General features: G+C 45.2%; 1 protein-coding gene across 1 annotated transcript; it reads left to right on the top strand.

Moving 5' to 3' along the window:
* The first annotated feature begins 30,708 nt into the window (after nucleotides 1-30,708).
* Nucleotides 30,709-66,932, top strand: LOC134738762 (zinc finger protein 28 homolog). The gene is made up of 5 exons (XM_063657038.1): nucleotides 30,709-30,828; nucleotides 30,901-31,116; nucleotides 64,265-64,391; nucleotides 65,008-65,103; nucleotides 66,087-66,932. Exons 1-5 carry the CDS (start codon nucleotides 30,709-30,711, stop codon nucleotides 66,200-66,202), a joined length of 675 nt encoding a protein of 224 aa, XP_063513108.1. The 3' UTR covers nucleotides 66,203-66,932.
* Nucleotides 66,933-72,089: the final 5,157 nt, after the last annotated feature.

Genomic DNA, 72,089 nt, shown 5'->3' with positions numbered 1-72,089 from the left:
CCAGGTCCCAGCATCTTCTGAGAAGACATCATCCCAGTACCAGGGTGCCTGTTGGATAGTGCCTCTGCCCATCTTTCCTGTGTCTCCCAGCAGGTTCATGGTTGCAGTGGCCTGTGCGGGAGGGGTGCAGGTGATGGGGCCAGGGACTTTCGCAGGAAGGAACTAGGACATTGGCCAAAGAGGCTGCTCCCTAACCCCAATTGTGTCCCTAATTTACTGTGTGACCTCCACAAGTCATTCAGCATCTCTGGTCCTGTTTCCCCCACCCCCACCCCCACTATGTGATGGGTACAATAATACCACAGTCCCTGTGACTGTGTTTTATTCAGGAGTCAGCTGTGGGCCTCCCTGACACTCCATCCCCAACAAAGTCCAGCGTCGGGAGTTAGTTGGACCTCCACCCCTGATCTTATATTTTCCAGCAGCATTTTGGGAAGGAATATCCTGAAAGGTGAGCCTGCCTGTTATCTCCTCAGAGGATTCAGGAAAAGCCGGCCCTCTCTATCCCCTTTCCCCACCATGATCCTCCAGGTCCGTTCACCTAATCATTAGGCATGAACTAATTGAACACCTGCCAAGACCTAGGTGCGCTTTTACATCTAGAGAGAACTAAGACACAGCCATGGTCCTGGGGGTCTCACCCTCTTAGATGGGAGGCCAGCAGGAGAGGACATGTTCAAGAGTGGAGTAGGCAGTTGCAAGTGGCTAGTGCCCACCTGGGCATGGTCTCATGGGCCCTTGCCAGGAATGTGCGTGCCATCCTGTGGCCATTGTAAGGCTTTTAGCAGAGAAGGGAGTGGGATTGAGAAAAAAAAATCCCCATGGCCAGGGCTGCAAGAATGGCTAAAGTCCTTGGTGGTACCATGGGCACATGGCAATGACTGGAGGTTTTGAGAAGTAGAGTAGGCAGGGTCTGGTGGTCAAGGGGCATCTAAGGGAAATCAGACCAAGTTCTAGCTTCCCAGTTTGCACTCATGGGCAGACAGTGGTGCTATTTACTGAGGGGAGATGACTTGAGGAAGAGTAGGATGGAGGAAACACCGGGCCTGCCTGAAGGTAGATGCCAGACAAAGGGAGGAAAAGAGAAGCCTGAGAGGAAGCAGCAGGCACAGATCAAGGAGGAGAAGCACAAGAGTGCTGGCCCAAAGGTCAAGAAGTGTCCAGAAGAAGGGGGCTACAGAAAGGTCAAGTTAGATTAAGGCCATAGTACACCTATCCAATGTGGCCACCAGAAGGCCAGCTGGTCAAGGGTGTTGCTGAAGGCAGAGGACAGTGGGTCAGGAGTGAAGGTGAGGATGCGGATCGAGAGTGTAGACAACAGGCAGAAGGGAGAGAGATGGTGTGGATAGACGGGATGTAGGGTCATAGATGGAAATATCCCCAAGTTTAGGTGGATGGGCAGGAGATCATTGCTGAGAAGGGATCTCATAAGAAAGGAGAGGTGGAGCAGAACAGAGGGGGCAACGATGTGAGGGTGGCAGTGACACAGGGTCATTGGGGAGTGTGTGGGGACACCTGTCTGTTGGGCATTGGCTCATGGCTTAGGGCAGGCTACTGGGCAAGCCCATAGACCCCTAGAAGAGAGGAGCTCCTGCCATGTATGGCGCAGTCTTGTCATTCACCATGCACTCTAATTTCACATATTGAGTACTTGGTATGTACCGGTCACTGTGTTGGACACAGGGGACATAAAATATGATAAGACACAGTCCCAAAGGAGCCAAGAGTACTGTGGCCTCTTACTGAAAGGCTTGAACCCAGGGTTAAGCTTCTAACAAGTTGGAAGGCAGACACAGGCACCTCCATTTGCCTTGAGTACAAACAGATGTTTAGAGAGGTTTAGTGACTGGCCGAAGGTCACGCTGCCAGGAAATGGCTGTGTCCAGGACAGTTCCAGGTCTCCTGCCCAAAAAACCCACCCAGGCCACCAGGTTCAGTTTCAGCCAGGTGGCCTTCAGGGTTGACCACGCTGTTCGACTCGGCAAGAAGAATGCAAGCCAAAGGCAAGCACGTGCTCATTCTTCTGAGCATCCTCTGTGTGCCCAGCCCTGTTGTGGGCATGGGAAGCAGGGCAGGAGACAGGAATTCCAAATCGTGACCTTGCCATCTGCAGCTGAGGGTGTAGTTGGAGAATTTGATGTCCCAGGAGAGGGATGTCTCCTGTTCCCTGGCTGCCTAGGAGAGGGCAGAAAGCAAGCCCTCTTGAAGGACAGAGAGGGTGGCAAGGGGAAGTTAAGCAGGGACAACTCTTCCCCTCCCTCAAAGGAGGCCACTCAGGAATCCCAGGGAAGCCAGGCAAAAGCCTGTGGAATAAAGGGGCCTCTGAGCCTCCTCCCCACTGCTGTGGTCCTGACTCGGGGATTTCAGGGTGCAGTCATCATTCCCACCTCAAAAGGAGAAAGCCCATGCCGGTGGAGCCTGGCTGCTGCAACTTCTTGTACAAGCAGCTCCGGAGGCCCCACATCTGAGCTGGCAGCCCGGACTGGAAGGAGCTGGGAGCCCTTGTTCCTCCTCCTCTTGTGGGAACTGTGAGTGAGCCCTCACCCATGAAGGACCAGGAGAGGGCCGCAGCAGTTTCCTCACTCTCTCCCCTCCCTCCTGAACTTCCACCTGGACCTCCCCTTCCCCCATCCTATAACCCATCCGGTGACCCCTCCTCTCTGGATCCAGGCCCTGCACCCACTTCCTAGGTCAAACTCCAAGGGCAGCCCAAAGTCGCTGTGATTGAGAGAAAGAAACTGGCTTCAGGACAGACCCATCTGTTCTACTCCAGGGCCAGCTGGGGGCCTTTGGAAAGGGAAGCTGGTATCAGCAGGAAGCTGAAGCCAAGTTGAGGGGACTCCAGCGAGTCCCCTTGCCTGTACTTCCTCCTACAGCAACTCCCCCACCCCCAAGCTGGAGAAGCCACCCTGGGGTTGTTCAGCTGGATTACGCCTGGCCCAACCTTTCCCTCCCCAGACTCACCTGCTGACCCAGAAGCCCCGCTGCCTGTCTAGTGTCTGATCTCTGAGAGAGCAGGTTCTTGGGTCTCCCTCCATCTTCACTTCACATTCCTGTCCACCAAGAGCTCTCCCCATCCACCCCTCCCTTCCCTTCAGGTCCCATGGTCCTCTGGGGACCTCCCTGAAGGCTACACCTGTTACTCACCTCTTAGTCCCTGGCTCCCTGCAGCCTGCAGGGGCCTGAGATGGACCAGGACAAGCTCATCTGCCCTGTCGCATCTTTCCCCAGCCACAGCAGTTGCCGTCATTCTAGATGGATTTTCTCTCCCCTTCCTAGAGCTGACTGTGTCCAGTAGAGGGAGGGTGGGCATTAGTATGGAATGCCAGCCTAGATGGATGGTCAGTGCCAGGCTCTGGGACATAGGAAAGTCCTTGGTCATGACCAGGAGTAGCTGATCATCAGGAATGCAGTTGGGGCTCCATGCCCGAATGCTAGGGAGACTCATAGCTGGATCTGGGCCACGGAGTGAGGGGACAGTGGCTGTTGGTTTATATTGAGGGGAAGATGGGGCTGACAGGACTAAGGCCCTGGGGCTGAAGGGCATAGGAGCTCTTGCTAAAATTTAGGAGGCTCTGTTTGAAGGAATCTAGTGTTGATAGAATTTCCAGAGCTGCTGCCTGGGCCAGGTAAGACCCACGGGACCCTTCTCTCCAGCTTAGGCTCCCAATGGGTGCCCAACCTGTTTCCTCACCTTCTCCTAGCTAGAGGTCCCCTATGAGGCATGAAGGTGGTGGGGCAGAGGCCCCTGTCAAGGCCTTCATGTCTGCCTGGGGGCTGGACCACCTGGCTGGAGAAAGGAAGCCGAGGTAGCAGAAGGGCCTGCCTGAAGATCCTCTGAGCCTTCCTCCTCCTTTTCTACTCCTTGGCCCAGGTGGTTGTATAAATTACTATTCACCCCTATAAAAATTGTTTAACTCCATCACAAATATTTGGATAATGGGGGAAATCTCAATCTAATTACTGTTAGCATTTTGGTTTCTTTTCATTTATTCTCCTTCCTATGTGTGTGTCTTGGGGAGTTCCCACAGGGGCGTTACAGAGTACTGATGATTGTGCATTCTGCTTTTTCACTTACCGTATTCACCTAGTCAGCCAGTGTCAGCTGCTGTACCAGGCACTAGGAACCAATAAAAAAGTGTGATTCCTACACTCAAGTAGCTTATTGTCCAGGACAGAATGGCCATCAAATCCAGTTAGGATGTGGTATGCAGATATGATATCATATGATTATGATATGATATGGTACATCTTCAAGGAGCTGTGTCAGGGACATGATGGAGAAGCCACTCTCCCAGGATCTTGTCAGCAAGAGGGAAATCCAGGAGTGCTTCCCAGAGGAGGAAGATGTTGACAGGTGAATTCTAAAGGTTTCTACGGTTCCTTCTCATGAAACCCTCTGGACCTGGTGCTTTTTTCAGTGGCAGGTTTTTTTCTCATCAGTGGTAATTAAGTTTCTACTCATTGTCTAGTTCATTAGGGGCACTTTATATTTTACTAGGAAAGCATTCATTTTCTCCAAATGTGTAAAGTCTCCACTTTTAAAATTTATTATGAATTTCTTTATGGCCAAACAAATGATTTTTCTCAGATTTTCATAGATATAGAAAAAATGTATATTTTCTATTTAAGGGATATAAGGTCCCATATATACCAAATCAAGTTTTTGGTTATTCAAACTTTCACTTCTTTTGTATCCTTTGAGGGAGGAGGCTTTTACTCTAGTTCTAACAGAGATTTAGCCTTCCACTCAAATTTTCTCTATAAATCTCTTCTTTTACTAGCTTTTGCTTTTTATATTTACTATGATGCTGTGGGGAGCATGCAGATTTTGAGTGTTCTCTGTAATTTTCTCTATAAATCTCATCTTTTACTAGATTTTGCTTTTTGTATTTACCGTGATGCTGTTGGGAGCATGCAGATTTCGAGTGTTCTCTCATTACAAATTGTGCCTATCATTACACGGTGTCCCTCTTTATCCCATTTCAGTGCTTAACCTTAAATTCCACCCCTCTATTATTATTATGGCCACTCTTTATTTTACTTTAGCTTTTGCGCTTTCCTGGTATCTCTTGGCATTCTTTTATTTTCCACCATTATCATTGTTTAAGTGTTTTTCTTGTATATATACATCACTGGGTTTTTTTGTTGGTGATGGTGTTGATTGAGACAATGTCTTGTTCTGTTGCCCTGGCTGGAGTGCAGTGGCACCATCACAGCTTACTTCAGCATTGGCCTTCTAGTTTGAGGTGATCCCCCCACCTCAGCCTCTACAGTAGCTGGGACTACAGGCATGCACCGTTACACCCAGCTAATTTTTTGTATTTTTTTTTTCTTTTGGAGAGATGGGGATCTCACCATATCGCCCAGTTATCACTGTATTTTTAAACCCAAGCTGACCTTTGTCTTTCAATGGGAATTCATCTGTTCACATTTCATTAAACAATTGATCTACTGTAGTTGATTTTATTTCTTTTGGCTTATTTTACATTTATTGGTTTACCTTGTGGGTTTTTTCCTCTGGTTATTGATCACTCTAGTTATTAATTTCCTTTTTCTTCCCTTGTTACTCTTTCCATTTCATTATTGGCATCTACCCCTTCTCTGGAGTTCCTAATCAAACACATATTCTTTAGCATGTGATTCCATGGGGATTTTTTTTTCTCAGCACTGTCATCTGGAGCTCCAACCTGTTGGTCTATAGACTCAGGTCTTTCTTTCTGCTTCAGTAAATCTATGTGTTGTTTGATTTGATTGTCATTTTTGTTGTTGTTATTGTTGTTTATTTTCTCTTTTCCCCTTTCTCCTTTCTTCTCTCTCCCTTTTTCCTTTTTCTTTCCCTTCTCTTCTCTCTCTTCTCCTCGTTCTCTTCCCTTCTTCTCTCTTCTCTCCCTCCCCTCTCCTCCCCTTTTCTCCCTTCTCTCATCTTCTTTTCTTTTCTTTCACAGGATCTCAGTCTGTCACCCACGCTGGAGTGCAGTAGTGCAATCATAGCTCATTGCAGCCTCAACCTCCCAGACTCAAGCATTTCTCCCAACTCAGCCTCCTCAGTAGCTGGGACTACAGGTGCATGCAAGAACACTTGGCTAATTTTTGTATTTTTTGTAGAGACAGGGTCTCACTATGTTACTCAGGTTGGTCTCAAACTCCTGGGGTCAAGCGATCCACCCATCTCAGCCTCCCAAAATGCTGGGATTACAGGCATGGGTTACCATGCCCAGCTCATTTAATCTTAGTTTTTGTGTTAATCATTTAACCTTCATCATTCCTCAAATCTCTCTTTAAAAATACCTTATAAAGATGTAAATCACTATAACTCTTATGTCTCTTCAACTTTTTTATATAAAGTGACAACTCCAAATACATTTTTCCATTTAATGTTATTTAATAAAAACCATTCTATTTTTTATGCTAGTATCTCCATTTGGCCATAAAACAATATATCTAGAAACAAAGTGTGAGCTTCAAAGAAACAATGATCTACTGTTTCTATCAACTTTTTACTATCCATAATGCCTTTGCTTCCTATCTACCTCAAACAAATTGAAGTTAATTATCAACTTGAAATTTCTAGAGCTTATGCAACTTCAATTCATTTGTCTTTCCCTTGATACATTCAACTCTACTGCCAAAATTACAACCTTCATTAAATGCAACTGTCTGTGTGTCTAATCCTTGCCAGCACCCATGCAGCTGAACATGCCCAAAAGAAAAATATAGCAATGATTTTCAACATTTTATATCCAGGCTAGAACTCTCCTCTGAGTTTCAGATTTATATATTTAAATGCTTACTTAACATCTCCAATTAACTACTTAATGGAAATCCCAAAATTAATATATCCATAACTGTCAAATTCTTCACCTACATCATCTCTCATTTTACAAAAATTCCATTTTTTCCTAATGAATATTTACCGTATTCATCATTTTGCTCAAATGTTTCCTCAAAGTGGTGCCTACCTTAATCGTATTACTAAAAGTTTTTCTAAGCACTTCATTTTTCTGCCCTGCTTTGTTTTCCTCCTTAGAACCATCTGATGCACTGTATGTTTTACTAATACACAGTTTGTTTCTCTTACATGCTAGAATATAAATTATATAAAACCAACAATTTTTTCCATCATGTTTACTTTCCAACGCCGTACCAAGATCAGTACCTGACACTGAAACAAAGGTAGATTATTCAATTTTTTTAAATGTGTTCTGTGGATTACTAGAACTGCAAAACTCACTTCAATAAGTCTATGACAGTTAAAAAATACATTCATGACACCTTATCTTCTTGGGGAATTACAGTGATTACTAGTCTTTAAAAGTAAGAAGACATAAACTTCAGTTTGAAACCAGGACTCATCATCCCACAGTTAGAGTTGGACGACTTTGTGTGTTCAGGGACTACAGAGAGGTCAGGGGTGTTGGCCACAGCCTCTTGGACAAGGGAAGCGGGCACCTTATGAGCTCAGGACCCCTGTCCCTAGCCTGGATGATGGCAGAGTCTGGCTCAGCCAGGTCCCTGGCCTGCACAAAGCCAGTGGCACCAGGTGAACATGCCCAGCTCAGTGATTGCCTGGAGCAGGTGTGGGGCAGCCAGACCCAGTGGGTGTGGTTTTGGGAGCCTAGCCACAGAGGATGAGCAGGACGGGCACAGTCAGACAGCCCTTAGAAGGCCTCCACCCCTGAGCTGCAGGAAGAGATCCCCTCATCCAGCTCCTCCCCAGGGGCCCACTCTGGATCAACAGGAAAATGTAGCCCCTGATGTGGTTGTGCATAACTGGACAGATGGGAGACACACAGCTGAAGGCCATGTTGATAACCGCCTGCTGGTATCCCAGTTTGACATCCCAGTACCACATATCGCTGAAATGCCAGGTCACCACATCACCAACGGTCAAGTCGATATGAACTGTTGATTGTTGATGAGTCCCAGGATCTTTTCTGCTCTTGAGCCTGACCATGAGGTAGTAGATGCCAAAGTCAGGCAAGGATTGCCAGGCCTGATGGAGGCACAACTGGGCCTGGTCGGCAAGAGCCAGGCCACATTCTGGGGGCTTCCAGGATCCATGGGATGAGCTGCTTGGCCTTGAACTTTTGTGGAAGTGCAGGGTTGGGGTGTGGAGGGAGTACCAAGACCACAGAGGCTGAGGCCCCTGACAACTGCGCGACTGCCCTGGGAGTGGTTGCCGAACCCGGTGCCTGTCTGCTGGAAGGCCTGCATCTCGCTGGCGGCTGTTCTCTGCAAGGTGCAGCCCCTCCTGGGAAGCCAGTGGCAGCCGCTGCAGCATGCACCCGGCTGCTCCTGCCCCGCAGGTGGGGGTCGCTTGCCTAGGGTGAGTTGGATGCAGAACTTGCAGCCAGAGATGCTAACACCAGAAATGCCCTCACAGCCCTTGAGGTTGGGCTGCCGAGGGTGTGGGGTGGGTGTCCACTGGGGCGTGGCCTGGCTCTCATGGCAGGATTGCATGTCTTGCTTGAACAGCTCCCAGTGCTGGCCTCAGCCCTTCAGGGTCAGCTTCTGGGGCTGGGAGATTTGGGGACACTCCTTGACTTCTGTGACAGTGGCCAGGCTTCCAGCCCGTCTGTGGGTACCTAGCCCTCCAGCTTCTCCTCCAGGCTGCTGAGGGCTGCGTCCAGGCCATCCAGCCGGGTATCCACAGCTGGCTTGCCCATCTCCCCTCTCTGAGACAGCCTGTTTCCATAGGACTGCAGGGATGAGACACCATCAACCCCTCCTAGATGCAGCCCACCCCTCCAGCAGCAGATCTCACTGAGCAGCTCGCACAGCGGGATCCAAGCCGCAGAAATCTTGGGGCTGAAAGCACAGCCAGAGGCGCCTGGCCCTGGCGTCCCGTTAAATGAGGCACGGCAGGTACCAGAGCCCGCTGTGCAGCAGGGATTCGTCCAACGGGTGTTGGGCCCTGGAGGGCGAGGGAGGGTCGGGCGGCGTCGGTCACTGGCTCGGCAGGTGGTCGCAGGCCTTGGTTGGCCACTGTCCCAGAAGTGAGCCAGTCTCCCCGGAAGAGCGCTGGAGCGAAGCTCCCCGCTGTTACCACCTTGGTCAGGTTGCACACCAAATCGTCCGGTTCCTTCTAGTCTCAGGAGCTGGAGTGGGGCTGGAGGCAAGTGAGCCCCACCTGCGGGGCAGGAGCAGCTGAGTGCATGCTGCAGGGGCTGCCACTGGCTTCCCAGGAGGGGCTGAACAGTGCAGGGAACAGCCATCAGCGAGGTGCAGGCCACCCTTGGCCTTTCAGGAGACAGGCGCGGGACTCGGGCAACCACCCCCAGGGCCTTGGCGCCTCCGTCAGGGGCCTCAGCTTCTGTGGCCTTGGTGCTCAGGAACTGGAGTGGGGCCAGCTCAGGGACGCCTGGCACTGTGGAGGCTGTAGGTGGCGGCTGCGGCCCAGAAGCACTGACGAAAGCGCCTTGACAGATCAAGTCAAAATGTTACTGAGGGCCGGGCGCGGTGGCTCATGCCTGTAATCCCAGCACTTTGGGAGGCCGAGGCGGGCGGATCACGAGGTCAGGAGATCGAGACCATCCTGGCTAACACGGTGAAACCCAGTCTTCACTAAAAATACCAAAAAAATTAGCTGGGCGCCATGGCGGGCGCCTGTAGTCCCAGCTACTCGGGAGGCTGAGGCAGGAGGATGGCGTGAACCCGGGAGGCAGAGCTTGCAGTGAGCCGAGATTATGCCACTGAAGTCCGGCCTGGGCGAAAGAGCAAGACTCCGTCTCAAAAAAATAAAAAGGTGTTATTGAGAAGGCCAGTTCATTCTCTAGGATGCCAGTGGCAAACAAACATCAGGACGACCAGGGAGACGAGGATTTTGAGTGCTTACTTTATAAAGTGTCTATAATATCTGCAGCAGAAGAACTTAATGGCAAGTTGGTCAGAAGATAAGCCTGGAAATCTTAAATGTCCTATACTCATTTTTAATTATATTGTATGTTACATACTCTTTGGGGCAAGAATGATGGAGATTATGTGAAGTGGAATAAGGGCTTTCCCTCTCTGTTTGCTTCTGACCACTTCTTTGTTACCATTATCACAATTGTTACAGTTAGCTGGGTGTTGTGCTAAACACATTAAAGACATGTTATTGAATACCCATTTTAACCATATGGGATAGATTTTATTAACAGGGTGTGAATACGGTTCAAACAATTTACCCAGAGTATGTAATGGATTAGCCAATACTAGTCTGTTTTCCTCCCAAGCCCTCTTGACTATTATTATATATTCTTCTCATGAGAGACCAGAAGATGCCTAAAGAAAGGAATCGAGGGAGCAGAAGACGTTTTGTGAGGAGGAGATATTTGAATGGTACTTGAGTATAAGTTGCTACACGGTTGTGTGCTATGACATCTATCCACAAATAACCCAGTTTACCCCATAAAACCTTCAACCAACTTTCATATCTCAATTTTCCTTTGAAGTATTCCTCTGAGTGTTAAAGAGAAGTACGAAAATTTGCTCCACAGTAAACTGCAGAGATAAACAGAGATGGCTATGAAAATACTACAACTATTATTAAGGAAGATGGCTATTTGCCTTTTAGTATAAATTGAGTCAATGAGATGCATAAATATTATTTCCAATATCAGTGAATATTTGCCTAAGACATAATTTATTATTATTTTCATTTTTAATTTGTAGATACCATTGTACATATCGTGTACAATATATTTTAAAGTATATATATTGTGGAATGATTAAATCTAGCTAATGAACATATGCATTGCCTTACATACCATTTTTGTGGTGAGAATACAACAATTTTAAATATTTGTCCAATTCACATTTGGAAAATACAGTTAAAATAAGTTTAAAATGCCTATAATTCACAGTGCAGTCATAAAAATTAAACCGATGAAACACACTAAAGTCATTTAAATGTATCCTTACTTATTGTTCTTGATCATATAGTAAAACATCATCAAAATATAGTCTCTATTGTTTTAGAATTTGATTTTTTAGATCTGGTCATAATTATGCTGTATAGATAAAACTGTGCGGTCTAAACGGATTTGAAGTCAGAAACTTGCACTGCCAAAACAACACTGTGTGTTATCAGCTCTGCCTCAATTTGCAAATCACATAAGCTTTCTGAACTCCATTTTATTCATTTGGGAAATGAGATCAATACACTAAATATTTCAGTTAATGCAAAGTAGAATACAAAAAGAACCACACTCTAGTTCCATTCCACGTGAGCACTTCATCTATTTCCCTCCAGAAATCACCTGTACACCATAGGAAAGTAAATTCATACCCATCTAGTTAACAGTGTGAGAATGTAAGTTTAAAGCATGTTTGACTAAGGAAACTTAATCATAATAAAATGGTTTAATTTCCCTGAGCATGAAATATTCTCCACAAGAAATGGCATGCTATGTTTAATTGGTTCTGGGAATGATTATCCGATATTAGTCACTTTCATATTGGTGTCCCCTAGAGTGGAAAATAAATAAGTCAGTGATTGCACTTCTGCATGTCCATCTTCTGCCAAGACATTTTGCTGATGTGCAGTGTCTGCAACTTCCCATTTCTTGGCTAAGTTCAAGCTTTGTTAGTTTAGTGCTTAGGAAAGCCTCATGTTCTTACAGAAATTCTTTTGCTCTCATTACTTTTTGTGATATTATGGACAATAATTTGCCTTTGGAGCATGACAATTGATTCCAACAGTTGCCAATGTGGGGGAGGGGAGTGTCAAAATGTGGGCTTTTTCAATGTCAATTTTAACCCAGCAGCAATTTCTGCAGTTGCAAATAATTCTATTTTCTTTCTGGTCACTTAAGTTCTGTCAAATTAAATTGGTGTTCAAAACTCATAGCACAGTTTTGCTTTTTTATTACTACATCTGCAATTTGATTAGTGTGATATATTTTCATATATGAGTGAATATCAATTAAAGGCGATGAACATTTATAGGTAACTTTTTCAGCCATAGAGGTTAGTAATTTTAACGTGTAAACCATCTGAATTCATACTGCAACCATATTTTTGTAACATAAGAAAATGTAGATTAAATAAGTTTTATTAGTGTTTTAAATGTAATAAAATTATTTTCGGCTGGCTGCAGTGGCTCACGCCTGTAATCCCAACACTTTGAGATGCCAAGGTGGGTGGATCACCTGAGGTCACTAATTCAAAACCAGCCTGGCCAACATGGCAAAATGCCGTCTCTACTAAAAATACAAAATTAGCCATGCATGGTGGCGCATGCCTGTAATCCCAGCTACCCGGGAGGCTGAGGCAGGAGAATAGCTTGAACCCAGGAGGCAGAGATTGCAGTGAGCTGAGATCATGCCATTGCACTCCAGCCTCTTCAACAAGAATGAAACTCCTTTATGAAAGTATTTTCTTAAAATATTAAAATATAATTTAATGTATCATTAACACCATATGCCCATTAAAATGTTGTGTTAAATAACTATAATATTACTGAGAATAATTTATGTTTCAGACATTTCACTTACATCATTTAAATCAGACTTCCTAATAACCCACGTATAAACCTTGGTATGAAGTAACTGATCCTGAGAGATGTAAATTATCTTCCCAAATTCATGCATTTATTAAGTTTATCATCTGAGTTTTCTGACACTATACGTAACATTTTTTTCTCCATACCACGTTGGTTCCTTGCATTCCAAAGCTCTTGAAGAACACTGAAAGAAGTCAATGGCCTTCATCTGCATTTCAACCAACAATGCTACAATCACCCTTGTTCACAGTCCTGTCTTCATACAAAAAGAAATGTTTCCATTAGTTTCCAGCATCATCTCACATAGTTATCATTTTGGTTTAGAACACTAATCCACTCTCAGAATTTCTCAAAAATACATTAAGTTGCTAACAATAGTCAGCACATTGCACAATAGATCTCTTGAATTTTACTCCTTCTCTCTGACTATAGTTGTGTATCCTTTGACCAACATCTACAAAACTCCATTCCCAACCACGTTAGCTGCTGGCAAAAAAACATTTTGCTCTCTACTTCTTAACTTTTTTAGATTCCGCATACGAATTAGATTATGTGATAATTGTCTTTCTGGCCTAGCTCATAATATTCTGCAGGTTCATCCACGTTTTCACAAATGACAGAATTTCCTTCTTTTCTGTGGCTGAATGTATTTCATTGTATGTATATGCCGCATTTTCTCTATCCATTCCCCCATCGATGGACACAAGTTGATTCCATATCATGACTGCTGTGAATAATACTGCAATAAACATGGGAGTGCAGATATCTGTTCCATATACTGATTTTATATCCTTTGGATAGGTAGATACCCAGCAGTGGGATCACTGGATCATATAGTAGTTCAATTTTTAAATTTCTGGAGAACCATAATACTTAGCGGCCTAAAACTTAATATTTAATACATAGCGGCTGTACTAATTTATTAGGTTAGTGCAAAAGTAATTGAAGTTTTTGCCATTGAATGTAATGGCAAAACTGCAATTACTTTTACACGAAGTGAATATATTCCCACCAATAGTGTACAAGGGTTCCCTGGTCTCCACACCGTGATCAACACGTTTAATTCTTGTATTTTTGATAATAACCATTATAATAGGTGTGAGATGACAGCAGAGTGGAGCTGTAGTTTGCATTTCCATAATAATTGTGATGTTGAACATTTTTTGCATATGCCTACTTGGCCATTTGTATGTCTTCTTTTGAGAAATGTCTGCTCAGATCTTTTGCTTATATTTTAATCAGTTCATTTGCCTTCTTGCTATTGAGTTGTTTGAATTTCTTATATATTTTGGATGTTAATTACCACAAAATTCATAACAATATAAGGTAATACATATGCTAATTAGCTAGATTTAGTCACCTCACAACGTAAATATACCTCAAAATATCATGTTGTACAAAATAAATACATAAAATTTTATCCTTCAATTAAGAAATTAAAATAAAATGAAATTTTCAGCATGATAAACATTCAAATATATGAATCATGTCACCCCAACCTCTCTTTATCATTTTCAGTAGTTACGGGTGAAATCTGAGTCAGGGCTGATGTTCCTAGTTCCCTACTATTATATTCTTAATACACTGCAGTTTCTCAATCACCCTTATTAAAGCAGTTACCAAAATTTAAAAATTAATTTTGAATGTACTATGATCATCTCTGAAAATTATAATTTGAAGAAGTGCTTCTATGAATGGGATAAAATACTTCATTATTTTTTTCAGCATTCCACATTTTTGACTCATTGACTCAGCTAAACCACATAAATCTTCACTTTTTTCTATTTTATATATCATAATGCCTATCTTTCAGCTGTGAAAAATTATCAACTATGTTTGTTTATTAACTTTGGGAATATGAAATTTAGACTGTGATCTTCTAGAAATAAAATTTAGAAGCTTTTTTTCTAACCAAAGCATTCAGACTTGAGCAAATGACAAATGCAGAATATTTTATGTGTTGACAAATATATACATATAATATCAATGTTTTTGTGTTTCAAGTTTTTAAGCAATATTTGCTAGCTGATAAACTTATTTTTTATTTACTAAAAAGGAATAATTTGGAGTGCAGAAATCAAGATACTGTCCTTGCATGACATTAAGATTAATAGATAAATGTTATCACACATACAGGGACATACAACACCACCAGAACTTTACCTAAATGATTGTTTTCCAACTTATGCAATTGTGGCTATTCATAAACATCTTGTTTATTATTGATCTTGTCTATAAACTATCTTTACTAATTAGGAAACATTTTTTTCTCTTTTCTTTTTTTTTTTTTTTTCAGAGAAAAGGTCTGGCTCTGCCACCCAAGCTGGAGGACAGTGGCACCAGCTCCACTCACTGTAACCTTTGCCTTCCAAGTTCAAGTGATTCTTGTCCCTCAGCCTCCCAAGTAGCTGGGACTACAGGCGTGCACCAGCACACGTGTCTAATTTTTGTATTTTTAGTAGAGATAGGGTTTTGTTATATTACCCAGGCTGGTCTTGAACTCCTGGGCTCAAGTGATCAACTATTCCTGGTCTCCCAAAGTGCTGGAATTACAGGCATGAGCCACTGTGCCTGGCCTCTGTTTTCTTTATTGCTTTATTTATCTGGTTTTGAGTTGGGAGATGATATTAAACAAGAGTTATAATTTTCCAAAAATTGAAATAAAAATAATTTTAGGCTAGAGGAAAATGCAAACAATGGCAACATTAGGATCTATTAGCTTATTTGAATTTTGTAATAAATAAAGATTTGATATAATGGGAAATTTCGTATGCTCAATATGTAAGTACATTCTCAATTCTTGAAGGAAATAATAAAACAGTATCAACTTAGAAAGATATTAAAAAAATGCTAAGTTGTCACACAAAAAAAAGAAATTCAGAAAAAAGGAAATTCCAAAGCAGAAGTCCTGGTAGGTTACTATTCCAGACAAATCTCATATGAGAAAGCACTCAAGATAATTGAAACGTTAATTTAATAATTAATTAATAAAAATAATACAGTCCTGGATGTCTTTCCTTTTTTGTGCTTTCTTTAATTTCTTTCCAGCTATATATAAATGTGTCTTGGTAGAAATTTAAGTGCCTGGGAATGAATAGTACTGTCCCCCAGGATAATAAGTTATTAGCAAATTAATACCTTGCTTCTGTTAGTTGTCAACATGTTGCAAGTAAACATTGTTGATAGGCACTGTGGATCTACAAAGGGTAAGATATCATCCTTTCATAAAAGGATAGCTATTAAACCTGACTGTAGGTAAAGTTAAATTGCAACTAAACATATGTAGACATATACCAAGATTTTTAAAATTACACAATATTTCTGACCAAGAAAATATAAACTAGAGTCTAAACTGTTTGGCTGAGAATTTCATTGCTAGAGTACACTTACAAGTACTAAATGAATTTCCAAAAATCTAACATTTTGTTCTCAATAAAATAAAATGTGTTTAATAAATATGAAGCAAAAAATGAAATCCTAAACAAAAGCAAACACTGTTGATCAGTCAATTTAACATGGACTATTATTGCTATTATTTTTATTGACCAATAATTTATTTCCTGACTTTTCTTCCCAGATATGGACACTATTGATGGGAGCGGCTGGCCATCTGGAGTGGCAGTTGCCATCATGTCAGTAGCACTTGGGCCGCACGGGCAGTGTTGTCAGGAGCAGCAGCAGGAGCAGCAGCAGGAGCAGCAGTGGCGGTGGTAGGTCCCCATTCCCTGTGTCCCAAGGCATCTGACTGAGCCGCCCCCTAATGGCTGGGCAGGACCCACTCCCAGGTGCAGACCCTCCATGGTGGCCTCAACTTCGCTTCCCACCACATCTGGGAACCCATCAGCGCTGGCAGCCGGGTCTTGCAGGATTGGCCCCAGGAGCATCAGGTTCATTTGTGCGGCATTAGCCAGGGCCCCCATGCCACCTGCACCTCGCCCGTGCACTACTGCAGGGAAAACGCAGAGAGGAGTCACGGCCAGGGCTGCACACTCTATGGAGCCAGTGGGAGCTGGGGACAAGTGGGAGCCCAGCCCCTTCCAAATTGCCAGGGCAGTAACTCCCCAGGCGCAACTGCAGCTGCCCAAGGAGGGTCTGCGACCCAGGCAGTCCTGTGCTCTTGGGAGCCAGGAGAAGGCAGGAGCCCCACCCTCCCAGGTACAGCTGGAGCCTTTCAAGCCATGGCTGCAGACCCAGGCACTCTGCACTCTTGGTGCCTGGGAGGGCCCCCGTGACCCCACAGGCTCAGAAGTGCCTGCGCCCACTGTCTGGGTTCTCCTCGCTGTCAGCACCTGCTCCAATCTTTGAGCAAATTTGAGGTCGAGCACACTATATTGTGCCCAATATAAAATAGATATAAAAATACCTCTTACACTTAAATCCAGGCATTGTCATTTGAATGACTTAAGAATATGCAGCTAAGGTGCTTTTGAAAATACAAGCTAGTGATTATACTGAATTTGTAAATCACGTAGGATAGTGAGTCATTTTAGAATATTAATTATTTCAGTCCGTAAACCTGGATGTCTTTCCTTTTCTGTGTTTTCTTTAATTTCTTTCATTGATGTTTGTAATTTTTGTTGTAGAAATCTTTTACTTCCTCGGTTAAGTTTATTTCTACAATAGCTACATTTTTGTAGCTATTGTAAAAGAAATAGCTTCCTGAATTTTTTTTCAGCTAGTTTACTAGCAACATATAGAAATGCTACTGTTTTTTGTATGTTGATTTTATATCCTTCAACTTTATTAAATTTATTAAATTCATTTATCACTGTAAGAAGTTTTTGGTAGAGTCTTTAGTTTTTTCTGTGTATGAAATCACATTGTCTGCAAACAGGGACAATTTGACTGTCTCCTTTCCAATTCAGACACCCTTTATTTCTTTCTCTAACTGAATTGCCCTGGCTAAGACTTTCAGTATGTGAAATATGAGTGGTGAAAGTGGGCCTCCTTTTCTTGCTCCAGTTTTCATTTTTCACCTTTTCCATATTCAGTATGATCTTAGCTGTGGGTTTGTCTTTATGCCCTTTTGTGTTGAAGCATATGTTTTCTATACTAAATTGTTGAGAGGCTTTTGTCATGTAAGAATGTTTAATTTTGCCAAATGCTTTCATTGTGTTTATTGATTTAATCGTATGGTTTTCAATATATATCCAAAGGAAAGAAAATCAATATATCAAAGGGTTACCTGCACCCCCATGTTTATTACAGCACTATTCACAATAGCCAAGATATAGAATCAACATAAGTGTCCATCAACAGATGAATGAATAAAGAAAATGTAACATACCTATATAATGGAATACTATTGAGTTATAATAAAGAACAAAATCCTGTCATTTGTGGCAACATGAATGCAACTGGAGGGCATTAGCTTAGGTGAAATAAGCCTGGCATAGAAAAATAAACACCACAGGCCAGGAGCAGGGACTCATGCCTGTAAACCCAGCACTTTGGGAGGCCAAGACAGGCGGATCACGAGGTCAGGAGATCGAGACCATCCTGGCTAACACAGTGAAACCCCGTCTCTACAACAAATACAAAAAAAAATTAGCCGGGCGAGGTGGCAGGCACCTGTAGTCCCAGCTACTCGGGAGGCTCAGGCAGGAGAATGGCTTGAACCCGGGAGGTGGAGCTTGCAGTGAGCCAAGATAGCACCACTGCAGTCTGGCCTGGGAGAAAGAGCAAGACTCCGTCTCAAAAAAAAAAAAAAAAAAAAAAAGAGAGAAATAAACAGCACATAACTACATGTTCTCACGTATGGAAGCTTAGATAGTAGAGTATTGGTTACCATATACAGGAAAGAGAAAGGGGAGTATAAGAAAAATTTGGTTAACACATACAAAATTACAGCTGGAGAGAAGGAACAAGTTATAGTTCTCTACCGCACTGCAGGGTGACTGTAGTTAAAGGGAATTTATTGTGTGTTTTCAAATAACCAGAAGAAAAGATTTTTAATATTCTCCTGCAAAGAAATAATAAATGATTTAGGTAATGGATATTCTAATGACTCTGACTTGATCATTACACATTGCATAAATATATCAAAATATCACTCTGTAACCCATAAACCTGTACAATTATTACATGCCAATTAAAAATAATTTTAAAAGAGAAAAAATGAAATAAAATTAAAAGTACAGAATTTAACTACTTTTTCTTCTATGAAACCCAAGTGTCAGTACCAAGAAGAGTGAATTTATTAGTTTTCTAAAATAAAAAAATCAAAATGACCAAAAAAGAGCAATATCCAAGAAAAACAACTGTTAGTAAGAATACTTAGAAAACTTGGGCACTGTATCACCCTGTTCCTAGATACCAATTTATAGATGACCACTTAAATAGAAGTTTATTCCAGTTAATTCATTTATAATCCCAGAGTTCAAAATTACATTTTGCCTACAATAAATGAGATAACACATTTAAATTGTATGGTACTCTGCCTAACACACGTTAATAACTCAACACATGTTAGCAATAAGCTTTTAGTATAGTAGTCATAGTACTAATTTCTCACATTGCAATTTCCTTCATTCAGAGACATGAATACAACTTTCCTCATGACTCCTTTTTCGTCAGGATAGCTCTTCAAATTATTCTATTTCTTTCATTCAGTATATTAGCTGTGTATACCGATACTACATTCTTTTTTTTTTTCTGAGATGGAATCTCATTCTGTCACCCAGGCTGGAGTGCAGTGGCATGATCTTGGTTCACTGCAACCTCCAACTCCCAGGTTCAAGCAATTCTCCTGCCTCAGCTCCCCAGGCAGCTAGGACTACAGGTGCACACCACCACGCCTCACTAATTTTTGTATTTTTAGTAGGGTCGGGGTTTCACCATGTTGTCCAGGCTGGTCTCAAACTCCTGATCTCAGGTGATCGACCCACCTTGGCCTCCCAAAGTACTGGGATTACAGGCATAAGCCACTGCGCCCAGCCTGATATTGCATTCTTGGATTTTGAACACTGAATATCTTTTTGAAAGATTACACCTCTTTACCAATTTGTGCTTTGGAAATTATTTTCCCTCAAGTGTTCTAAGAGTGTAATGAAGAATGAGGATCACGTTTTATCACTTTTTTCCTTAAAGATTTCAGACATGCTGAGGCCGAGCTTGGTGACTCACGCCTGTAATTCCAGCACTTTGGGAGGCCGAGGTGGGTAGATCACGAGATCAGGGGATCGAGACCATCCTAGCTAACACGGTGAAACCCCATCTCTACCAAAAACACAAAAAAAGTAGCCAGGTGTGGTGGCGGGCACCTGTAATCCAGCTATGTGGGAGGCTGAGGCAGGAGAATGTCTGAACCCAGGAGGCAGAACTTGCAGTGAGCTGAGATCACGCCACTGCACTCCAGCCTGGGTGACAGAGCATGACTCCGTCTCAAAAAAAAAAAAAAAAAAAAAAAGATTTCAGACATGCTGAAACTGAATGAAGTATTATTTGCTACCAGATAGATTAGTTCTTTCTAGTTGTAGGAGTGAATACATCTTTAATGGTATATTTTGGGTTATTGCCTTATTTTTGATGCAGTATTCTGTAAATAATTTTTTAAACCTGGCAAAATTCAGTGAGCATAGATTCATCAACTTTGGTGTTATATTGTGTTTGCTTTTAAAAACTGCTTTTGAGGCCTGGCATGGTGGCTCTTGCCTGTAATCCCAGCACTTTGGGAGGCCAAGGTGGGTGGATTACCTGAGGTCAGGAGTTCGAGACTAGCCTGGCCAACATGGCAAAACCCCATTTCTACTAAAAACAAAATTAGCCAGGCATGTTGGTGCATGCTTGTAGTCCTAGCTACTCAGGAGGCTGAGGCAAGAGAATCGCCTGAATCAGGGAGGCAAAGGTTGCTGTGAGCCAAGATCACACCATTGCACTCCATCCTAGGTGATAAGAGCGAAACTCTGTCTCAAAAAAAAAAAACCAAAAAAAAAAACTGCTTTTGAATAGAGTTGTAAATACATTTTTTTAAGAAAAAAGAAATTATCAAGTGCATAAGTTTATAACACAAAATCAAATAAAATTCAAGGCACAAGTTAGTACTAAAAAAATTATGTTGAATATTCCCTAATACAACATGCTTTTTCCCTTCATGAACAGTTTGTGTTTTACTGAGAAGACACCTTATTTATGGCAGAAGTTAGACTACAGATGAATATGTACTTTAAACACTCTCAGTAGCTTTCTTAATTTTACATATGCTGCTTTATGCTTCTGTTTACTTTCATTTTTCCAGTGTCCATATTCTAGTAAATTTGAATATTTTAATTCAAGTTCATTGAATTTAATATTTAATATTGCTTGTATAATTTAGTGTTTGTAAGACTCAAAAAGGTTTATGAAAAAAGAAAAAGATCAACATGTTGCTAATCATTTAAAGATTATTTTAAAATCTTTGACCTTTATGTGTTAATGAATAAAATGTTAGTAGTTATTAGTATAAAATAATTTATGTCTTTTGGACTTAGCATCCAGCATTTCTTTTTAAATAAATAAATAATTATTCTCCTGCAATATATTATGTTTATCTGGGTTTTGAAAAATGATGTTTCCTAATATGAGAAAGCCATTTACATATTTAAATCTACAAAGGCAAATGAAATGGTACTAAATTATTTACATAATAACATTTAGATGGTGGCCCTTATAACATTCTTTGTATACTTCATACAGAGTTGGGGATATGCAATCCTAGAATATTTCTGAGAGCAAACCCTTCAGCTTGATGAACAAAACAAGACTTTTAAATCAAATTAAACTTTTAAATTACCCAGGTTATGGGGCCTTTTAATTCAATGTAGATGGAGCATAATGAATTATTCCCTTTTCATTGGGTAATAAGATCTCATTCTTAACTTTTAATACTCAAAATATCCTTTAATTTTTAATTTGTGATTAACCATATCATTATCCCTAGATATTTTAGCTTCTATCTTGAAGTCTATAATAATTTTGAAACAGGAGAAAGTATTTTTTATTACCATATGTGTTAAACATCATGGTTTTCAAATTTAACTGCAAATGTATCTTTTTCATTGCTTCCTGATGATGCCCTTTACCCTATCCATATTGTCACTACCAAGTGGTAATTACTTTTCAGGTTCGCATATTTGTTTTTTTGGAAAATCTTCTCTGTGCCTTATAAAGAATATGATTGTAGGCATTCAAATACCAGTGAAATACACATAATTAGCCTGTGGCCTAACTCATTTCTTTAAGAAACTACACCAATTTTACCCACATACTGATATTTTTATTGCCGCATTATTTCTGGAGAAAATAAATACTGCTAACATCATGTTGGTAAGAGAGTAAAAAAGTCTTTTCTCGAAAAGTGCTCATTGCAGTATTAACATATAGTGTCAATTTTTTTTATAAATTCCTCATACACATTTTATTCTTAGAGAAATAAAAATGCTAAAAGTGAAATGACTTTGTTTACTCTCCATATTATAAGCCACCCATCTTGGTAATTTAGGGTCTTTATAGTTAGGGTAAGTTGTGTCATACCGAGGTAACAAAACAAAAAGTATTTTGTCTCTTTTGGGCCTTTTCTTATTCAGTTATACTGTCAGTTTGGCTTTTTTTGTAGATCAACTTATTGATCTCAGTATTCTGAAATAACATGTTTACTATCTTTTGATCAGCATTTAAAATATTAGATTTATTGTTACTCTTCTGCCTTTATTGGGCTGGAAGAATAATTGTTTCTCTCACTCCACAAAAGCCAAGTTGCAGAGAAAAACACATAGACATTCAATTGCAAAGCAAAGAAACTTGACTATTTTCTGCAATTTTAAAGTGTACATTGAATGAATTAAACCATCTTTTTATTTTCTTTTTTGCTCACTTGCAAATATTAACATCAAGCGTATTATTGTAATGTTATCTAGGTAAAAATCTCAACAAGTTTTCATAATTACCATTTTTAAATATATAAATAGAAGACCTAACTTTAATTTTTAATGTTCGAGGCCATGTCTGTTATTTCACTCTTTAAACACAGTTCGTAATGCAGACACTTAGTAAATACTCAAAAATTATGTGCTGAATAAAAAAGGTTAAATATGTAATATGTACAAAATCTACTGGAAAAAATGCACCAACAATTTTATTTGGTATAACAGTTTATTGTAGAATCTTTATTGCCTTTAAATAGTAATATACTTTTCCAGTGTCTACAATGACTTGTAATATTTGTACACATATAAAATAATATTTCCAAAAATGTAATCCAGCAAGGAAATATACTTTCTAAATTCTAGATTTATAATTTAGGGGTTAAATTATAAAATCATTAAATAAAATACAAATGACATATAGTCAAAGATCCCCTTGGAAAAAAATTAAGGGTCCTCTAAAGTGATGTATTCATATATATAATTTTACAATCACCCTCGGTTTGCTGTTCCTCTGGCATTAGAACAGATTGTTGTTGTTCATTTGCTTTAACATCAAAGGTAAATGTTTTTGTTCCTTTAAGGACATATGTAAAAATAAATGCATATGGTTTACAATAGAATCATATTTAGTGATAAGCACATAGGACATGAGACCATCCGAAATAAACGCAGAACCAAATCTCTCATGCATATGCACTCAACCACATATGTTTATTGATAAAATGCTAAGTGGAAAAACCTGAATTATGTAAATTTATCTCTCTCCTTTTCCTTTTTAAATATACACACAATCAATCAAACTCTTTGTGATTTAGTAATGAATAAGTAATACTCCATTGCATATGTAATGAAATGTGTGGCATAAAATCAATATTAGGTATAAAAAATCTATGGCAATAAGGTTAGAAGGAATGTGCCATAGCACCGATTATCTCATAGCCAAAAATATAGGTATTTTTAGTCTCTGATTTTTTTCATTGTCTACATTTTCTATGAATAACACAGATAACTTTTGTAACATTTTATTCTAAATCTTTTAACATGAAAGATACATTTAAAAATACTCATTCCATATACACGCTGATTTATAAAATATTTATTATGATTTCTCATGGAGTTTAGGAATATTCAAAATCTACTAAAAGTTATCATGTTTTATGATAGCTCTCACTTGCTTTAAAAAAAAAAACAGTCTTGACAATTTACAAGTATGCAGTGGGCATCCACCTGGGGCCTAGATATCCTCTTGGGGACTGATGTCAACCTGGAGCCTGATGTCCACCTGGGACTGGCTATCCACCTGCGGCCAGATATCCACCTATGGCTGAATTTCCATTTGGGACCTGAAGTCTACCTCTGGCCAGGGTGTCCATCTGGGGCGTGATGTCCACCGGACACCTAGGTATCAACTTGGGGCTTGATGTCTACCTGTCCTCAGACTGTGGCCCCTGGGGATAGGGACCACGTGGACATTTTCAGTACCGTATGCTGGGCCCACCAGGGCACCTGGCACACAGGACTAATGCTAAGGGCAGAGTTGCTGTGTGAATAAATGGGAGGATGTCAAATGCCTCTTCCTGTTTCTGGCCACCTCATAATGTGGAGATCATTCATAAGAACAGGAACTGCGTGACCTCAGCATGACTCTCCCCTGGCTCCAGATGCATGAGAACAGCTCAGTGGGCACCAGGAACACAGAACACTGTCCTCCCACCCACCCCGTAGCGAGCGTCAGCACTGCAGCCTCAGGCAGGAGCATCACAGAACAAAACAGGGACCTGCATTTAGGATTCCTCAAGTCAGTGGCTCTCTAGGGTCCCAGGAGGCAAAGGAGCAGGATCTGCAGGCTCCAATGGCAGTAAGAAGGACCTCAGCAGTCTCTTTTGTCCCTTCTTTGCCTCCAGTTCCTGGGATGTGCAGTTCACTCTCGAGGCGTCCTCACCACAGCCAGGGCAGCAATTTCCCCCAACTTCCAAATGAGGTTTGATCGTGTTCCGGGACTTTTGACACAGGGTCCAGTGCCTGGGCACATTCTGTCCTATCCCAAATCCTCATCCACCCGAACCACCAAGCCTCTCTCTGCTCTGAAGGACCCCCAGAGTGAATAGCTTTTTTCAAGTGTCTCAGCAAACACGGGGTCATTTGTAAAAAAGCCAAGGTCAACAAGCACTATCAGAGCATGTGGAGCCCTATGGTTTCATGCTCTAAGCACCTCACATTATATACAGGAGAAAACGGAGGCTTCATCTCCTGCAGCCCCTGTCTACACTAGGGCAGGTGGGATGGTCGTAATTCCAGGTGCCCACAGAGGTGGACTGCAGGACCCCAGTTCTGTCCTTTCAGGCTGTGCTGGGCAAGGCCCTGGCCCAGGCAGAACCCTGGGAAGCTTGCGGATTCTCCTGCCCATGCTCTAGGCCCTTGTCTGAGCCTTTCTCTAAACTCAGCACATTGAATAGGGCTTGCTGGCTTCTCCTGCCCATGCTCTAGGCCCTTGTCTGAGCCTTTCTCTAAACTCAGCACATTGAATAGGGCTTGCTGGCTTCTCCTGCCCATGCTCTAGGCCCTTGTCTGAGCCTTTCTCTAAACTCAGCACATTGAATAGGGCTTGCTGGCTACACGTAGGTCAAGAGTGTAACCCCCATATCTCTAATTCCTCACAGAGTTCTCGCTATATTCTCCCACCCACCCTGTTCTCAGACCTCCAGACTCAGAGAATAGATAGGCTACTGCCTGGTAACTCTATCTGGATGTCTAAGAGCAAACCCTACATAGCAAATTGTGCCAACACTATATATCCACCACCCACAAACCCATGCCGATCATAATGCCCATATGGAAACTAAATACTTGGACTGGTCCCATATGCAGAAAAAGGCAAATTATAAACAAAAGATTGTTATTAGGTTGGCGTGAAAATTATTGCTGTTTTTGACATTACTTTTAATGGCAAAAACTGCAATAACTTTTACACCAACCTAATAGGAGTGTGTGAAATGAACAGGTCTAGTTTGTCGTGCTTTTCTGTTTTCCATTTGTTCATATTTGTTGCTTTCTGTGTATCTTTGAGAGTTTGGAGGAATTTGTGAAAGGAACCAGGATAAACATTTTTTCTTGCTATTTGAAGGCCACATTTTTTATGTATGTTACATCTCTAGTAATAGCTTTTTCAAAATTCTGTTTCATCTGCATACCTTATGTTCTTAATTAGTATTGCTACTAATATCAAAAGTTATTTTCTTATTTTAATATTTTGTCTTCTGTTATTTCTTAGTTTATGTTACTTAAATTTGTTATGATTTTTGTTTACTTGTATGCTTTTTCTAGGTTTTCAGATGGATGATTTAGTTGTTTTATTAGATTTTCAGTTTTTTCTAAAAAATGTACTTAAAGTTAGAAATATACCTCCAATTTCTGTTTTAAATGCATTCTCAAAAACTTACATATCTAAAGGTATTTATCATTATACTACATTGTTTTCATAATTCACCTATTGTTTTCTCTCTAACTTCAAGATTGCTTAATAATGGTCTTAGTGATTTCCAAATATCTGAAAATTTTAATTATTGCTGGCTTTGAGGAATACAATATGATATTGATGATTTAGAATACATTGATTACTCATTTGTTGTCTAATTCATGACCTACATTTGAAAACATGATGAAATACAAATGTACATTTGTATACTTTTAAATAAAGTTATTGACCATGTTATTTACATCCTTTTCAGCTTTTTTACTTTTGATTTTCAATATTATTGTGCTGGCTTACCAAAGAACTAGTTAAAATTAATTTTCTACCTATTTCCCTATCCCACTTGTTTAAATTAAAATTTCAAAATTATACTTTTAATTATACTTACGTTACAGATTTTCATATTTTTTAATCAATGTTTCTTTACCACTGTTCCTTATAAAGTCGTTTTTGGTGCCCTTTAAGTGGTGATGAATAGAAATAATAAAGCAACTGAAGCAAGGTGATAAGAAAAAATGAGAAGACAGAAACAAATCAATGTGTCCATTTATGTAAATTTAACTGTGTAAGAGCAATAACAAAAAAAAACCCAGAAAGTTATTTTTCAAAACTATTCATAGAAAGTGAGATTACACACACAGAGAGAGAGACAGGCCCGAGGTGAAGACCAGGCTCCTCATAGAACTGTGGCCCCAGGTGGACACTGAACTGCAGGTGTACATTAGGCCCCCAGTTGATGCTCAGGCCCCAGGAAGGTAACCAGGCTTATGATGGATATATGGCTCCAGGTGGATACCCAGGATCCAGGTAGAAATCAGGGACAAGTGGGCACCAGGCCTCAGAGGGATACCTACGACCTTAGTGACCTCAGGCCCCAGTTGGACAGTAGGGCACAGGTGAACTCCAGTCTTCAGGTGGACATCAGGTTCCAGGGGAAATACAGGTCTTAGGTCTACTCCTAAGACACAGGTGGACACAGGTCTTAGGTTTACCCCTAGGACCCAGGTGGACAACAGGCCCTGGGTGGCCACGGGCCCCAAGTATCCAGTTTCCTAAGAGCTAGGGTGGGCAGCCCCACTGGGCACTGTGGCCAGGCCTGCCATGTCTTCTTGTTCAGCTGCCACATTCTGGTGGGGTGGGCGGGAGGTGTCAAGAGACCACAATCTAAGTTCTTATTACCTGATTTTATTTCACCTCCACTGAGTGCTCACTCTCCTCTCACCTAACAGATTTACTCTCATCTGCAGGTGGTTTAAACGCAAAGGTTTACTGAAGATTTAAAGAGTGTTATCACAGTTGGGATGATTTAAACTAACAGTACACGTTGCATTTTAAGAAAATAATTAATCCCCAGAGGAGGTGTGGGTTATGGAGCCACGACAAATTTTCAACATTGCTTCCCTTACTTGTTGTTTCCAAATAAAAGATTTTTGATTCCCCACTGATGTTGGATGAGAATGCTGAGTGTGCAAGCAAAATATCATATTTTAACTAAGGGCCCAATAGTGTCTTAAATATGCAGAGCTGAGTCTGCAGGTGGAGAGTGACAGGTTTGTTCAAAACGTGGTATAGAGCGGCCTTGGGTCTCACCTGCCGGCCCTTCCATCGTGTGCCCTCCCAGCGAGGCGCCCAAGCCCCGCCTTAGGGCACACCCCTTCACAGGGCCACATAGGCCCCAGTCCTCACCTATGCGGTCATCTCCAAATGGCACAGCAAGACCTTCTGTCCAGGCCCAGGCCAGGGTCCCAGTATCTCCAGGGGGGCCTGGCATCCAGGCATCTGTTGAGAACTGGCCCAATGTTGGGGTCTGAGCTAGCCTGTGGGACCTGGACATGTGGGGCAGCTGCACGAGGACTCATGCCTGGCTTTATGTGTAGCACCAGGAAAGGCACTTTAATCGTATTCATTTGTTGCTCACAAAACCTCTGAGGTGGGTGCCTTCCCCATGTCACAGATGGGAATGACAAGAAATAATAAGGTTAAAGAGCATGCTGATGGTTGAAACCTGGTCAGGAACTGAGAACTGGAGTCTGTAGACCCCTACCTGTGACCTCTGTGGCCGGAGGACCCTCTCTCACCGGGTTTGTGTTTGCAGCATGTCCTGTCCTTCCCTAAGGGCCTCAGGTTCTGAGGCATGGTGAGGGCTGCTGGAGCCCATCACTGAGCTGTAGAAGGAAATACTAACGCTGGCCATGCCACCTTCCAGGCAGACACAGCTAGGGTTGAAAATTGAGATGGGGCAGGGCTGCCAGGAACAGAGGGAGGCAGGTGGAGAATAACTCACCAGTGAGGGGTTTCACTGCTACAGCTTTCCAGGGCCATTTCCACTTTCTGGGTGGCATTTTGGGGCAGCTCACACAGCACACCCACATAGCCAGTCCCCAGGGTCACAGTCCCCAGATGTTGGTCATCTTGGTGACAGGCCCTGTGCTTCTCCAGGAGCCTTTGTGTATTGGCCCTTCCCAGGTAAACGTGATATGTCCTGGTTGTCCTCAGTCCAGGGCACTGCCAGCATTTTCCTTTCTTGTCAGGGTCAAAGCTTTGTTGATCATCTCCAGGATACGATGGCCAGCTGGCCCTTGGAGAGCCAGTCACTCCAGGTGACACGGTTTGGTACTGGACGTCCGCCGTCCCCTCTCCCACGCCACCCCATACTGGTCCCCGTATCCAGCCGCCACCGCTGCTACAGAAAGAACAGCCCCACTGCCTCCGCGCAGCTGCCATTGTTTAAAGGGACCTCAGCCTGACTTCCAGGAGCTACGCAAGACTCGGCCCAGTAAATGCGCATGCGCGAGGAGCGAGCTGCTGCTCCCCATCACAGCGATTCCCAGGGTTGTGGTAGAAACCACTCCCTGAGGCTTGGCAAAGCAGGAGCCCTCCGTGGCAGGGCTTCGGTGTCGGGGCTCCGAGGCTCCGGCCTGACTTCTCCACGGGGTCCACAGGAACGTCTCCGGATGCCAGGACTTGAAATGGGCCAACCAGGATGGCGAAACCACAGGCAGAGTCCGGGGAAACAGAGCGGCATCCCATCCTCAGGCCTGCCCGGACGGTGTTCGGGTGAGTCTCCCCAAAAGTCGTGCCCCCGTAATCTGGATGACAGGTCTGCCTGTGTGTCCGTGGGCTGCTCTCTCACCCGAGGGTCGTTCGCGTGGAGAGCAGAACCCCGCAGCCTCAGGGGTTGCCTGAGGGCTGAGGTAGGGGTGTTTCCGTGACACCGCTGTATGACTGTGCGCGCGTGTGTGCGTGTGTGTGTGTGTCCCATTCTCTCCTCTCTCTCTGTCACTATTTCTTTCCGTGTCTCTGTCAGTTTGTGTGTGTGTGTGTGTGTGCCCTTGTGCGTGTGTGTGTTTGGACGAATGTGCTCTGTGCGCCAGAAAGCGATTTCTTGCATGTCGGCCGGTCTTTGGTGAGCCTCTTACTGCATCTCTGCCTGGGTCATGTGGCCGGTTGTCATTCATTTTCCTGGCGGTTCCACTTTGGGTTTGTGAAGGCCTCTACAACGTAAGGAGATGCGTCGGTCCTGGAGCAATTGAAATATCATCCCCATCCTGAGTGGCCTCTTTTCTAGGATCAAGATGACCACACTCCAGCCAAGGATAAAAGCCCCACAGGAGCTCACTGCCCTGCAGGAGAGGAGCAGAACCACATCCAAGAAGATGGCTGTATCTTTTCACCGCTCTTTTCTGAGAAATGAAGCCACACCACGATACAGTCTTGAAGAAGAAGCCGGGAATGGGAGATGGCAACAATCTCTGTCATGGTGGCCTCTCTGGACAAGTTACCCGTTTGGCACCCCTCCCCTTATGCCCGTGGCAGTGGCACAGTGCTGTATCCTGCCTGGGCTCTGGCCCCTGCTCTGTCCTCCTTCTTACTCTGTCTCCCTTGTTTCTGAGGGGCCTAGATGCTCCTAGGTCTGGCTGAATGTCTTCAACAAAGATCACTTCCCAGTCCATCATGGAGTCAGTTGGTGGACATCCGTTTCATGATTGTGTCTCTCTCCAAACCTGTTTCTGCTTGATTGGGCAGGTTTGATGATCCTGGAGCTCTTAGCTTCCATATGTGTCTCAGACAGGGAAGCTACCTTGGTCTCCATGTTTCACCTCATGGGTGGGTGGATTGCCTAGAAGCAATGGTAAACGACCATGGCTGGCCTTGTCCTCTATGACAGCTGCGATGTCGCATTTCCTCTGCATCTCCTGTCTCATTCTTGAGGGACGTCCTCTCCTCTGCTCCTGGGTAGACTGACTCCCTGAATCTTTTGGCCCCCTCCTGGATCCCAGGTGTTCTTTGATTTTGCTTGGCATTGATGGAAAGGTCACTTGTACCCCCCTTCATCTGGGCACGTGCCTGGACACCATTGCTTGTTTCGCTATCGCCCCATATGCCCTCAGTGACACACATCCACACCATCTGCTCTGGGATACGCCACTGCCATGCGTGGTCGCCTTGGTTCCACCTCGGAATAGCCCCGTCCCTGTTTGCATGTGTCATGGAAAGTGGTATCAGCTTGCAGGAGCCCCTGGGCTTAGAAGCGGGGCAGGCCACTGCTCTTTCAAAGGAGGAGGGAGGCAGAGGGCTCATGGGTCAGTGAATTTTCAGCTGACACTACAGTCTTGAGGCCCATGGGAACATTCTGTGCTGCAGCGAGGCCCTGCCTGGTCAGCGGATGTGGTGAGCCCATCCTTTCTCACCCAGAGGGGTCCAAGATCGGATCCGAAGAGGAGTCCTGAGACTCCAGCAGGATCCCTAGAGCTCTCTCTTCACTAGTGGAAGTCGGCTCAAGGAGGTCCTGAAGACAGGACTCCTGAGGGTTTGGCCCTAGGTCACCCGCAGACCCCTCTCCCACGATGCCCCCTACTGGATCCCGGATCCAGCCGCCGCCGAGGTTACACCAGGAGCGCGCCTGCCGCCGCGCAGCCTCCATTGTTTCAAGCGGACGCAGCCTGACTGCCAGGAGCCCAGCGCGAGTCGGCCCCGCCAATGCGCATGCGCGAGGCACCAGCGGCTTCTGCCTTCAGTGATTCCCACGGTTGTCTTAGAAACCAGTCCCCCAGGCTTGGCAAAGCAGGAGCCCTCCGTGGCAGTGCTTGGGTGTCGGGGCTCCGAGGCTGCGGCCTGACCTCTCCACGCGGTCGACAGGAACATCTCCGGATGCCAGGAGTCGCAAAGGGCCCACCATGATGACGAAACCACAGGCAGAGACCGGGGGAACCAGCGCGGCATCCCAGCCTCAGGCCTGCCAGGACGGTGTTCGGGTGAGTCTCCCCAAAAGTCCTGTCCCCGTGATCTCGAGGACAGGTCGGCCTGCGTGTCGCTAGGCTCCTTTGTCATCCAAGGGTCGTTCTCGCAGAGGGCAGAACCCCGCAGCCTCAGGAGTTGCGTGGGGGTGTATGCTTCTGTGCCACTGCTGTATGACTGTGTGTGTGTGTACATGTGTGTGTGTGTGTGCGTGTCTCCCATTCTCTCTTCTCTCTGTCTCTCACTCTCTGTGGGCTTCTTTCTCTCTCTCTGTCATTGTGTGTGTGTGTGTTCCCGTCTGCGAGTGACTTTGGAAGAATGTGCCCTGTGCGCCAAAAAGCGACTTCTTGATTTTTGGCCTGTCTTTCATGAGCCTCTTTTTACGTCTCTGCCTGGGTCATGTGGCCGGTTGTCAATCGTTTTCGCCGTGGTTCCACTTTGGGTCTGTGAAGGCCTTGACCACATGAGGAGATGCGTCGGTCCCGGAGCAATTGAAATCTCATCCCCATCCTGAGCGGCCTCTTTTCTAGGATCAAGACGACCACACTGCAGCCAAGGACAAAATCCCCACAGGAGCTCATTGTTCTGCAGGAGAGGAGCGGACCCACGTCAGAGAAGATGGTTGTATCTTTTCACAGCTCTTCTCTGAGAAATGAAGCCACACCACGATACAGTCTGGAAGAGGAAGCCGTTAAAGGGAGATGGCAACAATCCCTGTCACTGGAACTCTGGCCTCTCTGGACAAGCCACCCTAGTGGCACCCCTCCCCTTATGCCCGTGGCGGTGGCACGGTGCTGTATCCTGCCGGGGCTCTGGCCTCTGCTCTGGCCTCCCTCTTGCTCTGTCTCCCCTGTTTCTCAGGGGCCTGGATGCCTCTCGCTCTGGCTGAATGTCTTCAACAAAGATGACTTCCCAGTCCGTCAGGGAGACACTTCCTGGAGACCTGTGTCGTGATTGTTTCTCTCTGCAAGCCTGTTTCTGCTTGACTGGGCAGGTCTGATGACCCTGGAGCTCTTGGCTTCCATATGTGTCTCAGACAAGGAAGCTTCCTTGCTCTGCATGTTTCCCTTCATGGGTGGGTGGATTGCCTAGAATGAGCGCTAGGCGACCATGACTGGCCTTGCCTTCTAGGACAGGTGGTGTCGCATTTCCTCTGCACTTCCTGTCTCATACTTGAGGGACATTCTCTCCTCTGCTCCTGGGTGGAAGGACTCCCTGGATCTTTTGGCCATATCGAACGTCACGGAGCCAAAACGACTGGGCTGGGGCTGGGGTTGGGGCTGGGGCTGGGTGCAGGGGAGGTTGCATCAGGGCTACCTGGACGGTGGAGGGTTGGGGGTGGGGTGAATGTTGCAGAAACCTCTTTGCTCCTCTGGCAGATGTTTCAAAATGTGGCTTGGACTCAGGCACAGGCCACCTCCTGGTTCCCAGGTGTTCTTTGATTTTCCTTGGCATTGATGGAAGGGTCACTTTTTCACCCCTTCCATCGGGCACATGCCTGGACACCACTGTTTGTTTCACCGTCGCCCCAGATGACTCTGGTGACACACATTCACACCACCTGCACTGAGATACGCCAGTGCCACGCGTGGTCGCATTGTCTCCACCTCGGATTCCCCCCGTCCGTGCTTGCACGGGTTCTGTAAAATGGTGTCGGCTTGCAGAAGCCCCAGGGCTTTTAGATGCGGGGCAGGCCACTGCTCTTTCAAAGGAGGAGGGAGCCAGAGGGCTCACGGATCAGTGAATTTTCAGCTGACACCACGCCTTGAGGACCATGGGGTCATTCTGTGCTGCAGCGAGGCCCTGCCTGCCTCACCAGATGTGGTGAGCCCATCCTTTCTCACCCGGAGGGGTCCATAATCGGATCTGAAGGATCCCCAGCAGGCGCCCTGAAGCTCCCCCTCCTTTCTCACCGGGTGGGTCCAAGATCGGACCTGAAGAGGAGTCCTGAGACCCCAGCAGGTGCCCTTGAGCTCCCTCTCCACCGGTGGAAGTTGGCTGAAGGAAGTCCTGAAGACAGGACTCCTGAGGGTTTGGCGCTATTCACTTGCGGCCTCCTCTCTCACGCCGCCGCCTACTGGATCCCGGATCCATCGGTGGCTGAGGCTGCAGCAGGAGCGCCCCTGCAGCCGCACAGCCGCCATTGTTTCAAGGGGACGCAGCCTGATCCCCAGGAGCGGAGCCCCAGTCGGCCCCGCCAATGAGCATGTGTGAAGCACCAGCTGCTTCTGCTATCACAGTGATTCCCACGGTTGTCAGAAACCAGTCCCCAAGGCTTGGCAAAGCAGGAGACCTCCATGGCAGTGCTTGGGTGTTGGGGCTCCGAGGCTCCAGCCTGACCTCTCCACGGGGTCGACAGGAATGTCTCCGGATGCCAGGAGTCGCAAAGGGCCGACCAGGATGAAGAAACCTTCGGCGGAGTCCAGGGGAAACACCGTGACAGACTAGCCTCAGGCCTGCCCGGATGGTGTTCGGGTGAGTCTCCCCAAAAGTTGTGCCCCCATGATCTCTAGGACAAGTCGGACTGCGTGTCCTTGGGCTACTCTCTCACCCAACAGTCGTTCTCGTTGAGAGCAGAACCCCACAGCCTCAGGGACTGCCTGTGGGCTGAGGAGGGGGTGTTTCTGTGCCACTGCTCTGACTGTGTATGTGTCTGTGTGTTCGTGTGGGGGGGTGACTCCCATTCTCTCCTCTCTCGCTGTCTGTCACTCGGTCAGTTTCTTTCCCTCTCTCTGTCGGTTTGTATGTGTGTGTGTGTGTGCCCTTGTGCGTGTGTGTCTTTGGACAAATGTGCCCTGTGTGCCGGAAAGCGATTTCTTCCATGTTGGCCGGTCTTTGGTGAACCTCTTTCTGTGTCTCTGCCTGGTTCATGTGACCAGTTGTCAATCATTTTCCTGGCCCTTCCACTTTGGGTTTGTGAAGGCCTGGACACATGAGGAGATGCGTTTGTCCCGGAGCAATTGGACTATCATCCCCACCCTTAGCAGCTTCTTTTCCAGGATCAAGATGACCACACTCCAGCCTAGGACAAAGGCCCCACAGGGGCTCACTGTCCTGCAGGAGAGGAGCAGACCCACGTCAGAGAAGATGGCTGTATCTTTTCACGGCTCTTCTCTGAGAAATGAAGCCATACCACGATACAGTCTTGAAGAGGAAGCCGGGAATGGGAGATGGCAGCAATCCCTGTCCCTGTGACGCTGGCCTCTCTGGACAAGTCACCCGTTTGACACCTCTCCCCTTATGTCCATGGCAGTGGCACGGTGCTGTATCCTCCCTGGGCTCTGACCTCTGCTCTGGCCTCCCTGTTACTCTGTCTGCCCTGTTCCTGAGAGGCCTAGATGCCTCTTGATCTGGCTGAATGTCTTCAACAAGCTCATTTCCCTGTCCATCAGGGAGACAGTTGGTGGACATCCATGTCATGATTGTTTCTCTCTCCCAACCTGTTTCTGCTGGATTGGACTGGTTGGATGACCCTGGAGAGCTTGACTTCCATAGGTGTCTCAGACAGGCAAGCTACCTTGGTCTGCATGTTTCACCTCATCAGTGGGTGGATTGCCTAGAATGAGCAGTAGGCCACTGTGACAGGCCTAGTCTTCTAGGACAGGTGGTGTCGCATTTCCTCTGCACTTCCAGTCTCATTCTCGAGAAACATTCTCTCCTCTGCTCCTGGGTGGACTCACTCCCTGAATGTTTTGGCCCCCTCCTGGATCGAAGTGTTCTTTGATTTTCCTTGGCATTGGTGGAAAGGTCACTTGTGCCCCCCTTCCACCTGGCACATGCCTGAACACCATCTTGTGTTTCGCCATTGCCCCATATGCCTTCAGTGACAAACATTCACACCATCTGCTCTGGGATACGGCAGTCCCACACGTGTTGGCATTGGCTCCACTTTGGAGTTGCCCTTGTCTCTGTTTGCATGTGTCCTGGAAAGAGTTATCAGCTTGCAAGGGCCCCAGAGCTTTTACAAGTGGGGCAGGCGACTGCTCTTTCAAAGGAAGAGGGAGGAAGAGGGTTCATGGATCAGTGATTTTTCTGCTGACACCACGCCTTGAGGCCCATGCGATCATTCTGTCCTGCAATGAGGCCCTTCCTTTCTCAGCAGATGTGGTGAGCCTAACCTTCTTCACCCGGGGGGTCCAAAATGGGATCTGAGGAGGGGTCTGGAGACGCCAGCAGGTGCCCTGAAGCTCTCTCTCCACTGGTGGAAGTCAGCTCAAGGAAGTCTTTAAGACAGGACTCCTCGGGGTTTGGCCCTGGGAACACCGCGGCCCTCTCTCCCCTGCCGCCCCCTACTGGAACCTGCATCCCACCATCGCCGCAGCTGCAGCAGGATTCCCCCTGCCACCGCCAGTCGCCATTGTTTAAAGGGGCCACAGCCTGACTTCCAGGAGTGGAGCGCGAGTCGGCCCAGCAAATGCGTATCCACGAGGCTCTAGCTGATTTTCCCGTCACATTGATTTCCATGGTTGTCTTAGAATCCAGTCCCTGAGGCTTGGCAAAGCAGGAGTTCTCCGTGGCCCTGCTTCATTGTCAGGGCTCTGAGCCTCCAGCCTGACTCGCAAGGGTTTTAATACCCTTCTCATCCTCAGCTGCCTCTTTGCTAGGATCAAGACGACCACATCCCAGCCAAGGACAAAGGCCTCACAGTTGCTCATTGTCCACCCGCAGGAGGGTGCCCACAGACCTTCAAGAAGATGGTTTCCACTCCTCTCACACTTTGCCCTCGTTGACAAATCTAGCCACAGCTAGACACAGGGACGGAGAAGGAAGCCGGCAACGGGATGCGGCAAGCATTTCTGTCACTCAAACGCTAGCCTTCCTGGCCAAGTCACCCGTTTGGCACTTGTTCCCGGATGCCCGTGATGGTGGCATTGTGCCGTATCCTGCCTGGGCGCTGGCCTCTGCTCTCTCCTCCTTATTTCTCTGTCTGCCCAGTTTCTTGGAATCCTAGAGGCTTCTTAGTCTGGCTCAACGTCTTCAACAAAGAACACGTCCCAGTCTATCAGGGAGAAATTTCTTTGGGGTCCGTTTCATGATTCCTTCCCTCTCCAAACCTATTTCTGGATGATTGGGCAGGTGTGATGATCCTGGAGCTCTGGGCTGCCATACCTGTCTTGGACAGGAAGCTCCCTTGGTCTCCATGTCGGAAGTGATGGCTGCGTGGTCCGTCCAGGAAGAGCGGGAGGCGACCCCACCGTGGCTGACCTTTGCCTTCTAGGAAAGGCAGTGTTGCATCCCACCTGTGCTTCCTCTCTCATTCCTAAGGGCCATCCAGTTGCTCTGCTCCTGGGGAAAGTGCCTTCAAGCAGTGAATCTTTTGGCTGCCACTGATGTGAGGGAGCCAAAGGGACTGGGTTTTGCTGGGTTTAGGGGAGGTGGCGTCAGGGGTTCCTACCCGGTGGCGGGGTGTCAGTGTGGTGTCGTTTGTCGAAACCTCTGGGCCCCTCTGGCAGGCATCCCTGAATGTGGCTTGGACTCGGGCACAGGCCCTGCCTCGCATGTTTTCAGGTGTGCTTGGCTTTTCCTCAGCTTTGTGTGGAAGGTCCCAGTGGCCCACGGAGGCAAGCCTGGACGTCACTATCTGTCTCGGCATCGCCCCATACGGCCTCAGAGACACACGCTCACTCCATCTGCTCTTGGGAGACATCAGTACCACGTGTGGTCACATTGGCTCCATCTCGGACTCGCCTCTGTCTCTCTTTGCACATGTCGCGGAAAGCAGTTTCGGGATGCCAGAGCCCTGGGCCTTGGAGATAAAGGCAGGCCACTGCTCCACCCAGGAAGGAGGGAGGCAGTGGGCTCATGGGTCGGTGCATTTTCAGCCTAGAGTATGCCTTGCGGCCCTTGGGATCTTTCTGTGCCCCACCGAAACCCTTCCCGCCTCACTACATTGTAACCCCATTCCTGATCACCCGTTCGGATCCATACTCAGATCCGAAGAAGAGTCTGGAATGCCCAGCCGGCACCCTGAAGCTCCTCCACCACTAGGAACTGAAACAGAAGACCGATCAAGAAGGTCCTGAGATGACAGGACTCCTATGGGTCCAACCATGGGTCTCCTGCCGGCCCCCTCCTAGTACTCTTCCCACCCGCCATCTCGGACTGCGCCGCCGCCCCAGTCCCCGAAGCCCGTCGTGTCGCCGCCATTTTTTAAAGGGTCCGCAGCCTGACTCTAGGGAGCAAGGGGGGAGTCGGCCTCGCCAGTGCGCATGCGGGGGGCCCAAGCCACGGCTTTGGTAACAGTGACCGCCACTGTTGCCCAGAAGTGGGTCCCTGAGACTTGGTGAAGTGGGAGCCCTGTGTGATAGTGCGTCAGAGTGGGGGCTGAGATCAGTCCTGGCCAGGGTGTTAACAGGATGGTCTCCGGAGACCGGTATTCTCGGAGGGTCAACAACAAGGAAGAAACCTCAGGAGCAAGAAACCTCAGGCAGATCACAGGGGAGGCAGCGCGAGATCCCAGCCTCAGGCCAGGATTTGCCGAGGGTCGATGAGGCCCCTCTCCCAATCTTCACCTCACCAGCCACCACCCCAGTCCCCGCAGCCGCCTCTCCACCATCATTTATTTTATTATTATTTTTTTTAACAGTCGAAGTCTCGCTCTGTCACCCAGTCTGGAGTGTAGTGGTGGGATCTCAGCTCACTGCAAACTCTGCCGCTTGGGTTCAAATGATTCTCTTGCCTCCACCTCCCGAGTACCTGGGATTAGAGGATTATTCAGAATCGGGGCTAAGACCAGTCCTGGCCAGGGCATCAGCAGGATGGTCTCTGCAGGCCGGGATTCACGGAGGGTCGTCCAAGAGGAAGAAACCGCGGGCAGAGGGCCGAAGAAGCAGCGCGGGATCCTAGCCTCACGCCTGCACAGACGGTGTGCCAGTGAGTCTCTTCAAAAAAGGAGAGGCTTGCTTGTGTGCCCGTGGGCTGCTCTCTCACTGGTGGGTCGTAGTTGCGGAGAGCAGAACCCGGAAAATTCAGGGACTGCCTGGGGGTGGGTGTTACCGTGCCACTGCCCTATGTCTTTGTGCGTTTGTGTGCGTGCTAAGTCTCTCTCTTATTTCTATCTCTCTCCTTTCTCGCTCTTTCGCTCTGTGTCCGTCTGTGTGTGCCTGTGTGTGTGTTGGGACACATGTGCCCTGTGCGCCAGAGGGCAGTATCTTGTACGTCGGCCTTTCTTCTGGTCAGCCTGTCTCCGCGTCTCTGCCTGGGTCATGTGGCCGGTTGTCAGTCATTTTTCTGGTGGCTCCAGTTTGGGTTTGTGAAGGTCTGGTGAGGTGGGGAGCTGCGTCTATCTCATAAGTATCTAAATCACCTCCCCACCCTGAGAGCCCTCTTTTCTAGGATTAAGGTCTCCACCCCCCAGCCAAGGATAAAAGCCTCACCAGTGAGGTCATTGTCTACCTGCAGGAGCTGTGTAGAGCGACCTGAAAAAAGATGGTTCTCATTCGTCTCTCTCTTTCATCTCATTGAGAAATCTAGCCACAGGGTAACACAGGTTTTGAGAGGATGGGAATGGGACATGGCAAGGATCTGTGAGTGTGCAGGCTGTGTTTCACATATCATTAAACATAGTCCAGTGAGGGTTCTGCAGATAGCTGGCGTTTAAGTTTGTTTTATTGAATCAAGGAAAATAAAAAATGCTGAGAAAAAATGACACAACTTGCCTGCCAGCCCATCTGAATGTTACAAATTTAATAGTAATTTTAATTTATCTTCTCATGTAAAGGTCCTTGGCAGTGATACCTGATTTCCTAAGATAGCCTTGCTTTATTTCGTATGATTAAGATATCATGCATATCAGAGTATCTGGAAATTCTTCCCAATGCCCTTGACATACGTGATTAATCACATTCCCAAAAGAACATACCAAAACAAACAACAGAAAATTATTTGTTACTTGGTTCCTTCAAATTTGTTTATCTAATTTGTGGTTCCTTCATGCACGCAACATTTCATGTGTGTCTGGCACTCTTCTGGTCACAAATTTCATCTTAAATAACCTAAGTATTGAAATGCTTGTGCCCTTTGATTAATTTTTACTAAATAAATACTTTGATAAAAAGCTACATTGAGGCTGGGTGCAGTGGCTCACACCTCTAGTCCCAGCTCTTTGGGAGGCTGAGGCCAGCAGATCATGAGATCAGGAGATCAAGACCATTCTGGCCAAGATGGTGAAACCCTGTCTCTTCAGAAATACAAAGAATTAGCCAGGAGAGGCCAGGCGCTGGCTCATGCCTGTAACCCCACACTTTGGGAGGCTGCGGTGGGTGGATCACCTAAAGTCAGGAGTTCAAGACCAGTCTGCCCAACATGGCGAATCCCTGTTTCTACTAAAAATACAAAAAATTAGCCAGGTGTGGTGGCAGGTGCCTGTAATTCCCAGCTACCCAGGAAGCTGAGGCAGGAGAATCACTTGAACCCAGGATGCGGAGGTTGCAGTGAGCTTAGATCACGCCACTGCACTCCAGCCTGGGCAAAAAGAGTGAAACTCTGTCTCAATAAAACAGAAAGAAAGAAAAGAAAAGGAAAGAAAGAAAGAAAGAAAGAAAGAAAGAAAGAAAACCTTGTCTAAAAATACAAAAATTAGACCCTGAAGGTCACATCTGAATGAGAAAGACATTGTTTGGCTCAAATTGTCTGACACTAAGGAATAGTGCAGACTGGACAACTGAGGAGACTCACACCTATAATCCCAGCACTTTGGGAGGCCAAGGCAGGTGGATTACCTAAGGTCAGGAGGTCGAGACCAGCCTAGCCAAAATGGCAAAACTCTGTCTCTACTAAGAAGACAAAAATTAGCCAGGCGTGGCGGTGCACATCTGTAATCCCAGCTACTTGGGAGGCTGAGGTGGCAGAATCACTTGAACCTGGAAGGCACAGGTTGTAGTGAGCTGAGATCATGCCACTGTACTCCAGCCTGGGTGACAGAGTGAGACTCTGTCTCAGAAAAAAAAAAAAAAGAAAAGGTCACTAATGTATCAAATAAAACAATCATTCATGTATTGCAAATAAATACTCAACCAAGACAAAAAGGCATGTCACATCTTCTGGGAAAAGATTGAAATGATGGTGAGAAGAAAACTGTGACTCTTGAATGTAAGACAGAAAAAAATCAGGGCACGATGTTAAGGAATTGGAAATAATTATCCATATTAAAGGAATACAAGAAACAGAGAGGAGAGAGGGACACGGTAGTCACAGACTGCAGGGGTGTGGGGTAGGTGGGAATCAAGGAGGCAGAGAGAGCAGTGGGAATGTACATAAAATCACCCTCCAGAGCTGTGCTGTCCAATAAGGTTGCTGAACACTTGAAAGATGGCTATTTCAATCTGAGAAATGCTGTAAGTGGAAAACACATTTAAAAAAAATTCTGAATACTCAGTATAAAAGAAAGAATGGGGTGGTGTTGGGGCTCACACCTGTAATCCCAGCATTTTGGAAGGCCCAGGTGGGAGGATTGCTTGATCCGGGAGTTTGAGACCAGTCTGGGCAACACAGAAAGACCTCATCTCTTCAGAAAAAAAAAAATATTAGGCCAAGTACAATGGCTCACACCTGTAATCCCAGCACTTTGGGAGGCCAAGGTCAGTGGATCACTTGAGCTCTGGAGTTCGAGACCAGCCTGGACAACATGCCAAAACCCTGTCTTAACAGGGTTTTTTGTATTTTAAAAATACAAAAATTAGTCAGGCGTGGTGGCACATGTTTGTGGTCACAGCTACTTGGGCGGCTGAGGTGGGAGGATCATTTGAGCCCTGGAGGTTGAGGCTGCAGTGAGCTGACATTGTGCCACTGCACTCCAGCCTGGGTGACAGAGTAAGACCCTGTCTTAAAAAAAAAAAATAGCTGGGCATGGTGGTGGTCAGGACCAGCCTGACCAACATGGAAGAACCCCGTTTCTACTAAAAATACAGAAATAGCCAGGTGTGGTGGGCCATGCCTATAATCCCAACTACTCAGGAGGCTGAGGCAGGATAATCCTTTGAACCTGGGAGGCGGAGGTTGGAGAGAGATGAGATCGCACCACTGCACTCCAGCCTGGCAACACAGTGAGACTCTGTCTCAAAAAAAAAAAAAAATATATATATATATATATACACACACACACACACACACACACACAATTTTGAAGCAAAGTTTCAAAATCAATCACTAAGCACTCCCCGAGGTTTATCCTTACGTAAAGTGCCCCCTCTGCACATGTAGGATTAAATGAACCTTGAAAATATTATGCTAAGTGGAAGAAGCCAGTCACGAAATATCACATGTAATTCCATTTAAATAAAATGTCCAAAATACATGAATGCATAGGACAGAAAGTAGACTAGTGGTGACCCAGAGTTAGGGGAGTTTGGGGAAATGGAGGGATATGGGGTTTACTTTGGGGTAATGAAAATGATCTAAAATTTATTGTGGTGATGTTTGCACAATTGTGCAAATATACTTAAATCATTGAATTTTACACTTTAAATGGGTGGCTTCTGTGATATGTTAATATTTCTCAATAAAACTTCAAGGAAAAGAGTACCTGTGTGCCTCCAGAGTCCACATTTTTACACTTGATGAAGAAATCAAGATATTGTTTCTTCTTCTTCTTTATTTTTATTTTATTTATTTTATTTTTTGAGACAGAGTCTCCCTCTCTTGCCCAGGTTGGAGTGCAGTTGCACGATTTCAGCTCACTGCAACCTCCCAGCTAATTTGTGTATTTCTAGTAGAGACGGTGTTTCGCTGTGTTGGCTAGGCTGGTCTCGAACTTCTGACCTCAAATGAGTGCACCACTTTGGCCTCCCAAAGTGCTGGGATTGCAGGCGTGAGCCACTGCACCTGGCTTAAGATTTAGTTTCCATTGTTTCAGATGCCCTAGGACCATTTTATTCTACTTTAATGTCTGATGCATGATCTCAGTGGAAACTTTACATTAGTTCCCAAAGTATTTTACTCTGTTTAAGATTTTATCAGCTGGGTACAGTGGCTCACACCTCTAACTGCAACACTTTGGGAGGCTAAGATGGGAGGATCAGTTGAGCCCAGGAATTCAAGACCAGTCTCTGCAACATAGTGAGACACCCATCTCTACAAAAAAAAAAAAAAAATTCTTTAATTAGGTGGGTGTATTTTTGCATGCCTGTGGTCTCAGCCAGTAGGTAGGCTGAGGTGGGAGGATCACTTGAGCCCAGGAGGTCGAGGCTACAGTGGCCATGATTATACCACTGCATTCCAGAAAAAATATTTTTAATTACTTTTTTTTAAGAAAACAAAATATACGCTTAGTGACTTGATACAAATGAATGACTTTTATAATCTACAGAAACCAAAAACTAACAATAATATAAACCCACAGCCATTCTTCTTATGTGAGTCTCTGGTGTCTCTGAGTTGTAAGAATTGTGAATTATGATTAATAACAAATATGCATGACAAGGACTCAATAAGGGATAGGCATTGATAAATTGCAAACCACACTTACTGGACTAAGCTCTTTAAAGTTGTACAAGAAAAAGGAAAGGCATTGAAAAACTGCATTGGCTACCAAAATGCTAAAGTTCACCTAAGTCCATTAATCAGCACACACACACACACACACACACACACAATGGATGTGTAAAATGGTCAACACAGTCTCCCGTGAATGTATCCTCTTATTAATAGGTCTGTGAGGGTAAGAGATGAGGTTCTATAGATCCTGGAATCAGGGATGGGGAAATTGTGGGGTCCCTGGGGTGAGAGATGAGGGTCTGTAGATTAGTGATGGGTGGTCTTTTGGATAGTGATGAGGTCCATGGAATCAATTCTTGTGGATATGTAGGGTCAGTGATCAGGGAATCTGGTGTCAGTGATGGGATGTGTGTGGAATCAATGAGAGAGTGTGGAATCAATCTATGAAGGCCAGATTTGTGGTGTCATCTCTCAGGCTGACGCATCCTGATCTGTGTGTCAGTGGTGGAAATTCTATGGGGTCAGAGTGTGACAGTCAGGTCCCTGCCACTCGGTGTTCTGGGTCCGGCCAAGTGCACAGATTCCCTTACCTGACCCTGGCTGGAGAGGTCCTTCTCACGGACTCCTCACGTGAAAGGTGGGTTGGCGGCGGTTTTTTGTTTTTGTTTTGTTTTGTTTTGTGATAGGGCTGGGTGGGTTGTCTTTTTCTTTAGGGTTTGGTTTTGCCTCTTAGAGACCACAGACACATGCAGCTTTTAGGAAGACATTTTTGTCTGGGCGATCGCTAGGTCCTTTGGGCCAAGCCATCTAACGGGAACGAAGCTGACCATTCCCTCAGAGCAGTTCAGATCTAGACGGTCGCTTAAAGGTGTCCACAAGGGGGCCTGCAAGTGGATTGTGGCTTTGAGTGGCAAGTGGGCGGAAAGAAACAACTAAGAAAGACACACGAGCTGTCCTCAGGCTGCATCTGGCACAGCTGGAAAAACAGCCTCCCTAACCCATCAGGCGCCAATGGGAGGTGCCTCTGGGCTGTGTGAGGCTGGCGGAGGCGGGACTTCCAGACCCAGAAAATCTGGGCACAGAAGCCTATTACTACCAGACACTGAGGGGTTGCCGTGGGAACCAAGGGCCTTTCGGGTCAGATCAGAGCCTTTCTCAGACAATTCTTTGGGTAACTGGAGAGCTCCTGTCCAGCGCACGCCCCTATGAATGCTTAGTGTGCCCTCTCGGGCAGAGTCTTCTTTGGTCTGAGAGCCACTTGTTTCTTAAATCCCTGCGCTAATCTTGCAGTCTGCTCCTATGTAGCCCAGGCATTTGCTGCATGCTGATCCTTTCTTTCCTGACAGGCGGGCCGCCTCTCCAGCTTCTGGGAGGACAGTTCAAATTATGGAGGAGGGAGAGGTGCAGGGCAGCAGTGCGGAGGGGAGTACGGAGGAGTTGGGGGAGCAGGGGCTCATTATTCTTTGTAGCTCAGATTCCCAAGCCTGTGACTTTGAGAATCTCTGTCTTCCTTGCAACGTTTCAATCTGAGGCTCTTGGGGAGAGGGCAGAGTTGGAGCCGGGTGGAAGAGTGGAGGGGAGAGGAGTGGGTGGAGGGAACGTGGAGAATGTGTCAGGCGGTGTCTTTATTCCTGGCACCTTACTTTGCCTACTGGAGTTTCCCAGTCTGTTCCAGACACACTCTCTAGACCCTGAGGGGGCCTGAGGAGGCCTGAGGAGGCCTGAGGAAGCTTGTTAGTTGCCAGTGTGTGCTCCCCTGGACTCGATTGGAATTGGTCCCACAAACATTTTTTTGAGGGAGTCTCACACTGTCACCCAGGCTGGAGTGCAATGGGGTGATCTCGGCTCACTGCAACATCTGCCTCCTGGGTTCAAGCGATTCTCCTGCCTCAGCCTCCCTAGTAGCTGGGACTTCAGGTGTCCGCCACAACACCTGACTAATTTTTTTCTATTTTTAGTAGGGACAGGGTTTCACAATGTTTGTCAGGCTGGTCTCAAACTCCTGACTTCAGGTGATCCACTGGCCTTGGCCTCGCAAAGTGCTGGGATTACAGGTGGGAACCATCACGCCCCACCAATCCCACAAATTTAGACATTATGATACATTGGAGCCACCACGCCCCACCAAGTACACATATTTAGGCATTATGATATATTGCTACTTTTAGATCACTTGGTTTTTATATTGTGTTTTTCCCCTCCATTTGTTTGTTTGTTTACTTATTTATTGAGACAGAGTCTCACTGTGTCAACCAGCCTGGAGTGCAGTGGCGCGATCTCGGCTCACTGCAACTTCTACCACACAGGTTCAAGCAATTCTCCTGCCTCAGACTTCCGAGTAGCTGGGATTACAGGTGCATGCCATCACCCCCGGCTAATTTTTGTATTTACAGTAGAGACAGGGATTCACCGTGTTGGCCAAGGTGGTCTCAAACTTCTGACCCCAAGTGATCCTCCTGCCTCCTCCCAAAGTGCTGGGATTATAGGCATAAGCCACCGTGCCCGGCCTCCCCTCTTTTTCATTCAGGGATTTTAAATATTTTATTTGCTGCATCGGTTGTGTATGATTGCCTTGACGATTTCAGCTTGAATTAAAATTACATATTTTTGCCTGTGTTTATTAATATTTAAACATATTAAAATAATACATGTTCATAATGAAAATGAAACATTACAAATAAATGCACAGGAAAGGCAGTATTCCCCCTCCAGTTCCACTCTTGAAATAACCAGATAACAAGATGGTGAACATTTTTCCATGATGTTCTCCAAGATTCATATAATTATTTGTGATCATACAATGGCATATACAGGCCAGGTGTGGTGGCTCACACATGTAATCCCAGCACTTTGGGAGACTGAGCCAGGTGGATCATTTGAGGTCGGGATTTCAAGACTAGGCTGTCCAACATGGTGAAACCCCATCGCTAAAAAAAACACAAAAATTATTTGGGCGTGGTGGCAGGCACCTGTATTCCCAGCTACTTGGGAGGCAGAGGCAAGAGAATCACTTGAACCTGGGAGATGAAGGTTACAGGGAGCCAATATCACATTACTTAACTGCCATCTGGGTGAGACAGTGAGATTCCATCTCAATAAATAAATAAATAAAGATAAAGAAAGAAAGAAAGATGAAAGAAACAAAGAAAAAAGAAAGGAAGAGAGAGAGAAAGAGTCAGAGAAAGGAAGCAAGGAAGCAAGAAAGCAAGCAAGCAAGCAAGAAAGAAAGAAAGAAAGAAAAATAGAAAGAGAGAAGTCGTGTGTTCAGGTTGCTAAGATCGATGGTAAGAACAAATCCTCTAATGGTGAAAGTGTAAGAAGGAAAAAGAAATTTCTGTTAGTCTTGTTTGTTGCACCCCAAGCTCTAAAAAGTACAGCTATGTGTGTGATAAGTGCTTAGTTAAGATGAAAAAGGCATTAAATTTGTGCGTGGAAATCGTAAACAGAAATGCACTCTGATTGATAGCAATTGGGTCAATGCTATCCAAGGTTCAGGCATCCACTGCAGGTCTCAGAACATGTCTCCTGCAGATAAGGGAGGGCTACTATATAACGTTTCTTTCTTTTTTTCTTTAACTATAAAGCATTCTCCTTTTTTATATAACAATTTGCCATTGATATCACTTTAGGTATAAAGGTATTAGGATGTCTTTATGGTAGATAAAAAGCTAACTCATTATTTGTAAGAGTTAAAGTATCTTCCATTATATGAGCATTTAAAATGCTAAACTAGTTTTCCCACCAAAAAGTGCTTCTGTAAATATTCTTTTAATTATATCTTTATTAATCTTTACTTCTGCTGAAACAAATTGCATGAGGAAACAAATGTACATGTACAAAATGTAACATATGTATATATACTTAATATGTGTATATACAACTTAATATATACACATACATACAATAACATACCCATTTTTTTTGTTTTTTGAGATGGAGTTTTGCTCTGTTGCCCAGGCTGGAGTGCAGTGGTATGATGTTGGCTCACTGCAACCTCCACGTCTTGGATTCAAGTGATTCTCCTGCCTCAGCCTCCTGAGTAGCTGGGAATACAGGCATCCGCCACCAAGTCCAGCTAACTTTGTCTTTTTAGTGGAGACGGGTTTTCCCCATATTGGCCAGGCTGGTCTCGAACTTCTGACCTCAAGTGGTCCACTGACCTTGCCCTCCCAAGGTGCTGGAATTGCAGATGTGAGCCATCACGCCCAGCCTAACATATACAATTTAATGTACATACAAATATAGGTTGGGTGCAGTGGCTCACTCCTGTAATCCTAGCACTTTGGGGAGCTGAGGTAGGGGATTGTTTGAACCCAAGAGTTTGAAATCAGCCTGGGCCTCATGGTGAAACCCTATCTGTAAGAAAAACACAAAAGTGTGTTGGGTGTGGTGGCACGTGCCTGTGCTCCCAGCTACTCAGGAGACTGAGGTGGGAGGATAGCTGAAGCCCAGCAGGTCGAGGCTGCAGTGAGTTGTGATCATGCCACTGCACTCCAGAGTGGGTGACAGAGTGAGACCCTGTCTTAGACAAAAACAAATCAAACCAAATATAATGTTTATGCACTACACACTTGATTTCTTTCCAAAGGGTTATATAACACTGTACTTTCACCAGCAATATATGCGACTACTCATTTCCTACATACTATCACTTGTGTGCAGTCAAGGAAACTCAGTAGGCCTGAATTGTCGAAACCTGGCATACTCCAAAGAATGGTGTGACTCTATCCTAGCTCCTGGGAAATAACGTCTAAGTCCTTGGAATCTCCTGCCTATCTGGGAGTTAACAATGTGATTTATTGTGAGGAACTTGGACCATGCAGTGTCAGCTTGACCTTGGGAAGGGTGGAGACAGAGAAACTAAGGTCATCCAAATGGGTGCTCTTGTCCGTGTGACCAACCTCCAGTAAAACCCTCAACCCCAAGGCTCAGGTAAGCTTCTGGTTTGGGAGTATTTTCTGTACCTTCTGCCACATATCACTGGGTGAATTAAGCACTGTCCACATGATGCCACTGGGAGAGGATAACTGGAAGCTTGTGCTTGGTTTCTCCTGGACTCTGCCCTAGGCAACTTTTTCTGCTGCTGATTTTAATCTGTAACCTTTTGTTGTAATAAATTATAACTATGAGTATAACAGCTTGACTCAGTTTTATGAGTCCTTCTAATCAATCACTGAACTTTTGGGACCCCAAAACACAATGTTGTTTCTTCTTTAATTGAATTTTCCATGTTATGTAAGAAACCTATGTGCATAACTGAAAATCCCACACTGAGAAAGAGCGTTCCATGCAGTCTACTCCCCCACCGTTTCTCCAATGCTCCCAAGTCTACTTTCTGAATAATCAAATGTTTAAATTTTCTAAACTATTTATAATCTATATATCTGAGCGCTTATCTCTGTTATATAATAGGTAGATCCTCTTCCTTCTGTTTTTTATTTTATTTTTTCTGAGACAGAGTCTTGCTACCTCACCCAGGCTGGAGTGCAGTGCCGCGATCTCAGCTCACTGCAAGCTCCGCCTCCCAGGTTCACTTCCTTCTGCTGCCTCAGCCTCCCCAGCAGCTGGGACTACAGGTGCCCGCCACCACACCTGGCTAATTTTTTTGTATTTTTAGTAGAGACGGGGTTTCACTGTTTTAGCCAGGATGGTCTCGATCTCCTGACCTCGTGATCCGCCTGCCTCAGCCTCCCAAAGTGCTGGGATTACAGGTGTGAGCCACCACGCCTGGCCCCTCCTTCTTAATATATCAACTTGATATATTACCTGATGGCTTCGTGTTCTGATAGCTGATGACTTGGCTGACACTCACCCCTAACTCCAGTGCCTGAACCACTTTCCTTAGGTGGTGCTCTCGCTATTTTCTTTTTTCTTTTTTTTTTTGAGACAGAGTCGTGCTCTGTCGCCCAGGCTAGAGTGCAGTGGTGCAATCTTGGTTCACTGCAACCTCTGCCTCCCAGGTTCAAGTGATTCTCCTGCCTCAGCCTCATGAGTAGCTGGGATTACAGACATGAGCCACCAAGCCTGGCTAATTTTTGTATTTTTAGTAGAAGCGGGGTTTCACCATCTTGGCCAGTCTGGTCTTGAACTCCTGATCTCATGATCCACCCACTTCACCCTCCCCAAGTGTTGGGATTACAGGCGTGAGCCACCGATTTGGCCACTCTCACTATTTTCAATGGCTCTGTTGGTTACCATTCACAACATTCGACAATTAGACTTATACCTCATTTATTTAGTTATTTTTATTTTTTTCTATTTTTATGTTTAAGGGGTACATGTGCAGGCTTGTTACATGGGTAAATTGCATGTCACTGGTGTTTGGTGTACAAATGAGATCATCACCCAGGTAGTGACCACAGTACCCAATAGTTTTTTGACCCATAGCCTCATGCCACCCTCCCCACTCAAGCAGGCCCCAGTGTCTGTTGATCCCATCTCTGTGTCCCTGTGTACTCATTGTTTAGCTCCCACTTATAAGTGAGACCATGGGGTATTTGGTTACCGGATGCTGCATTAATTCGTTTAGGATAATGGCCTCCAGCTGCATCCATGTTGCTTCAAAGGACATGGTTTCTTTTTCTATGGCTATGTTGTGTTCCATGGTGTATAATTACCACATTTTCATTATCCAGTCCACTGCTAATGGGAATCGTATATGCAACTTCAAACTATACTACTAGGCTACAGTAACCAAAATAGCATACTAGTGGTACAAAAACAGACACATAGACCAATGGGATAGGTTAGAGAACCCAGAAATAAAGTCACACACCTACAACCATCTGATCTTTGACAAAGTCAACAAAAGCGAGCAATGGGGAAATGACTCCCTATTCAATAAATGATTCTGGGATAACTGGCTACCCACATGCAGAAAACTGAGTCTGGGCCCCCTACCTTTCACCATATACAAAAATTAACTCCAAATGGATTAAAGATTTAAATATAAGATCTCAAACTATAAAAATCCTGGAAGACAATAGTCTAGGAAATAGTCTTCTCAACATTGGCCTTGGCAAGGAATTTTTGGCTAAGATTCCAAAAAAGCAATCGCAGCAAAAACAAAAATAGACAAGTGGTACTTAATTAAACCAAAAGCTGGAGACCAGGTGGGGCAGATCACAAGGTCAGGAGTTTGAGACCAGCCTGACCAACATGGTGAAATGCTGTCTCTAAGAAAAATACAAAAATTAGGTGGTGGTGGCACACACCTGTAATCCCAGCTATTCAGGAGGCTGAGGCAGGAGAATCGCTTGAACCCATAAGACAGAGGTTGCAATGAGCTGAGATCACACCACTGCACTCCAGCCTGGGTGACAGAGTGAGACTCTGCCTCAAAAAAAAAATTAAAGTAAAATAAAAGCATAAACACAACAAGACAAACTATCAACAGAGCAAAACTACAGAATGGGAGAAGATACTCTCAAACGATGTATCCAACAAAGGCCTAATAATATTCAGAATCTATAAACAACTTAAAGAAATGGAACTTAAACAGAACCCTTACTCTGTAGCAAGTTCTGTATGCATAAGCCTCTCTTTGTTCTTATTTTGGTGGCCTCTGTTTATTTACACAAAGAGAAAGGACTGCTATTCCCATAAATCATGGCTTTGAAAATGGTCACAGTTCACTGGGCATCCTTGCTCATGCCTGTAATCCCAGCATTTTGGGAGGCCGAGGCAGGTGGATCACGAGGTCAGGAAATCGAGGCCATCCTGGCCAACACGGTGAAACCCCATCTCTACCAAAAATACAAAAAAATTAGCCGGGATTGGTGGCATGCACCTATAATCGCAGCTACTCGGGAGGCTGAGGCAGAAGAATCACCTGAATCCGGGAGGCAGAGGATGCAGTGAGCCAAGATCATGCCACTGCACTCCAGCCTGGATGACAGAGTAAGACTCTGTCTCAAAAAACCCAAACTGGTCAGGGTCAGTGGCTCACACCTGTAATCCCAGCACTTTAGGAGGCTGAGGCAGCCTGGCCAAGATGGTGAATCCCCGACTCTACTAAAAAAATACAAAAATTAGCCAGGCACATGGGCAGTCACCTGTGATCTTAGCTACTTGGGAGGCTGAGGCAGAAGAATTGCTTGAACCCAGGAGGCAGAGGTTGCCGTGAGCTGAGATCTCACCACCGCACTCCAGCCTGGGCAATAGAGTGAGAATCTGTCTCAAAAAAAAATAATAATAATAAACATGGAGAAACTCCATCTCTACTAAAAATACAAAATTAGCCAGGCATGGTGGCACATGCCTGTAATCCCAGCTACTTGGGAGGCTGAGGCAAGAGATCACTTGAACCTGGGAGGCAGAGGTTTCAGGGAGGTGGAGGTTGAGGTGAGCCAAGATCATGGCATTGCACTACAGCCTGGGCAACAAGAGTAAAACTCTCTCTAAACAAACAAACAAACAAAACAAAACAAAGAAAAATACACACAACTTATTTCCTGGTTTGTGATAATCTGTGAAATATATTTTGAAATGAATTGGAATTCAAGTCAGTACTATTCACACCCCAAATACTCCTAATATTTGCTTTCCCAGATGATCACCTGGTACTCTTCCTAGGGCTTCGCTTCTCCCTACAGGTCCCCAGTACAAGTATTTGTGATTCTGAGTCAATTCATTGTCTACCTGTGTGACAATGCAATGCTCTTGTTGTAGAGTACCAAGATGAGTCAGGTCCAAACTGCACATTTGTAGAGAACATAGTATATGTGCAATTGAACTTGTATGTGGTTATGATACTGAAAACAATACGAACATAGGCCAGGAGCTTATGCCTGTAATCTTAGCAATTTGGGAGGCCGAGGCATGGAGAACACCTGAGGTCAGGAGTTTGAGACCAGCCTGGCCAACCTGCTGAAACCCCATCTCTACTAAAAGTACAAAAAATTAGCTAGGTGTGGTGGCAGGGACCTGTAATTCTACCTACTCAGGAGGCTGAGGCAGGAGAATTGCTTGAACCCAGGAGGTGGAGGTTGCAGTGAGCCAAGATCACACCACTGCATTCCAGCCTGGGCGACAAGAGTGAAACTGCATCAAGAAAAAAACAAAAAACAAAAAACATTGGCCTTGGGCATTTCTTTAGGTTGGCTCCTGTGTTCTATTTATACCACGCCTTTATCAGGGGTTGGGGTGTGGGACTAATTCCCAACTTTCTGGCACCATAAAGTGTTTTGATTCATCTGGCATTTTCCCTGACCCAGATGTGGAATAAACCATTTATTAAAGATCCTTGGTTTCTTTTATTGAAAAGTATTATTTACAAAGCACCAAAATCTTGGGCTGGGTGAGGTGGCTCAGGTCTGTAATCTCAACACTTTTGGAGGCTGAGGCAGGAGGATCCCTTGAGGCCAAGAGTTTAAGACAAGATTGGGCAACACAGTGAGACCCCCATCTCTATTTTTAAAAACTAAACAAAAACAAAATCACCAAGATCGGGGTGACACGTGTGCTCATTGCTATGGCTGTGTCATTGCTTCTAGGCCCTCTTAGTGGGCAGAACTAGGAAATATATTGTACATATACTAACACACATGCCACATGCCTAATTTGTATATTTATTTAGCCTTACTGGAAGCATTCATTTTTTTTTTTCTTTTTTGAGACAGGGTCTCACTCTGTCACCTAGGCTGGAGAGCAGTGGCATAATCTCAGCTCAATGCAACCTCCACCTCCCAGGTTCAAGTGATTCTCCTGCCTCAACCTCCTGAGTAGTTGGGACTACAGGTGCATGCCACCATGCCTGGCTAATTTTTGAATTTTTAGTTGAGACAGGGTTTCACCCTGTTGGCCAGGCTGGTCTGGATCTCCTGACCTCGGCGGATCTGCCCCCCTTGGCCGCCCAAAGTGCTGGAATGATAGGCATGGGCCTCTGTGCCTGGCCAAGCATTCTTAATGGGAGTGATATTGCCCCTAAGAGGGTGAACATTGGTTATTGAAAGTAAAATGAATTATAGTTGTTGCAATGGTTTGTGGCCTTCTACAGTTTTTTTTTTTTGCAGATGGAGGCTCACTCTGTCACCCAGGCTGGAGTGTGGTGTTGCAATCTCTGCTCACTGCAACCTCTGCCTCCTGGGTTCAAGCGATTCTCCTGCCTCAGTCTCCCAAGTAGCTGGGATTACTGGCATACACCACTACACTCAGCTAATTTTTGTATTTTTTGTAGAGATGGAGTTTCACCATGTTGGCCAGGCTGGTCTAGAACTACTGATCTCAAGTGATCTGCCTGCCTCGGCCTCCCAAAGTGCTGGGATTACAGGTATGAGCCACTGTGCCTGGCCTATTGCACAAAATTTTACTCCTTGGTATTTAATTTCTCTCAAATATTATGGGCAGCATTAATCATTTTATGGAAGATAAAAAATCCATGCAAGATCAGGCCATGCACAGTGGTTCACACCTGTAATCCCAGCACTTTGGGAGGCCAAGGAAGGTGGATCACTGAAACTCAGGAGTTCAAGACCAGCCTGGCCAACATAGTAAAACCCTGTGTCAACTAAAAATACAAAACAAATTACCCGGAAGTGGTGGCACCTGCCTGTAATCCCGGCTACATGGGAGGCTGAAGCAGGAAAATCGCTTGAACCCAGGAGGCAGAGGTTGCAGTGAGTGGATCGTGCCACTGCCCTTCATCCTGGGTGACAGAGTGAGCCTCCACCTCAAAAAATAATAATTGCAAGATCAGTGCTACAAAATGATGGCAAATTGATGGCTATACCTGGAAGACTTTTTCTTAATTGAATGCTCTATCCCAAAGTTATATGAGAGGTGGTCTGTGTGTGTCTGTTGGCTGCCTTGTGGATAGTATTTATGATTGATCCTCAGTGCTTTGGGAATTATGTAAAATAGTTTATATTTTATATTGAAAGCATATATTATGAAATATATACTTTATTTCATATTACGAAATACATCCTTTATTTCATATTATGAAATATATCCTTTATTTCATATTATGAAATAATTTGAAATATTACTTTATTATGAAAGTAATTCAACCTAGCATTAATTGTGTTAAGTGTTGAAATGAAAAGAGTTGACTACATCTGAATGAGTGAATATCTGGCCAACTGGTTTTGTTTTTTGTTTGTTTGTTTGTTTTTGTTTTTAGAGATGGAGTCTCACTCTGTTGCCCAGGCTGGAATGCAGTGGCATGATCTTGGCTCACTGTAACCTGCACCTCCTGGGTTCTAGCAAGTCTCCTGTCTCAGCCTCCTGTGTAGCAGGGACTATAGGTACATGCCACCACACCCAGCTTATTTTTTGTATTTTAATAAAGACGGGGTTTCACCCTGTTGCCCAGGCTGGTCTCGAAATCCTGAGTTCAGGCAATCCACCCACCTCAGCCTCCCAAAGGGCTAGGATTACAGGCATGAGCCATGGCGCCTAGCCTAGCTTATGGTTTTATTGAAAAGCCCATTTAACTCAAAACAGCTTGTTTCTTATGAATAATAGCTTTTATTTGTTTGTTTTTTTTTGTTTTTACAAACAGGGCTATGAAATCATCAAGATTTGTGAATCATCAAAAAAAGAAACATCCTGATAAAGTCGAGAAACAGAATATTTAAAAAGTTTAAAATAGAATTTTGAACTGTAACACTGTTACTTCTTATTTAAGAAGGACAAGCCGCGGGGTGAGGTGGCTCACACCTGTAATCCCAACACTTTCGGAGGCCAACGTGGGTGTATCACGTGAGTCCAGGTGTTGGAGACCAGCCTGGGTAATATGGTGAAACCCTGTCTCTACTAAAAACACAAAAACTAGCCGGGCATGGTGTGTGCACCTGTAATTCCAGGTAATCGGGAGGCTGAGGCAGGAGACTCGCTTCAACCTGAGAGGTGGAGGATGCAGTGAGCCGAGATTGCAGCACCATGCTCCAGCCTGGACTATACAGCAACACTGATCTCAAAAAAAAAAAAAAAAAAAAAAAGGATAAGCAAACAAATTACGATGAAATAATTGCCTTATAAAATTGCAGAAATAGGCCAGGCACGGTGACGCACACCTGTAATCCCAGCAATTTGGGAGGCCGAGGCAGGTGCATCACCTGAGGTTGGGAGTTTGAGACCAGTCTGGCCAACATGCTGAAACCCCGTCTCTACTAAAAATACAAAGTTAGCCGGGCATGGTGGCACACACCTGTAATCCCAGCTACTCGGGAGGCTGAGGCAGGAGAATCACTTGAGACTCGGAGACGGAGCTTGCAGTGAGCTGAGATCATGCCACTGCACTCCAGCCTGGCTAACAGAGTGAGACTCTGTCTCAAAAAAAAAAAAAGAAAAGATTACCGAAATCATTGTAAAACCCCATAGTGCTTTATACTTGCTGAAACTGTCATAGGACTCACATTAGAGACGGTAACTTCAATAGTGATGTAACACATTGCCACTATTTCACAATCACTCCTATTGAGCAATAATTCAATTCAAAGATGCATTAATGAGATGTCAGGTAATACCAAAGAGTAGCTGATTAATCAAGTAAGTTTCCTATTCACATCAATGAAATCAGTTACTGAGAGTAAGGCCTGACAATAGGATTATGTTTGTTATTTCAATAATGACTGCAAACTAGAAGAAGAGATATTGTTTGTAAAATCTTTAGACGCTGACCCTACCAGAACATCTATTCTTGCTGCTATAAAAACTTGGTTTGGGGCTGGGTGCAGTGGCTCACGCCTGTAATCTCAGCACTATCATTTTCTCATATGAATCCGAAAATGCCGACCTCTGCATCCTAAATCTAAACTAATTTCCCACTCACTTGCTAAGCTTCAGTCACACCAGGCTGCTTTCTGTTTCCGGAACGCTCCAAGTGCTCTCTGATTTTTCAGGGTCTTCAGTGTAACTGTGCCTCCGCTTGGAATACCCTTCCACACTGCTGGCTCCTCACCACCAAAGCTCGAGGGTTCTCTCTCAGACACTCCTATCAATGCTACGGGAAGTATCCCTCAAGTTACTGCTTATACCACCTATTTATTTATTTCATAGTATTTATCACAATATAAAATTACTTCATTTTCCCCTTTTAATTTAAAATCTTTTTTTTTCCTCCAGACTAGAATGTAAACCTCACGTGGGCAGCAGACACGTCTGCTTACTTTTTTTATGAGTCTCGCGCGATCTCGGCTCACTGCAACCTCCACCTCCCAGGTTCAAGCGATTCTCCTGCCCCAGCCTTCCAAGAAGCTGAGATTACAGGCGCCCAGCACCAGGCCCAGCTAATTTTTGTATTTTTAGTAGGGGAGCAGTTGGGCTCTGGACTACATTTCCTGGAGGATCCCGCAGGTCAACACCACGTCTCGCGAGATTTCGGCTTCCTCTTAGCCAGGTGGCAGAATCTTTTGCTGGGCGCAATTAGCTGCTGCCGCGCCTTGGAGTCCGGAGTAACTTGGCCAGGCTGGCCCCGAGCGGAACTAGAGAAAGCTGAGGGTGAGGAATCCCGCTCCGGTCTTTTTGTGTGTGGAGGGCTGAGGAGAGGAGTTTGCGTGTGTGATTGCGATGGTTGCCGTGGGTCTTCGTGGTCTGTGACTGTGGCTGTGTGGTGCTGACTCTGGGTGATCAAGTGGGCGCTTGTGACTGTGCGCGCTCGGAGTGGATGTGTGTGTCCTGGACGAGCCGCGTTGTGTGTGCGCATTGGGAAAACCAGTGACTGTATGGTTGGGGCTGCGTGTCCCAGGGTGGGTGTGTAACTTTGCCTGTGTGCAGTACTGTGTGTGCGTGAGTTTCAGGTCTGTGCAGGTGCAACTTGTGTGGCCCCGTGGTCTGTGTGAGAGAGGAGAGTGTGATTGGCTGTGAGGCAGAGGGTAAGTGGATGTGGGGAGGCATGTGTGCGATTGGAACTTTGTGTGTCCCCTTGAGAGAAAAAAACCCTTTAGGGAGTAAGGGCGGGTCCTTGGTAAAACTCCTTTAAACAGAGAAACAGCCTGAAAAATCAGGCTTCAGGCACAGAGAAGGAAAACTAGCAAAGGGGGTTGTCCTAAAGACATTCTTCAGCTGCATTGATAAGGAACCGAGGCCCAACATAGAAATGCCTTTGTCCTTTGCGTGACCAGCGGGCTTCCAGGAAATAGTTTTTTGTGGGCATGTATACGGTGAGCTCTGTTAGATTTTGAAGGGAAGGTGAAGGTTGAAGAGAGAGAGTTGGTGGCTCTATGGAGGGGACCAACTAAATGCCAGAGCCCCCTGCCGCTTACAGGCTGGAGTAATTATAGGCCTGGGCAGGAGGGGTCTGGGCAGTATGGCTTATTGCCTGGGAGAAAGTTGATAAGGATGTTTCTTGGGCCTTTTCCCAGCAGGATGTGATAAGGAAGTCAGGTGGTTGGGGAGGATGTTTCTCGCAACCCAAACCCCAGTGGAATGTTTCTGTCTGACCAGGGTCTGTGAAATGGTGGGGGCTTACAAAACGGTGCAGCTTGGACTAACAGGCTCCGGCGGCCACTTTCCTTTTCTGGACATGCTTTGGACTGTGAGCCGAACCTCTATGAATCATCACTTCAGCCCCTGATTGGTCCTGGGACCAACTTTCACTTAAGCCCCTGATTGGTTCTGGGCCAAGCTTTCACTTCAGCCGCCGATTGATCCCAGGCTAAGGTCCCGGGCCAAACGAAGTAGTGTTTTCTCCAAGACAGCCCACAGACCAGTGAACACATTCTTCCCCTTCCCAGTTCACAAAACCCCCAGATTCAGCCTCCTAGTTGGCAACCCTCTTTCGGGTCCCCTCTCCGCTGGGGAGAGCTTTCTTCTTTTGCTTATTAAACTTCCGTTCCAACCTCATCCTTTGTGTTCTCCTTCCTTAACATTCTTGGCTGTGAGAGAAAGAAAGCAAAGCCAAGAGTCTTTATCCTAACAACTCAATTGCTGGAGAGAAGATTTGTGCATATTCTATGTGGCATCACATGCCATAGCCCTGGGATTGAAAGCCATGCAGTTTAAGGGATGGTGTTAATCTCAGTCCAAATAGGTAATAAGATCTTTCACTTTGCTGTATTTTAGGCGTAGGAATGAGATTGGGGGTTTGATCAATAGTTTGTACCCACAGGACCAGGGATTTGCCCAGTCATCTGTGAGTAAATGCTTGGGCCAGTTTCCATGTCTGTATTGAATTAAATACTCATATGGTTCTGTGATTTTGTCAAATACAGATGTGGTCTTTGTCCCTATTTCCTGGCATATAACTCCTAAAATCCTTGGAATGTGCTACGTGCTTGCTTTTTTTGTTGTTTTTTGTTGTTTTTTTTTTTTTGAAACGGAGTCTTGCTCTGTCACCCAGGCTGGAGTGCAGTGGCACAATCTCCACTCACTGCAACCTCTGCCTCCTGGGTTCAAGCAATTCTTCTGCCTCAGCCTCCTGAGTAGACTACAGACATGTGTCACCACACCCGGCTAATTTTTGTCTTTGTTTTCTTTTTTAGTAGAGATGGGGTTTCAACATATTGGCCAGTCTGGTCTCGAACTCCTGACCTCAAGTGATCTGCCTGCCTCGGGCTCCCAAAGTGTTGGGATTACAGGCGTGAGCCACCGCACCCAGGCTTTGGCTTTTTATATGTTAGTGATTGAGCGATAGCTTCAGGATGTGGGCTGGTCATCAGAAAGACCAAGGCAGGATTAGAGGGTTGGGACTTTCAGCCCCTACCCTCCCACCCCTGGGGAGTGGAGGGGACTGAGGATTGAGTTGATGGCAAGTGGTCAATGGTTTAATCAATCATGCCTATGTAATGAAGCCTCCTTACAAATCCAAAAGGAGTGGATTCGGAGAGCTTCCAGAGAGCTGAACACGAGGTTCCTGGAGGGTCATGCCCAGAGAGGGGATGGAAGCTCTGTGCCCCTTCTCCCATACCTCGCGCTAGGCATCTCTTCATCTATATCCTTTGGAATATCCTTATAATCAAACAGTAAATGTGTTTCCCTGAGGTTTGTGAGCCATTTCATTCTAGCAAATTAATCACACCCAAAGAGGGGGTCGTAGGAACCCCAAATTAAACCCATCAGTCAGAATTTCTAGAGTCTGGGACTTGTGACTGGTGTCTGAAAGGGGGGCAGTTTTGGGGGCTGAGCCCTCAATCTGTGGGGTGACACTATCTCATGGTAGATAGTGTCAGAATTGAATTGGTGGACACCCACGTGGTGTCTGCTGCAGAACTGATTCCTTGCTTGCTGAAAGGGAGAAATCTCCTCATATTTTGAGGCCACAGAAGTCTTCTGGGTTGATTGTTGTGGTTTTGGTGTGAAGCGGAGGAAGAACACAGGTTGAGTTTTTTCCAAATGGGTTCACATTGGGGGTCCTTAACCTCAAATCCATCAACTCCATCACTGAATTTTTATTTATGTACTTATTTTTATTTTTGAGGTAGGGTCTCACTCTGTCTCCCAGGCTGGAGTGCAGTGGCACGATCTCAGCTCATTGCAGCCTTGATCTCCTATGCTCAAGTGATCCTTCTACCTCAGCCTGCCAAATAAGCTGAAACCAGAGGCACACACTAGCACTGTGGCGTAATTAAAAATAATTTTCAGAAGAGAAGAAGACTCACTATGTTGTCTGGGCTGCTGTTGAACTCCTGAGTTCAAGTGATCCTCTCCCTCTGCCTCCAAAGTACTATGATTACAGGCATGAGCTGCCTCACTTGTCACTGATTTTCTTTTTCTTTCTTTTTCTTCTTTCTTTCTTTCTTTCTTTTTTTTTTTTTTTTTTTTTTGACAGAGTCTCACTCTGCCTTGCCCAGGCTGAACTGCAGTGGTGCAATCTCGGCTCACTGCAGCCTCCGCCTCCTGGGTTCAAGTGATTCTCCTGTCTCAGCCTCCTGAATAGTTGGGATTACAGGTGCCCGCCACCACACCCAACCAATATTTGTATTGGCTGTTACACAGCCTAGAGTGCAATGGGGTGGTCACAGCTCACCGATGAATACCACCATGCCTGGCTTATTATTTTATTTTATTTTATTTCATTTTATTTTTGCAGAGACAGTGTTTCCCTATATTTCCCAGGCTTGACTTGAAGTTCTGGGCTCAAGTGATCCTCCTGCCTTGGCATCCCAAAGTGCTGGGATGATAGGCATAAGCCACTGGGCTCAGCTAATATTATAGTCTTGATAGTAGAAGTGTCTCAGTGTACTGGAAAGCTTTGTCTAAATTTTGAATAAATATTAAAAAACATGTTGGTTTTATTTAGCCAATACTGATTTCTTTGCTTCATCATTATTTATTGGCATTATTAGCCTGTTGACTTTCAATTTCCTTACATCCCTTTCACTCCATTTCTTTTATTTTGTCCCCCAAATAGAAATTCTTTTTTTTTTCTTTAGATGGATGCTCGCTCTTGGCTCTTGTGACCCAGGCTGGAGTGCAGTGGTGCAGTCTCAGACCACTGTAACCTTCACCTTCCAGGTTCAGGTGATTCTCCTGCCTCAGCCTCCTGAGTAGCCTAGATTACAGGCATGTGCCACTACACCCCGCTAATTTTTTGTATCCTTTTTTTTTTTTTTTTTTTGAGATGGAGTTTCGCTCTTGTTGCCTAGGTTGGAGTGCAATGGAATGAACTCTGCTCACTGCAACTTCTGCCTCCCAGGTTCAAGCGATTCTCCTGCCTCAGCCTCCCAAGTAGCTGGGATTAGAGGGTGAGCCACCATACCCAACTAATTTTTGTATTTTTAGTAGAGACAGTGTTTTCCCACGTTGGCCAGGCTGGTCTGCAACTCCTGATCTCAAGTCATCCGCCTGCCTCGGCCTCCCAAAGTGCTGGGATTACAGGCACGAGCCACTGTGCCTGGATTTTTTGTATTTTTATATTTATTTATATTTTGATAGAGAGTCTTGCTCTGTTGCCCAGGCTGGAGTGCAGTGGCACAGTCTTGGCTCACTGCAACCTCTGCCTCCCAGGCTGAAGTGATTCTCCTGCCTCTGCCTCCCGAGTACCTGCTATTACAGGCACCTGCCACAATGCCTGGCTACCTTTTGTATTTTAATTAGAGACAGGGTTTCATCATGTTGGCCAGGCTGGTCATGAACTGACCTCAGATGATCTGCCCACCTTGACCTCCCAAAGTGGCCTTGCTTGAGGCCAGGAGTTTGAGACCAGCCTGGCCAACACGGTGAAACCTGCTGTCTACCAAAAATACCAAAAAAAATTAGCCAGGTATGGTGGTGTGTACCTGTATTCCAAGCTACTTTGATGGCTGAGTCACAAAAATCACTTGAACCCAGGAGGCAGAGGTTGCAGTGAGCTGTGATCACCTCACTGCACTGTAGCCTGGGTAACAGATTGAAAGTTGTCTCAAAAAAAAAAATTCTTGGCAGGACGTGGTGGCTCACACCTGTAATCCCAGCACTTTTGGAAGCCAAGGTGGGTGGATCACCTGAGGTCAGGAGTTTGAGACCAGCCTGACTAATATGGAGACACTCCGTCTCTCCTAAAAATACAAAATTAGCTGGGTGTGGTGGTGCGTGCCTGTAATCCCAGCTACTCAGGAGGGTGAGGCAGGAGAATCACTTGAACCCAGGAGGCACAGGTTGCGGTCAGCCAAGATCACACCACTGCACTCCAGCCTGGGCAACAAGAGTGAAACTCCATCTCAAAAAAAGAGAAAAAATCTTTACTTTGGATAAATACTTAGAAATGGAATTTCCACGCCAGCCTTTACATATTATTAATGGATTTAATATGAAAAACCTTTACTTGAGGATGTATAAAGCTTTAAAAGACAGGGTCCCTATTCTTAAGTTATAAATAAAGCAGCATTTGTAAGGTAATATTCAGAAAATGTCAGATAATATCCTATAAAGTCCTCCTGTTCATGCTGATGACATTCGATGGCCAGTTAAGGATGACACTTCATTCTGTCCCCTGCAACCACGGTCCTGAAATGTCTAAATGATACTGGCCCTATGAGAACACTGTGGATGTGAAAGCATTTCCTCAAGTTATCTTTTTGGCCTGCTGGTTTTAATCTAATGATGGGATATCCAAAGCCAATCTAACGGAGTGACATGATTGTGCATCTGTTGGGGGGAATCAGAGACAGCCAGAGCAAGGGCAGAGCTCTTGTCTTAAGAGCTGAAGCAAGCAGCAGTGTTGCTAGCAGAGCTATTGCACATCTGTACACGTGGCTCCAATGGCTCTGACCTGTTTTTTTCCCAGTATGAACCTAATACATGAGGCAAGTTAGAAAATCAGAGTTGGCCAGGCATGGTGGCTCGCAGCTGTAATCCTAGTACTTTGGGAGCCAACGTGGGTGGATCACTTGAGGCCACGAGTTCGAGACCAGCCTTGGCAACACAGTGAATCCCCGTCTCCACCAAAAATACAAAAATTAGCTGGGTGTGGTGGCAGGCACCTGTAATCCCAGCTATGGGAGGCTGAGGTTGCAGTGAGCCAAGATCAGGTCACTGCACTTCAGCCTGGGTGACAGAGCAAGACTGTCTCAAGAAAAAAAAAAGGGAAAGGAAAGGAAAGAAAATCACAGCATGTTAGCCACTTGCAGCTAAACACATATGCACAAAAATTATTCAGTAAAACCGAAACAGTTTTGGTGTATCTTGAGATATTTTTTATACCCAAAGGAAGACTATATCTTTTCTCTTTGAACTACTGTTTGGAAAATGCCTTCTATATAACAAATGTTATAGTTTTCTTCTAATTGGGTCTTGAGGTCTCTCAGGAGAATGGCTATAAACTCTACCTCACTCTAATGGGGCTCTAGGGGAGGGGCCTGTGGGTCTTTAGAGTAGCCTTTCACCAGAAATTTCTTTTTCCTGGCCCACAGCCTAATGCGCAAGTATCTGACCCATGACCAGGTGTCTCACAGGAAGCTTGTTTATACTGGCAGATGCCCTTGTAACTTTTGTCTGACCTGTGTGCAGTTTATTCCTATCATGATACGCACTCTTTTTTTTTTTTTTTTTTTTTTGAGGCGCACTCTCGATCTGTTACCAGGCTGGAGTGCAGTGGCACGACCTTGGCTCACTGCAATCTCCACCATCTGGTTTCAAGCAATTCTCCTGCCTCAGCCTCCCAAGTAGCTGGAACTACAGGCTAACGCCACCATGCCCAGCTAATTTTTGTATTTTTAGTAGAGACAGAGTTTCACCATGTTGGCCAGGATGGTTTTGATCCCTTGACCTCATGATCTGCCCTACTTGGCCTCCCAAAGTTCTGGGATTACAGGCGTGAGCCACAGCACCTGGCTTTTTTTTTTTTTTTTTTTTTGAGACAGGATCTTGCTCTGGTGCCTAGGCTGGAGTCCAGTGGCAGGATCACAGCTCACTGCAGCCTTGACCTCCTAGGCTCAAGCAATCCTCCCATCTCAGCCTCCCAAGTAGCTGGGACTAGAGGCATGTCCCACTACATCTGGCTAATTTGTATATGATATATGTTTTTGTAGAGAGAGGGTTTTGCCATGTTGCCCAGGTTGATCTTGAACTCCTGAGCCCAAGCAATTCACCTGCCTTGGCCTCCCAAAGTGCTGTGATTACAGGTGGGGGTTACCACACCCAGCCAATGTACATTTAATTATCAAAGTACTATCTATACTATTTTATGGAAGTATTAATTATCAAAGTGCAATAGAGGTTTTGTTGTTGTTGTTGTTGTTGTTGTTTTTCTTTTGAGACAGAGTTTCACTCTTATTGCCCAGGCTGGAGTGCAGTGGTGTGATCTCGGCTCACTGCAACCTCCACCTCCCAGGTTCAAGCGATTCTCCTGCCTCAGCCTCCCAAGTAGCTGGGATTACAGACATGTGCCACCACACCCAGCTAATTTTATATTTTTAGTAGAGACTAAAATGGTTTCTCCATGTTGGTCAGGCTGGTCTCAAACTCCTGACCTCAGGTCATCCATCCACCTTGGCCTCCCAAAGTTCTGGGTTTACAGGTGTGAGCCACTGTGCCCGGCCAATAGAGGTTTTTAAACATTTTGTAGACATTTTTGAAAGATCCTGCCTTCCTTTAAGAAAAGAGACAAGGCTGGGTGTGGTGGCTCATGCCTGTAATCCCAGCACTTTGGGAGGCCAAAGCAGGTGGATTGCTTGAGCTCGGGAGTTTGAAAGTAGCCTCGCCAAATGGCAAAACCTCGTTTCTACTAAAAATACAAAAAAAAAATTAGCTGGGCATGGTGGCACATGCCTATAGTCAAAGCTAATACAGAGGCTGAGGTGGGAGGATCAACTGAGCCTGGGAGGTTGAGGCTGCAGTGAGCTGTGATTGTGCCACTGCACTCCAGCCTGGGCAACAGAATGAGACCCTGTCTCAAAGTGAAAAAAACCAACAAAAAAAAATGAAACAAGAGAAAAAAAAAACAAGAAAGAAAATGGTAAGGGGGAAGTGCTTATTTATTAAGCTTTTGTTGTAAATAGTAACTTGCATATCAGATGTTTACTGTAATATTCTTGAAGCTCTGCCAGGCCTACAGCTTCCTGTGTGCTTTTCAACTCTATTTCATTTATTTGGGAAATAATATATCAATGTACTTTATTCATTCCCAGCTCTAACCATGGAGTACTGGGAATGTCCCATTCTATGAAGGAGGTTTGCCAGCCACAATAGGAATATTCATGAACATGGAGGTACTTTGTTGAAGTTACACTATTTTTTTTACTCTTCTCCACTCTCAGCCTAGCCGGTCTGCTCACTATATTCTCTTCATCCTTCAGCACCCTTCCATCTCTTCCTTCATCTTAAAAACCTTTCCTTTAATTTCAACAGTGCTGCCTGGGTTTGTCATTTCAGGGGTTGGGCATATTCCAGGATCTGTCTACAGACTTCTCTCAGGAGGAATGGGAGTGCCTGGACGCTGCTCAGAAGGACTTATACAGAGATGTAATGATGGAGAAGTATAGCAGCCTGGTCTCACTAGGTAAGGATGTCTATCCCCAAATAACTCATGAATTTTGGGTGTAGCTTTCACTTGCCTGGGTGACTTTTCACCTGCTGCCTAGAGAATTGTTTTGTGTTTTGTTGATTAATAGATGGGCAGCTCTTTGGGGTCCCTCCGTCTTCTCCATGCTTCAGACCTTTACACCTTCCTCTTGTCCTTTGTGTGTATAAGGGACTAACTTTGAATTCAGGAACAGCACGATTATGTCTTACTTCTTTTCTTTCTTTTCTTTTCTTTTCTTTCTTTCTTTCATTCATTCTTTCTTTCCTTCTTTCTTTCTTTCTTTTTTTGAGATGAAGTCTCACTCTATCTCCCAGGCTGGAGTGCAATGGCGTGATCTTGGTTCACTCCAAACTTCATCTTGGGTTCAAGCAATTCTCATGTGTCAGCCTCCTGAGTAGCTGGGATTACAGGCACCCACCACCATGCCTGGCCAATTTTTGTGTTTTTAGTAGAGACGGGCTTTCACCATGTTGGTCAGGCGGGACTTCAACTCCTGACCTCAAGCAATCCACCTGTTTTGGCCTCCCAAAGTGCTGGGATTACAGGAGTGAGCCACTATGCCTGGCCATCTTACTTCTTTTCTTATAAACAGGTCTCTATATCCCAAAGCCTGATGTGATTTCCTTACTGGAGCAAGGGAAAGAGCCCTGGATGGTTTCAAGGGACGTACCAGGAGGAAGGTGTCCAGGTGAGTAAGGACTGAGCAGATGGGGAAGGCAGTGCTGTTTAGAACCCAGCCCATCAGAGAGGAAGCACCGTAAAGGTATTGGTTGAGGAATCTCTTCCGCAAGGTCCCGTGTAAGAGTTGTGGCCTAAGACACATGGAGAAAAGTCAAGATACCCCCGACACACACACTTTTTTAAAAATTTTTTTAATTTGAGAGAGAGACTTGCTCAGTCACCCAGGCTGGAGAACAGTGATGCGATCTCGGCTCACTGCAACCTCTGGCACCGGGTTGAAGCGATTCTCCTGCCTCAGCCTCTAAAGGAACTGGCATGATAGGTGCCTGCCACTATGCCCAGCTAATTTTTGTATTTTTAGTAGAGACGGGGTTTCACCATGTTGGCTAGGCTGGCCTCGAACTCCTGACCTCAGGTGATCTACCTGCCTTGGCCTCCACAAGTGCTGGTATTACAGGTGTGAGCCACTGTGTCTGGCCAAGAACCCCCTTTTACTTCCACCTCTTCAGTCTTTGCTACCCTCTTGTCATAATTTCTTTCCATTTCAAAGAATAACATTCCCTTCTTCAGAAGCCATCCTGTTTCCTCTATCTTGGAGCTACTTTCATTTTAAAATTTAAACCCGTGTTGTTGCTTTAAAAACAAATCTTTTAAAATATATTAATTTTTCATACTGATCCTTGACTTTTTTTGCCTTGTCTTTTCTTGGCTAGTTTTCCTTTCATGCAGCCATTTCATACATCAATGGATATTCATTCACTATTTATTTATTTATTTATTTTTTGATACAGAGTCTCACTCTGTAGCCCGGGCTGGAGTGCAGTGGCGCGATCTGGTCTCACTGCAAGCCAATAAGAAGCGCTTGGGGATGACCTCCCTACAAGCACAGCAAAACCTTTCCTGCGCATTTCTGGGCTGGAACGCCTACCCGCCCCGCCAAACCAAAACTTTACTAACACCCTTAGTGCCGTTTCCTGCACTTCCTTACAGATTTGTACCAGGTACTGGAGACCCTCCCACCTGGTCCACGCCCACCGCCCCGTGATCACCGAGACCCAACCTTGAGCACCGCCAGTCTTATCAACAAACAGGCTAGTAAATTATAAAAAATAAAATAAAGGAAATGTAGCTGGGCGTGGTGGCATGCGCCTGTAATCCCAGCTACTCCGGAGGCTGATGCAGGAGAATCGCTTGAACCCAGGAAGTGAAGGTTGCAGTGAGCCGAGATCGCACCCCTGCACTCCAGCCTGGATGGCAAGAGCGAAACTCCTTCTTGAAATAATAAATAAAATAAAGGAAATGGGGCCGGGTGTGGTGGCTCACGCCTGTAATTCCAGCAATTTTGGTGGCTGAGGCGGGCGGGTCACTTGAGGTCAGAAGTTTGAGGCCAGTCTGGCGAACATGGTGAAAACCCGTCTCTACTAAAAATAAACAATTAGCCAGGCATGGTGGCGGGCGCCTGTAATCCCAGCTATTTGTGAGGCAGAGGCTCAAGAATCGCTTGAATCCCGGAGGCAGAGGTTGCAGTGAGCCGAGCTCGTGCCACTGCCCTCCAGCCTGGGCGATAGAGCGAGACTCCATCTTAAAATAAAATAGGCCAACCGAGGGTGCTCATGCCTGTAATCACAGCACTTTGGACGTCGAGGCGGGTGGATTGCCTGAGCTCAGGAGTTCAAGACCATCCTGGCCTACATGGTGAAACCCCATGTCTACTAAAAATGCAAAAATTAGCCAGGCATGGTGGTGCATGCCTATAATCCTAGCTACTTGGGAGGCTGAGGCAGGAGAACCGTTTCAACCCAGGAGGTGGAAGTTGCAGTGAGCCGAGACCACCACATTGCACTCCAGCTTGGGCAAGAGGACTGAAACTCCATCTCAAAAAAAAAAAACAAACAAATAAATAAATATAAAAGAAATAGACAAAGCAAACCTTAATACATGAACTCAAACAAATGCTTTCATTGCCAGGCTCCATCTTTGCAAAACTGAACCTAGGACAATGTGCACGTTTCTAACTAGTAATTCTGGAGGACAGATCAGGGAGGCAGCGTGAACTTTCTTTTCTGCAATTTAATTGACTGGTCAGTAAAGTGAGTGTTTGCAGGCATTTTCAATGTTCTGTAATGGGCTTCAGTTCCTATGGCAGTGTGGCAGGCCAGATTTCCCATAGCAACCAGAACAGTTTCTACTAACCCTTTACTATAATTTTGATGAATGCATAATTTAACGTTAAAAAAATGGAGAAACTGGTGCCTGAGTATCAGGAATGGAATGTGAAAACAAACCCATTGAGACCCCGCCTGGGTTTTCTCAGACCATAAAGTCTGATCGAATAATGATAGCATTCTTACACATTCAACTCGGCCTGTCTTAAGACTCAGAAACTTACCAAGACTCTAAAGAAATCTTCCCAGATGCTAGACCCAAGTTAAAGATTAGATGTTGATTGAATGAAACACTCCTGCTTGTAGGTGCAATCCCACATGGAGCTTAAGATGTATATAAGCACTAGAAAAAAAACACTTGTAACTTTGAGTTGATCTGGTGAGTTACCCGGTACTTCTCCCTGTAAGTGGCTGCAGAAATAAACTTCCTTCTTTCCCAGTCTGTCTGTGTCTTGTTATTGAACCATTGCGATGGACCTGCCCAGCAAAGTCCTCTTTTGTGTGGTTATCTGGGACTCCGTTTGGAGGGAACACTTAAAATTTTCCATTTCAAAGCATTCTGTTGGCACTCTTCAACTGTTTTTCTCTGCCTACCCTGGGACCTGTGTTCTCCTGGACTTGAATCTCCAGCCACAGAGCCTAGAAGCCCATTCCTACACATTCAGTGACTGTTCCCCAAGCACAGGGAGAATTTGCGGAAAATAAGCCTAAAAATCTGGCCATTCTTTGCAATAAAACCCCACATTACAAACTGCTGAAAACAGGATTCTAGCCTGAATAGGTTTTTCCTCTATTTGAAACCAATCATTTCCCTTTACAATTTTGGAGGGAAGTTTCCAAATCAATCAGTAAGCACCCCCCACCCCATGTTTATCCTTATGTAAAGTGCCCCCTCTGCACATGCAAGATTGAATAAACCTTGAAAATATTATGCTAAGTGAAAGAAGCCAGTCACAAAGGACCACATGTTATGTAATTCCATTTAAATAAAATGTCCAAAATAGGCAAATACATAGAAACAGAAAGTAGATTAGTGGTGGCCCAGGGTTAGGGGAGTTGGGGGGAAATGGAGGGATATGGTGTTTACTTCAGGGTAATGAAAATGATCTAAAATTTATTGTGGTGATGTTTGCATAACAGTGCAAATATACTGAAAACCATTGAATTTTACACTTTAAATCAGTGGCTTCTGTGGTATGTTATCAATATTTCTCAATAAAACTTCAAAAAAAATAGTGCCTATGTGTCTTTTTGTGTATTATTCCTCCAGAGTCCAGTCCATATTTTTTACAATTGATGAAGCAATTAAGATTTTGTTTCTTCTTCTTCTTTTTTTTTTTTTTTGAGACAGAATCTCCCTCTGTTGCCCACACTGGAGTGCATTGGCACAATCTTGGCTCAGTGCAACCTCCAGGCTAATTTTTGTATTTTTAGTAGAGACAGTGTTTCACCATGGTGGCTAGACTCGTCTCAAACTTCTGACCTCAAGTGAGTCCCCCACCTTGGTCTCAAAATTCCTGGGATTACAGGCGTGAGCCACTGCACACAGCCCAGGATTTAGTTTCTGTTGTTTTGATGCCCTAGGGCCATCTTATTCTACCTTAATTTCTGATGAATCATCTCAGTGGAAATTTTACATTAGGTCCCAAAGTATTTTCCTCTTTTTAAGATTTTGTCAGCTGAGTACAGTGGCTCACACCTGTAATCTCAACACTTTGGGAGGCCAAGGTGGGAGGATCAGTTGAGCCCAGGAGTTCAAGACCAGTCTCTGCAACATAGTGTGACACACATATCTACAAAAAAAATTTTAATTAGGTGGGCATATTGGTGCATGCCTGTGGTCTCAGCTACTATGTAGGCTGAGGAGGGAGGATCACTTCAGCCCAGGATGTTGAGGCTACAGTGGCCATGATTATACCACTGCACTCCAGCCTGGGTGACAGAGTGATAACCCTGTGTTAAAAAAAAAATTAATTGGAATTTTTTTTTTAGAAAACAAAGTATACACTTAGCCACTTGATACAAATGAATGAATTTGATAATCTACAGAAACCAAAACAAATAAATAAATAAAAATCCAAAGCCTTTCTTCTTATGTGAATCTCTGGTGTCTCTGAATTATAAGAATTGTGAATTATGATGAATAACAAATATCCATGACAAGGACTCAATAAGGGATAGCCATTAATAAACTGCAATGCACACTTACTGGAGTAAGGCCTTTAAAGATGTACAAGAAAAAGAAAGAAAAGGCATTGAAAAATTGCATTGCCTACCAAAATGCTAAAGTTCACCTAAGTCCATTAATCAGCACACACACACACACACACACACACAATGGGTGTGTAAAATGGTCAATGCAGTCTCCTATGAATGTATCCTTTTATTAATAGGTCTGTGGGGGCAAGAGATGAGGTTCTATAGATCCTGGAATCAGGGATGGGGAATCTGTGGGGTCCCTGGGGTGAGAGGTGACAATCTGTAGATTAGTGATGGGTGGTCTTTGGGATAGTGATGAGGTCCATGGAATCAATTCTTGTGGATATGTAGGGTCAGTGATGAGGGAATCTGGTGTCAGTGATGGGATGTGTGTGGAATCAGTCTGTGAAAGCCAGATTTGTGGTGTCATCTCTCAGGCTGACACATCCTGATCTGTGTGTCAGTGGTGAAAATTCTATGGGGTCAGAGTGTGACTGTCAGGTCCCTGACACTGTGTGTTCTGGGTCTGGCCAAGTGCACAGATTCCCTTGCCTGGTCCTGGCTGGAGAGGCCCTTCTCAAGGACTCCTCACATGAAAGGTGGGTTGGTGGTGGGTTTTGTTTTTGTTTTGTTTTGTGGTGGAGGTGGGGGTGGGCTGGCTTTTTCTTTAGGATGTAGTTTTGCCTCTTAGAGACCACAGACGCATGCAGCTTTTAGGAAGAATTTTTGTCTGGGTAGTCATTAGGTCCTGTGGGCCAAGCCATCTAATGGGAGTAAAGCTGACCATTCCCTCAGTGCAGTTCAGATCTAGACGGTCGTTTTAAGTTGTCCTCAAGGTGGCGTGCAAGTGGGTTGTGGCTTTGAGTGGCAGGTGTGTGGGAAGAAACAACTAAGAAGACCCGGGAGCGTTCCTCAGCTGGATCTGTCACAGCTGGAAGAACAGCCTCCCTAACCCATCAGGCGCCAATGGGAGGTACCTCTGGACTGTGAGAGGCTGGTGGAGGCAGCACCTCCAGACATAGAGATTCTGGGCACAGAAGCCTGTTATCGCCAGATGCTGAGGCGTTGCCATGGGATTCAAGGGCGTTTTGGGTCAGATCAGAGCCTTTCTCAGATAATTATTTCGGTAACTGGGGGAGCTCCTGTCCAGCACATGCCCCTATGAAGGCCTAATGTGCCCTCTCCCGCAAAGTCTTCTTTGGTCTGAGAACCACTTGTTTCTTACATCCCTGTGCTAATCTCACCATCTGCTCCTACATACCCCAGGCATTTGCCACATGCTGGTCCTCTCTTTCCTGACAGGTGGGCCATCTCTCCAGCTTCTGTGAGGACAGCTCAAATTATGGAGGAGGGGGCAGGTGCAGGGCAGCAGTGCTGAGGGGAGTACCGGGTAGTTGGGGGAGCAGGGGCTCATTTTTCTTTGTAGCTCAGATTCCTAAGCCTGTGACTTTGAGTATCGGTGTCTTCCTTGCAATGTTTCAATCTGAGGTTCTTGGGGAGAGTGCAGAATTGGAGCCCGATGGAATTCTGGTGGGGAGAGGGGTGGGTGGAAGGAACATGGAGAATGTGTCAGGTGGTGTCTATTCCTGGCCCCTTACTTTGCCTGCTGGAGTTTCCCAGTCTGTTCCAGAGGCACTCTCTCGACCCTGAAGGGACCTGAGGGGGGATGTTGGTCGCCAGTTTGTGCTCCCCTGGACTCGACTGGAATTGGTCCCACAAAGTGTTATTTACTTATTTATTTATTTTGGAGGGAGTCTCGCTCTGTCACCCAGGCTGGAGGGCAGTGGAGCAATCTTAGCTCACTGCAACCGCTGATTCCCAGGTTCAAGTGATTCTCCTGCTTCAGCCTCCCTAGTAGCTGGGACTACAGGTGTCCACCGCCACACCTTGCTAAATTTTGTATTTTTTGTAGAGACAGGGTTTCACAATGTTGGTCAGGCTGGTCTCAAACTCCTGACCAGGTGATCGACCCACCTTGGCCTTTCAAAGTGCTGAGATTACAGGTGGGAGCCATCACACCCCACCAATCCCACAAATTTAGGCATTATGGTACATTGCTACTTTCGAATCACTTATTTTTTACTTCTGTTTTCCCCCTCCTTTTATTGATTGATTGACACAGAGTCTCGCTGTGTCACCCAGGCTGAACTGCAGTGGCACAATCTCGGTTCATTGCAACCTCTGCCTCCCGGGTTCAAGCGATTCTCCTGCCTCAACCTTCCAAGTAGCTGGGATTACAGGCACATGCCATCATGCCTGTCTAATTTTTGTATTTTCAGTAGAGACAGGATTTCACAATGTTGGCTAAACTGGTCTCGAAATTCTGACCCCAAGTGATCCACCTGCCTTGGCCTCCCAAAGTGCTGACATAGGCATGAGCCTCCTTGCCCGGACTTCCCTCCTTTTCCTTCAGGGATTTTAAATGTTTTCTTTCCTCCATCTATTTAATTATATGTGATTGCCTTGAGGATTTCAGCTTGAATTAAAATCATATTCAAGCAGGTAAAAACATATATTTACCTGTCTTTATTAATATTCAAACATATTAAAATAATACATGTTCATAATGAAAATGAAACATTACAAATAATGTTTCATATTATACACAGGAAAGGCATATTCCCCCTCC

Source organism: Pongo pygmaeus, chromosome 19 (genome assembly GCF_028885625.2).
Source record: "Pongo pygmaeus isolate AG05252 chromosome 19, NHGRI_mPonPyg2-v2.0_pri, whole genome shotgun sequence".
NCBI lineage: Eukaryota > Metazoa > Chordata > Mammalia > Primates > Hominidae > Pongo > Pongo pygmaeus.
Note: the sequence above shows the minus strand (reverse complement) of the source record. Positions and strands in the feature narration are given on the sequence as shown.

What these genes read in the sequence shown, in the direction of transcription:
- LOC134738762 (XM_063657038.1), top strand. Translation starts at nt 30,709, where the DNA reads ATGCCCCCTACTGGATCCCGGATCCAGCCGCCGCCGAGGTTACACCAG. An exon ending in CTGCCAGGAGCCCAGCGCGA is followed by an intron (nt 30,829 to 30,900) that starts GTCGGCCCCGCC and finishes CGGTTGTCTTAG; the next exon opens with AAACCAGTCCCCCAGGCTTG. An exon ending in ACCAGGAGGAAGGTGTCCAG is followed by an intron (nt 65,104 to 66,086) that starts GTGAGTAAGGAC and finishes ACTTCCTTACAG; the next exon opens with ATTTGTACCAGGTACTGGAG.